Source organism: Mus caroli, chromosome X, assembly GCF_900094665.2.
Source record: "Mus caroli chromosome X, CAROLI_EIJ_v1.1, whole genome shotgun sequence".
Lineage (NCBI taxonomy): Eukaryota > Metazoa > Chordata > Mammalia > Rodentia > Muridae > Mus > Mus caroli.
Window position 1 is genome coordinate 100,591,098 of NC_034589.1, and position 72,089 is coordinate 100,663,186.

At 37.2% G+C, this 72,089-nt stretch overlaps 1 protein-coding gene and 4 pseudogenes across 5 annotated transcripts in view; 1 reads left to right on the forward strand and 4 right to left on the reverse strand.

Annotated features, from left to right (window-relative positions):
• Positions 1–9,589: 9,589 nt before the first annotated feature.
• Cysltr1 (cysteinyl leukotriene receptor 1) lies at positions 9,590–36,509 on the reverse strand. 4 transcript variants are annotated; one of them, XM_021153871.1, is made up of 4 exons: positions 36,065–36,509; positions 15,047–15,131; positions 13,772–13,861; positions 9,590–11,804 (listed from the first exon to the last, which is right to left on the reverse strand). In XM_021153871.1, the coding sequence occupies exons 3-4, from the start codon at positions 13,782–13,784 to the stop codon at positions 10,759–10,761; spliced, it is 1,059 nt and encodes a 352-aa protein (XP_021009530.1). In that variant the 5' UTR covers positions 13,785–13,861; positions 15,047–15,131; positions 36,065–36,509; the 3' UTR covers positions 9,590–10,758. The 4 variants fall into 4 exon arrangements, with proteins under 4 accessions (XP_021009530.1, XP_021009531.1, XP_029328846.1 ...); XM_021153872.1 differs by having other exon boundaries at positions 10,664–11,804; positions 13,772–13,842; XM_029472986.1 differs by lacking the exon at positions 15,047–15,131 and having other exon boundaries at positions 10,664–11,804; positions 36,065–36,503.
• On the reverse strand, positions 20,487–20,641 carry LOC115030224 (annotated as a pseudogene).
• An 8,157-nt stretch (positions 36,510–44,666) lies between the features above and the next one.
• Positions 44,667–44,960, forward strand: LOC110287393 (annotated as a pseudogene).
• Positions 44,961–62,673: 17,713 nt separating this feature from the next.
• LOC110286334 lies at positions 62,674–63,180 on the reverse strand (annotated as a pseudogene).
• Positions 63,181–71,258: 8,078 nt separating this feature from the next.
• Positions 71,259–72,089, reverse strand: part of LOC110287485 — a 1,343-nt pseudogene continuing 512 nt past the window's right edge. The window contains exon 1 of the transcript XR_002377218.1: positions 71,259–72,089. This exon is cut by the window's right edge and continues 512 nt beyond it. The product of XR_002377218.1 is annotated as a zinc finger protein 277 pseudogene (transcript).

Consider the following 72,089-nt stretch of genomic DNA (forward strand, 5'->3'; position numbering starts at 1 on the left):
TGATGATAGAGGACTTTAGGAAAGATATAAATAACTCCCTTAAAGAAATACAGAAGAACACAGGTAAACAAGTGGAAGTCCTTAAAGAGGAAACACAAAAATCCCTTAAAGAATTACAGGAAAACACAACTAAACAGGTGAAGGAATTGAACAATACCATCCAGGATCTAAAAACGGAAATAGAAACAATAAAGAAATCACAAAGGGAGATAACTCTGAAGACAGAAGACCTAGAAAAGAGATCAGGATTCATAAATGCATGCATCACCAACAGAATACAAGAGATAGAAAAGAGAATCTCAGGTGCAGAAGATACCATAGAAAACATTGACATAACAGTCAAAGAAATTGTAAAATGCAAAAAGCTCCTAACCCAAAACATCTAGGAAATCCAGGACACAATGAGAAGACCAAATCTAAGGATAATTATAGGTATAGAAGAGAGTGAAGATTCCCAACTTAAAGTTCCAGTAAATATCTTCAACAAAATTATAGAAGAAAACTTGCCTAACCTAAAGAAAGAGATGCCCATGAACATATAAGAAGCTTACAAAACTCCAAATAGACAGGACCAGAAAAGAAATTCCTTATGTCACATAATAGTCAAAAAACCAAATGCACAAAACAAGGGAAGAATATTAAAAGCAGTAAGGGAAAAAGATAAAGTAACATATAAAGGCAGACCTATCAGAATTACACCAGACTTCTCACCAGAGACTTTAAATCCAGAAGATCCTGGGCAGATGTTATACAGACACTAAGAGAACACAAATGCCAGCCCAGGCTACTATACCCAGCAAAACTCTCAATTGCCATAGATGGAGAAACCAAGATATTCCATGACAAAACCAAATTTACACATATCTTCCCATAATTTTGCCTTACAAAGGATAACAGATGGAAAACTCCAACACAAGGAGGAAAACTACACCCTAGAAAAAGCAAGAAAGTAGTTTTTCAACAAACACAGATAGCCATACAAATATAATTCCACCTCTAGAAACAAAACTGGAAGCATCAATCACTTCCCAATATCTCTTAACATCAATGGACTCAATTGCCCAATTAAAAAAAAGGCATAAACTATCTGAGTGGATACATAAACAGGACCCAGCATTTTGTTGCATACAAGAAACACACCTCAATATCAAAGACAAACACTACCTCAGATTAAAGGACTAGAAAACAATTTTACAAGCTAATGGTCTCAAGAAACAAGCTGAAGTAGCCATTCTAATATCAAATAAAATTGACTTTCAATTTAAAGCTATCAAAAAGGATAAGGAATGACACTTCATACTGGTCAAAGGAAAAATCTTCCAAGAAATACTCTCAATTCTAAACATCTATGCTCCTGATGCCAGGACACCCACATTCATAGAAGAAATAAAATCACAAAGCACACATTACACCTCACACAATAAGAGTGGGAGACTTCAGCACCACACTCTCATCAATGGACAGATCCTGGATACCGAAATTAACAGGGACACAGTGAAACTAACAGAAGTATGAAATAAATGGATTTCACAGATATCTATAGAACATTTTATCCTAAAGCAAAATAAATAAATACATACATAAATACATAATATATAAATAAATAATTAAATAAATAAAATAAACCTTCTTCTCAGCACCTCACAGTACTTTCTCCGAAATTGACCATATAATCGGTCACAAAACAGGCCTCAACAGATACAGGAAGATTGAAACAATCCCATGCCTCAGATCAGATCACCACAGACTAAGGCTGGTCTTCAATAACAACAAAAACGACAGAAAGCCCACATACATGTGGAAGCTGAACACCTCTCTCAGTGATAACTTAGTCAGGGAAGAAATAAAGAAAGAAATTAAAGACTTTTTATAATCTAATAAAACTGAAAGCACAGCATACTCAAATTTATGGGATACAGTGAAAGCAGTGCTAAAAGGAAAACTCATAGCTCTGAGTGCCTCCAAAAAGAAACTGGATAGAGTATATACTAGCAGCTTGATAGCACATCTGAAAGCTCTATTAAAAAAAAAAGAAGCAAATATATGCAAAGAGAATAGACAGCAGGCAATAATCATACTCAGGGCTTTAATTAACCAAGTAGAAACAGAGAATCAACAAAACCAGGAGGTGTTTGAGAAAATCAACAAGATAGATATGCCTTTAGCCAGATTAACCAGAGAGCACAGAGGCAGTATCCAAAATAACAAAATCAGAAATAAAAAGGGAGACATAGCAACAGAAACCAATTAGGAGGCTCATCCTTGGGAAAGGACAATTCTTCTCCCAGCAGTCATTAGTTTCTTATAGTCCTTTTTCTAGAGGTGAGACCTGGTAAAAATTTCCCTGTTCACATTAATATATCTATTGATATTGATATTGTTTTGATCTTGTCAATGTGTCCGTTTCTGGGAGAGACTGTTTTACAGCAGGCTTCCAGATATTTTGACCATCATAATGATAGATTCTGGTGCTAGGATGCAGATGTATATCCATCAGGCTATGCTCTTCAAAATCTGTTGCTCTCTGTATTGTGCCCTGTTGTTTTCCTTGATGGTCTCCATTTGTTGCAAAGAGAGTGTCCTGCTTTGAATGAGAACAACACTCATAAGCTCACATATTTGAATATTTGGTCCTTAGATGTTGGAATTGTTTGAGAAAAATGAAGAGACATGTGCTTGTTGGACAAAGTGTTATTGTGGGTGAGATTTGGGGTTTTAAAAAGACCATACCACTACCAGTATTTTTAAGCCATTCCTCCATTATTGATGCCTCACATAGGCTGGGGGCTAGGGATGGATTTACAGACAATCACCCCTACTTATAACCCTTCATATATGTGTTTTGAAAAAAAAATATGTATGTTTTTTGTTGAATAAAATGATTCTAAGACAAAACAACAGCAACAACATCAACATCAACAAAACATGCTACTCTCAGTTCCCTTTAGCCCGTTAGTGCTGGCACTAGCGCTGGAATGTGTTGGCTCTCTTTTTAAATATTTCCTGAAACAGTTCATAAGTGTTATAGCTGAGTTAGAACAGCCAAAGCAACCCTGAACAAAAAGAATACTGGAAAGACTGCTATTCTAGACATCAAGGTATATCATAGAGCTATAGTAATGAAAGCAATATAAGACTGACACAAAAACAGGTGTGCGAAATGGTCGAATTAAATTGAAGACCCAAATGTGAAGTACTCATAGCTACAGTCATCTGATCCTTAACAAAGCAGCAGCAGCAACAACAACAACAACAACAACAAAATACAGTGTAGGAAAGACAGCAACTTCAACAAATAATGCTTGGAAAACTGTATGTTCACACGCAGAAAAAATGAAGCTAGACCCATATATTATCGCCTGATACAAGATACAAGTGGATTAAAAGACCTTCATTTGAAGCTTGAAACACTAAAACTACTTGAAGAAGACATAGGCAGAACTATGAACTTAGCTATAAATGAAAACGATGACCAGCATAGCTTCCTTTTTTCATTTTTTAATATTTCCTTCATTTACATTTCAAATGCTATCCCAAAAGTCCCCTATACCCTCCCCCTGCCCTGCTCCCCGACTCACCCACTCCCACTTCTTGGCCCTGGCATTCCCCTGTACTGAGACATATAAAGTTTGCAAGACCAAGGGGCCTCTCTTCCCAATGATGGCCAGCTAGGCCATCTTCAGCTAGAGACACGAGCCCTGGAGGCACTGGTTAGTTCATACTGTTGTTCCACCTATAGGGTTGTAGATCCCTTTAGCTCCTTGGGTACTTTCTCTAGCTCCTTCAGTGGGGGCGCTGTGTTCCATCCAATAGATGACTATGAGTATCCACTTCTGTATTTGCCAGACACTGACATAGCCTCACAAGAGAAGGTTATATCAGGGTCCTTTCAGCAAAATCTTGCTGGCATATGCAATAGTGTCTGCATTTGGTGGCTGATTTTGGGATGGATCCCTGGGTGCGGCAGTCTCTGGATGGTCCATCCTTTCGGCTCAGCTCCAAACCTTTTCTCTGTAACTCCTTACATGGGTATTCTGTTCCCTATTTTAAGAAGGAATGGAGTATCCACGCGTTGGTCTTCTTTCTTCTTGATTTTCTTGTGGTTTGCAAATTGTATCTTGGGTATTCTAAGCTTCTGGGCTAATATCTACTTATTTGTGAGTGTATATCAAAAGTGCAGTAATGGCACACATATATGAGTGGTAATGAACAGCTTTCTAATTGGATTTAAGACCTACTCAACATGAAGAAAAGCATGCCTGTACTGAAGTCATGGATATTGGCGGAGAACCTATAACCACTACTTTACTAATTCAACACAATTCCTAACTACCTTCTAAATATTTGTCCTTATACCCACAGATAAATTTAGTTCTTACCTCTCATCAAGGAAACTTCTTTTTTGCAACATATGGAGCCTGTTACAGAAAACTGCAACCAAACACAGTGCAGAGCTGTAGAGAAACTTCCCCACTTAGGGCTCAGTGACCTTTGTGGATGAGGGGGGCAGAAAGATTGTAAAAGCCAGAGCATCAGGGAGTTTTGTGTGAGATTATGTCTCTTAGAAATGTTAAAAGCTACATCCATATAGTCTCATTAACATGACTGCCTAAACATGAGTTGGACAAGGACAACAATAGACATGATAAAGTAGAAAGGAGAAAGCCCATGAAGTCTCAACCCTACCAGCAACTAAGGAGTGCTGAGAGTGGAAGAAATAGTCTTCCCCAGGGAAGAGCACACCAATTGGTTATCCAGCACCAAGTGGTCAGTCATGAAATCATACATGCAAGTAACATTATGCAGACTAATCAGGTTGCATTTATATGTTTAGGAATATATATGTCTATACATCTGTATATGCATATAACAATATTGAAAAAGGAGGCCATGAATTTGAAAGAAAGCAAGGAGAAATATTAAGAAAGTTTGGAAGTGAGAAAGGAATGGGGGAAATGATGTAATTCTAATTCCAAAATATGAAAGAAATAATTTTTTAAAAAACAGGGAAAGATATATGAGCAGTAAAGGGAAAGCAATATAATAAAAATTAAAATCCTATACCAATGAACATTAAAAAAAAAACAACAAATCTCCTGGCAAGTGATTATAACCTTCATCCAAGAAAAAAAATGAAAACTAGTTTGAAGAATGAGAGTTGTTTTCTTTTTTAGTTTTTTGAACACATTTTTAAAATTAGAATTAAATATTAATTTGCACTATTCTTTCTTAAAGTTGCAGAAAGCATAAATTGCTTTTTATGTGCTAGAGGATAATATTTCTATCTATATTCAATAGCATTTTTCAACATTTAATATTCATGTCTGCCCATGTTTTGTGATCATTAATCTTTAAGTTAAGATAAAACAAAAGCACTAGGGGCTGGAGAGATGGCTCAGCGGTTAAGAGCACTGACTGCTCTTCCAGAGGTCCTGAGTTCAAACCCCAGCGACCACATGGTGGCTCACAAACATCCTAATTAGATATGATGCCCTCTTCTGGTGTGTCTAGACAGTTACAGTGTACTTAGATATAATAATAAAAAATAAATCTTAAAAAACAAAACAACCCAAAAGCACTAAGCCCAAGTAGTCATTTGTGTTTAGGAACAAGTATGGCAATTTTTGTTTCCCTATAGTGCAGCGAAGCTAAGTAATAACAGACAATAATATTTACCATTCAATATCAACAGTATACATTTCAGCATTAAAGAACAGCTCTTTATCAGGACAATTAGGCTGTATTAAATATTGCGTTTCCAGGATAGCACTGATATCATGCAAGGATTTCCTAGATAAACTGAATGGCTCTCAGGAGAAACTATAAAGGTCAGGTATTTGGGATACAAATTTGTTTTTAAATTAGTATTAAAAAAATTCATACAACATATTTTGATCATGTTTCTACCCTCCCCATTCTTTCCAGATACTTTCCACCTCTCTTCTCAACCAACTTTATAGGTTTTTTTCTCTTTAAAAGTACTCAAACACAAAAGCAAACAAACAAACAAACAAACAAAAACCCAAGAAACACACTCTCACACACTCTTCCCCTAAATCAAATAAAAACGCACTCTTCCCCTAAGTCACATAAAAACAAAGAAAAACAAATCAAAATAAACATGCAAATGATCTATTCAACAAAAGACACTCAAACAAAGCAAAATGAAACAAAACGACTATAAAAATGCCCTTCAGCTTGTTTTGTGTTGGCCATCTTAGATGTAAGGAGTAGTTGTTAATATACTGAGTGAGACTCTATTGGAATTTTTTTTTCTTTTGCCAGTGACTTTCACTTGCGAATAGCTTCTTAGTTAAAGGTGAGAGCCTGAATCCTTTTCCCCCCTTAAATGTATCTTGAGAAGGTGTTTTACATATAAAACTGTTTAATCAAAATTTAGGTAATGCCTTCATTATTTATGGTAGAACTATATTCTTGCGAGTTATTGGTAATTGTGGAAGAAATTGTATAATGCACAGAAAAGTGAAACAATTAGCAAACGAATGAGGATTTAGAAATTGTCTTTTGTTTTTATATTTGATCTTAGACAAAAGGCGAAGAAATGATTTGTATTTTCTTTTAGACTAACAGTGGGCTTTGGAGTGAATCAAAGAACAACATTCTATCTTTGTACTGTGCAAAGATAATCTAACCCGGGGTATACACATGAAACAGAATAGAATAAATTATTTTTCTTTTTTTTTTTTTTTTTTTTGGTTTTTGGGAAAGGGTTTTTTTTTTTAGCCCTGGCTGGCCTGGAACTCCCTTTTCAGCCTGCCTCTGCCTCCCAAGTGCTGGGATTAAAGGCGTGCGCCACCACCGCCCGACTTTTTTTTTTTTTTGGTTTTTCGAGACAGGGTTTCTCTGTATAGCCCTGGCTCTACCTTCAGGTGTGATGATCCTTACTAAAATGTATCCCTTGAGTTTATATAGCCTTAATACTAATTTTACCTTTCAAAGTTGTATATTTTCCATAGTTGGAATCACTAGTGTTTTAGTAAGAGGAAGTTCTTTTTTTTTTTTTTTTAAAGATTTATTTATTATATGTAAGTACACTGTAGCTGTCTTCAGACACTCCAGAAGAGGGCGCCAGATCTCGTTGCGGATGGTTGTGAGCCACCATGTGGTTGCTGGGATTTGAACTCTGGACCTTCGGAAGAGCAGTCGGGTGCTCTTACCCACTGAGCCATCTCACCAGCCCCAAGAGGAAGTTCTTAACAGATATATTTGATTATCTTTAATATAAAAGTATATTTGCCTATTTACTTTTCTGCAAACTCAGGGGACTTTATAATCAAAAAAGCCAGTTTACAGTCTGAGAAGAACACACAAAATCAAATATGTTTATTTTGAAACAACATATAGAACATTTGCTTAAGATCAGTAATGCATTTTAAGGATACACAAGCAAAACATGCTGAATGAAATAAAAAGTTAAGTGTATAACAGGAAATAGTCTGGCTAGTTGATGAGATTTGAAAAGGCTGCTAGTGACCAAAGGGATATATGTAAAGACTGTAAGAGTGTTAATGTTATAGATTATTACTATTTTGCTTCTAGGAATTGCAAATATTAAGCTCTTTCTAATTTCAATATTTAAGTGACTTTTACAGCATTCTTTGGAGTAAATCATGGGTGTGTGTAATGCTCATCATATACCGGGAGAACATGGCCCACAGAATCAACTAAGCAGGTCACATAGGGTCTCACAAACACCGAAACGGCAATCAGGAGGTTTGAAGCAATTGTGGAGTCCACATGGTTCTGAGCTAGGTGCTCTGCATAATACATTGTGGTTGTGTAGCTTGGTCTTTTTGTGGGACTCCTAACAGTGGAAGTGTGGGTGTTCTGACTCTTTTGCCTGTTCTTGGGACACTTTTTGTCTTACTTGGTTGATAAGAGGGTTTATGCCTGTTTTATTGTAACTTGTCATAGTATGTTTGGTTGAGATCCCTGGGAGACCTGCTGTTTTCTGAAGGGAAGTGGAAGAAGAATGGATCTAGGGGAGATGGCAGATGGGGAGGAGGAGAACTGGAGGGAGGTGAAGGAGGGGAAATTGGAGTTGGGATGTAATACATGAGAGGATAAATAAAAAAATAAATAATAAATCTCATGCAAATACACATGTATAAGTAAAAAATAAAATAAAAAACTTTCTTTAAAAAGCACACACTTTAATGTATCATCAATCCATCCTCTCTCTCTCCCCCCCTCTCATTTGTCAATCAAGTATCTCTCATCTGCTTGTAGCAAGAGCATAATATATCTGTCCTATTAAAAAATAAAGGCACAGTGATAATGGAAGGCATAATTTTGTATAGTAAACCTTTAGGAACTATTCATAATTTTGTATAGTAAACCTTTAGGGACTATTCATCATGTATACTGGAATCTCTGTACTTGAAAATGATGACACAGATACCTAGCAAATTAAGAATGTAAATTCTGGCAACAGAATGTCCAAAGTTCAATCTTGGTTCTATAGCTTGCTGGCAAAATGAGGATAGTAATGGTATGTGCTCTGCAGGGCATTTGTATTTATGAATTGACACAGGTAAAATATTTAAAACATTTAAAAAGCTTTTAAAATTAAAATTACACACACACACACACACATTGTTAGATAATTCCTTGTAGAGATGTAATTTGTAACCTCAAGGAATTGATAATTCTACATAGAACACTTCCCTTTAGGAGAAAATACTAGTACACATGGAGAAACTGGAGAAAGTAGTAAGAAGTAAGTTGTATGGTATAGGCTATAAAGACATAATTCAAGAAAGAACAATACATTCATTGTGAGTTTGCAGGTGACTGAAGTTTTGTGCCATATCTATATGGTACACTATATGTGAGTGGAACAGCAAATACAAACAAAATGCTTGAACACAGAAATAAATGAGCAACATGATTATATGCACTAGAATTTAACTGTGGCAATGTCTTGTTGAAATTCTTTCAAAATTAAAAATGGATACAATAAATATGAATTAGCATATTTAACAACTCTCATATAAACACTTTACACTTCATCTTAGCGAAAAGGCTGAGAAGGGATAAATACTTTAAAGTGGCATCTTACTTTATATATTTTAGGATACAATTTTAGCATATCTAACCTTACCTTTGAATCCTTCAAATGTCCATAAGAAAGCAAAACAAGTATCATTCTTATCTTACAGCTAGAAAGTTAAGGTTTTAGGCTTACAAATTTCACTCAAAAGTATGTTAACTTTGTTAAGTTAAAAAAGACCAGGTTAAAAGAGATCAAGTTCACATGCAGGCATCTTGGCTTCCAGTGCCATGCTCTATACCACAAAGGAGAAATGTAGCAAATGAGACCTGATGTCTTTTGACAAATATGTTTGATATTTGTTTCAAGCAAGAGGAAACAAGAGTAATATAGACATTGTCAATTTTCAGACATGTTCAACAGAAATCAACAAATTCCAGTTATTTTTCATCCTTAGAGTCCTCTCTTTATTATGTTTTAAACAAAAATTTCCCAAGGGGTCCAGCAGAAGTGAAATAGAAAAAGTTTTCACGTGGCTGATGGTGACACAACCCCATTCATGGTTTTTCTTGTTTTCATCTCTGTTATCATTTATTTCTTCTGAGTTGATGTGAGTTTTGAAACTCAGAGTTAGGAAAAACGTGGCCTTCAGTAAAACTTTGTCAATGAATATCATATTTTAGTCACAACCAAGCTGTTTTCAATGGTTTGTTTTAAGAACAAAGCTTCTGCTATAATATAAAAATCACTGTAAACAAATATTACTTTCAACATGCTAATAAAAAAGAAAGAAGTATAAAACAACAATAAATCTCATATTAACTAACAATAAATGCATATCATAGAACAAGATAGATTACATATATTTATATACATACATATAAATGCATATACTTATTAAAGTATTAATGACATGGATATTCAAATTTTCTTCTGCTATCTAACATAGTAAATTTTGATTCCAACAAATCTCATGTAGGAAAGTAGACCTATTTTCTTTACTTCTGATGAATTTTGACTGCTTCTGTCATATATGGGAATGCCAGTTGCCTTACTTATTAAGGAAGGATTATAGGTAGAATAGGGATTGAACCACAGTGAGCAAGAACACCATTCTTTTGCTGGTGCTTGAGTCACGGGCAGAAGAGAATTAGAGACAAACTGGCCTTTGATCAGATTTATCTTCTTTATTTTCTATACTGTAAATTTCATGCAGCCTGTGGAGCTATTTGGCTGAATATTGGTCTGTTCTAGTACTTGAACATTCTCTTCTGGAAGACAGGGCACTACTTTACCTAGCTAGTCAGTACAACAAAGGAAACGGCTGACCAAATGTACGCCCTGGGTCATCTCCAGGTCTCATCTGATGGCATGCATGTAAAGGGATATGTTAGGGTGACGGATGACTATTTGCTAATTTTAAAACTATATTTAAAAGCTGAACTCAAAAGTCTAGTACGTAGCCTTTTAAATCCTTTTTATATTCTTGATTTCATACTCAGTTTTATAGTTCCAAACCATGAACATTCTTCAGTTTCTGGTGAGTCTTCAAAAAGAACTCTATGGGTTAGTTCACAGTTATAAACTGAGTTTTGAACACTTAAAATATCAAATAATAGTATTTATAAATGAAATAGATATAATTATTTGTAAACTATTAATGGGAAACACTTTAAAATTTTATTTAGAAAAATACTTGTTAGGGAATTTCTTTTTCATTGTTCTGCACTGTAGATAAGTTTGAATTATTCGTTACATATTTCTTCTTCTTTTTCTGGCAAGGAAGCTTTCTTCTTGGGTATATAAGTCATACTGGACAAAGAATGCTTTCTAAATGTAGACAGCCTTCTCCTAAAGTTTCCACCTGAAAAGAAATATAGCAGAGGATCAAAGCAACAATTTGATGCAGCTAAAGATAAGGTTATGACCACTGACTTCTGCATCCTAAGGACAGAATCACAGGGTCTAGTTTCACTGTGTAAAAGGTGAAGGTGGATAGTTCGTTGAATATGATATGGCATGAAGCTGACTAAAAAGGCAGCTGTCACAACTATGATCATCCCTATAGCCTTCCTACGACTTGGCATGTTTTTCTTCATTGTATTTTTTAGTAAGGTCAGAATGATCATTGTGTAACAGACAATTATGGTGACAAAAGGGATGATGAAACCAAAGAATAATGACACATAATGCAAGACCAAAACGTATTTTTTAGCTTGATTGTCCTGTGGAGGCTCAAAGCATTTAGTATTGTTTTTCTCATCTTGGTAAGATTTGTACATTAAAAAGGGAGAACTTGTCAAAATCACAAAAATCCAAATTCCAATGCAAACGAACCTGGCTTTTTTCTGTGTAACCAAATTAATGTTCTGGACTGGAAAGACAATTGCAACACACCGGAAAAAGCTCATGGCTGTCATAAAGAAGATGCTACAATAGAGGTTAACGTACAAGGCATAGGTGGTGAGGCGGCACAAAAAGTCACCAAAGAGCCACTTGCCTTTGTGAACATAATAGACTACACGGAGAGGCAATGTACATACACAGAGTAGATCTGCTATGGCTAGATTAATCATGTATACTTGGAAGGCAGATTTCTCATGGTATGTTTTTATGAGGACATAGAGCACAAAGCTATTGCCAAAGAAACCCACAACAGAGATCACAGAGTACATAGTGGAGTACACTTGATTTCGGAATTCATCAATTGTGTCATGACACGTGTTATTAATGAGAGATGTTGTCAGATTTTCAGTTCCATTCATGTTCTCCAGGAATGTCTGCTTGGTGCCTACAATATATGAAAGGGCTATTGTTAATGAAACCAGATCTTTATAGTGCATGTCATTGTTTTATTTCATAGTGTCACTGTAATTTTCTGTGCAACTAAAAATTAATAGCTTTTTATTATTACTTGAAAATTTCATACTTATATACAATGTGTTTTGATCATGTCCAACATCAACTTTGCCCTCCAAGCCCCTCCCAGCACAGCTTCCTCCCAACTTCATGCCCCCCTTCTCCGCTTAAGAAATAATCCACTGAGTCCAATTAGTGCTGCTCACATACAATCCACCACAGCTGGAAGCAATTGTTGTCAGGTTATAAGGAGAGAGTCAGTTGAACTTTGCCCCCAAGAGGAAGGTTTAGGTCCTCCAGACATGCAAAAAATGTTTTCTCCCTCTTTGTCTTCTATGTTTGCCTGGTAGACTTCTTGTTAACCCCCAAGCCTAGGTAAAATACGCCCTTCATATTGTAGATTGGACTGCTCTGAAATTTCACTTCAAATGAATTTATGATTTTTCACTTACAGAAAAAAACTTTAAATATATCAGTTTTACATATATGACTGTGTATGTTTCTATTATCATCTTCATGTTCATAATCTTCATATCAGTATCTAAGTATTAATGTATTGCTTATAAGAGCTTTAAGTTCAGCTAGAGACTAAAATCTGCACAAAACACTTGCTTTCCCATAAAAGAGAACTAGATAACATCTTCTGGATAGAAGTCATACCTAGGAAAGATGATATAATTTATGTTGGTGAAACTCACTGCTGTGGGAGAGATTCTTAATCTGAAATTAAGGTCTAGATCCGTAGAACACCACAGCAGGTGAAACCTGGTGGTCATAGTTATAATAATAATGAGAGAAAAAAGTTTCAAAAGAGGTTAAATTTATAGTTTAAAAATCTGTACCATAATTTAAGGTTCCAAGGAAATATGTGGTATAGTTAGTTGGAATATACTTGTTGGGTAAGGAAATTGTTGGCTGTTCATTCCTGTTCTTTTCTCAGATTTGTACTCAAAACTTTGTGTTTAGGCATATATGCAGTTAGTTCTTTCATAGCAAAAGATTGTTACTTGGTCTGTCCAAGTTCTTCTGGGCAGTTAATAACCTCTGATTAGAAACAGCTAGGGGTGAGATAGCATAAATAGTTATTTCTCCAGTGCTCTTCTGATCCATTTAGTTACTTGTTAAAGTGGAAGCAATTAAATACTGAGTTTTGTATTGATTTGTTAACTTTCATATGGCTCTTGATTTCTGGTAAATAAGGTGTGTGGAAGAATGGCAACATATTAAAGAGCTACTAGTGTGAAATAGGATAAATCTTGTCCACATAGTGGGTATATGGAGATAGACAGCTCTGGTATTTATTGCAGGTGGGATAGAATATGCCAGAATTTTAACCAACACTTTCACACACTCAACATGATGTCTCTTCCATTCATCTTGCCATTCCACCTATTTATATTTTTCTAGCATTTAAAAAATTCCATTTCTCCCAAGAACTTTTAATATAAGATTTAAAATGATGAGAAATAATTCTAAAGCTATAGAGAAGACCCAGCCCACCATTCCTAATATCTGCATTCGTTTCTAATTTGTGTTCTGGGTTTTTTTCCTATTGGTTCTCTGAATTCAGGTAAAGGAAGGAAAACTTTCCCAAATTAGTCTACTCCTTTTGCTAATATTGTTTTAGGTATTTTCTTCAAACTGATCCATTTTATGTTATGAGGCACTAGATGGTGCTATTGAGATTTTTGATATAGCTTTCCTCTTTTTAGTTTTACCCATAATATTTGAGAAATAAATGTAGCATGTTTTAAATCTGTGTCTATAATATGATATACTACATTATCTTATATGGTCACCATGAAATGATTACTAATCATGTCATAAAATGATGATTTGACATATACTGTGGAATGTCTGCCACTATAAAGCTAATTAGCAGCTCCATCGCAAGCCCACCTTGGAGGTACATTTCTGCAATCTCAGCCCTTGAGAAGCCAAAGCAGGAAGATGGTGAATTTAAGATCAGCCTAGGATACACAGGGAGACCTTGGATCAAAAAACAATACACAGACAAAATCAAAACCACATCCATTACCTCATATTCTTCCTATTTTATTGTTCAGACTAAATCACATCTTTTTGACCATGTCTTCTCTCATTCTACATTTAAAGGAATTTCTATCCTTGTAGAACTCCTAGAGAGTTTTCCACCTGTCTTGCACATCAGTAATGTGTTATCTCTCCTTCAAGACTCTAGTTGATAAATAACCTTTACAGAACCTTGCATCATCTTTGCCCATAAATGCTCAGTGTTAATTGGAGTGATAAACCATTTATCATTTGAAAGTATAATTATCCATTTCAAACCACTTAGAGTGACCATCTTATTGCACTATAATTTAAAGTCTCTTCAATCTTAGAAACTAAAGATGTTGATGTAGACAAAATTGCTTCTTAAAGTACTAAGTTACTAAATTATAAAGCTTAATTGCAAGAGTTAAAAATACCCATGCCATTTATACACAAATTATTTGTTTGTATATTACATTTTACAAGTAAGTTTGAAACTCTCAGTTTCTTGAACAAAAGATGCCAAGTAGAGCCAATAAATAACAATGGAAAGTACAAAAAGAAGAGAAAGCCACCCAATTCTATTAATAAGCAGAGCTCTTTGAAACAGAATAAATGTTCTTATAAAATGCAGTATTTAGGTTTGATTATTTACACATACATCAAGCCAATTATTTATATTAAGGCATAAAAAGAAGATTGCAAAAAATTTAAACAAGGACTATATTTTAAAGGGGTAAAGATCACTTAATGTAAAGTAGGCATTTCACATATAATGATATAAAGTGTCTAAGCAGCATTTAATTAGATTTTGCACAATTTACTATGATTTCCTTAATGATGTGACCCTAGGAGATGGATATAGAGAGTTAACTCCTTTGGAAGCCTATGATTTCTTAACAACCCAGTCCTGCCTTCAAACAGCTCACAGTTGGGAGAGGAAGTGGGAGCTGAGGAGTAATAACTCAAATGTTATTTGAGGTTGTGATAAGTCTAGTAAAAGCCACCTTAGCACAAAGTAAATGAATCATGAATTGACTAATGAAAGGAAGGAGTAAACACAAATGGTGTCGACTTTATTTCAGTACAAATGATTAGGAATGTTACTTCATTAAGAAAATTGCAAATTGAACAAACTGGATTTTGAAATGGGAATCGTACCTCTATCTGATAACACAGCACCTTTCACAAACTTCCCTTCTTACTGTGGCAACTGTTCTTATTGTAGTGTCAGAGTACGTTCAAGCTGAAATCATAAGATTAAAAAAAAAAGGAGTTAGTGACCCTCAGAAGCAATCTGGAAGGGTCATGGGAATTTAGCAGCCTCAAATACAGATCCAGAGTGTGATGGGACATCAAAGCTATACTGACAGATTTAGGGCTGGCCATTGGCTTCCAGGGCTCCTTGTTTTCCCTTTATTCTTTTTTACATTCCCAAGGGGAGGGAGTCTTGGAATACGGACCATGAGTGGTCACAGATGTCTGCTGATGTATAAATTCAGCTTTTACACCTAAAGATAAGCGTACCATTATACAATGTTTCTCTATATGAAGTCCTATTTTCTCTCATAAAGATTTAACTATAAAAGTTCAAAGAGGGAATGACTTGGAAATTCTCACCCAAGGACTTAAGTTTGCTAGGAAGAGGAGTTAGAATATTAAACAAACTTTTCTGAAATGACTTAGGGCACAGTGTTCTTTGAAAGAAGAATGGCTTAATAGAGCTTCAACTAGATCCCCAGACTCATAAATAGTACTTGGTAGTTTTGGTCACTAATTTCACATATATACTTCTGGAGAGCAATAGTTTTAGAGTCTTGAATACTTAACTTAAAGAGGTGTGTATCCTTTCAACAAAATTACTGTTGAGAATCAAGCAGATAAAACAAGTATGTCAGAAATGAATAAAGAAAGGCTTTCCCGAGGCAATAGCAACCTGACACCTCTCAATTTTTGTTGTGTTATGGCGACCCTCATTCTTGTCTGCCAGCAAGATTCCCCAGAGGCTGGTCACTTTTTTCTTTATGTGTGGTCCCAGTGCTAATAAAATAAACACCTTCCTCCAGTTTATTTTTATAAAGTAGAAGCAGGCTGGAACTTTCCAAAGGAAGTCTACTAACAAAAACAAAAAAGGTGGGGGAGAGGAAGGAATCAAAAAGAAAATAAAGGCAATTCAAAGATATAAAATGTGTCCACTCCATACTTAGATAGCCATTTTTCCAGAGCATCTCCAGGTTCTTCTCCCTCTTCCATTGGCCTCCTTTCTCCAGGTAAGTAGTGGATCCTTGGAACCTGCTATAGTCTGTGTCAAGTGTTGATTGCTGGTCTAGAATTACTCAGAGTTGGCTCTTAAATTTTATTATTCGAGAAGTAGCATTTTTTATTTGCTTTTCCCATGTCTTAACACACTGATAAACATATACTAAATGAATGTTAAATGTACAAACTATTTCTGATCATAAAATTATGAGATTTCACTTATCTAATCTAGAAAGAAATTTACTTCAACAGATTTTTGTTTAAATAAAGCTGGCATTTCTCCCTAGACTGCTGCAAGAAAGGAAGCTTACGAAGTTCTAAAATCCATATATGAGAAGTATGATCTTATAAATTTAGCATGCTAAGTAGTTATTCCTTTTCATGGTGGTTGTGTAATTATAATCTAGCCTAACATTTACATGCACAAGCAAGTGTTACATTGTCTGGGAAATAGTATAGTTTTTTCATTCTTCTTCAAGTTAGCAATTGTAAGGCAACCCCAGTTCCTGTTGAATTCTTTGTTTACATATAGCAGCCATTCATTGCTCTATGATCCCACATCTTGCCCCTCATTCTCTTTTATTTTACTTGCAGGCTCTTGTTTCTGAAAGTAGGCTTCTTCTGCCAGAATTAGATATTGTCACTTTTAACTGTGTGCAGGAGAGGTGATGAAATAAGAGCATAATTATGTAATTTTTATGTTTATGTATTATACTGACTATTAAACCCAGGCTCTTACCAATGCCAGCAACCTTATCAGCCTGTGTGTGTGTGTGTGTGTGTGTTCTAGATACATATGCTGTGTGTGGTGATGCATGGGGACCAGAGGGGGATACCTGGTGTCTTCTTCCATCACTCTTGTTTATTCCCTTAAGACAGAGTCTCTCATTGAATCTGGAGACATCCTTTTCAACTAATTTGACTGGCCAGCAAGCATACTCCCAGTGCTGGGATTATAGGTATGGCCATGCCTGGGTTTTAACATGGGTGCAGGGGATTTGAACAAGGGCTTTTATGCTTGTATAGTAAGTGTTCTTACCCACTGAGTCATAATTCTTAACCCTAGATACATGATTTTGATTCAAATAACTTAACTCTTTTACTTGGTACTACTTTGGTTAATAAACTTTATAGAGCCATTATTCTTTTTTTTCTTTTAATTATCTTTAATCTTTTTAAAAAGTTCAGTCGTTATCCCCCTCTGGGTCCGCTCTCCTACAGTTCCTCATCCCATTCCTTCTCCCCTCTCACCCTGGTCTCCAAGAGGATGTCCCCAACCCCACCCCCACCCCACCCCGACAGGCCTCCCCATTCCTCAAGTCTCTCAGGGGTTGGGTGTGTCTTCTCTCACTGAGGCCAGACCAGGCAGTCCTCTGCTGAATAAGTGAAAGCCCTTATTCTTTTGGGGGGAGGGATTTCACTTAGAGGTTTAATTTCAGAACATTTCCACAGTATCATAGCAGTCATACCAATATGTTTTCATTTTACAGGACACAACTAGTCCAGGTTTTATGAAATTTTATTCTCACTGGAATGCAACATTTTAATTAAAATCATCCCTTAGAATTTCACTTTTGTTCTACTTAATATATACATTTAAAAAAAATCCACGGTCTAAAGAATTTAAATAGCCAAGATCATATGCTTAATAAATATTGGTCCATGACTAAAGGACAATTGTATTTTCCTTGTTGCACAACTCTTGCAAAGAAAGTTATAATCTCTATATTCCACAGAAGATCTATATATCTCATTGAACAAGATATTTTAGCAAATATGGGGCATAAAATAAAAATGGAAATCAATAGTTTATGTTACACTAGAAATTACTGGTTTTAAACACATAATTTCTGTCTTCACTGTTCTGTGAAATATATCTCAAGGGTTAAATAAAACATACCTTTCTTATCTAATAAAAGTTATGTATCATTTAATGACCTTCTCTCCTCACACTGCCCACCACCAAACCCCAGACTCTTGTAACTATCACGCTATTTGGAAAGCCCTTATTCTTATAAAGCATATTTTCTTATAAGGAAAAGGGTATTTCCTTGTTAGACTTCTGAGTATATTAAAAGCAAATAAGAGACTAATTTAACAAAGTAAATAAGAGAGAGCTCAGAAATGCTATAAGAACATACGGGCCCAACTTATGTACCTACAGCTTTGTAGATGTGATGTATGTATGTATGTATGTATGCATGTATGTATCAGTTATGTATTATTTTGACATAAGTAGTCCCCAGGCTGGTATCTTCTAAACAAAATGGTCCTGGTGACACTTTGTTTTTAGTAAAACAAAAAATCATTGTTGACCATCTTAACCTAATTTAGTGTTTCTTCTCCTTTGATGTGGGTGTGATGGGATATGCTGTTTCTATCTTTCTTGATTTTTATTTATTGCTTTGTCATAGTCATCTGTGATCACTCAATATAGTGTTTCTTATTGTTCTTTCTTGAATTCCACTAGTATAACCAAAGTATTTTCTTAGTTTTATATTTCCTGCTGGGCATAGTATATGTGTGCTTTAAATATTGGTTGATTTGAGTCTACCTTTCTGTATCATTTTATTATGTGATTTTAAAATGAGAGAGAATTCTTGTATGGAGAAATACCATGATTGGAAATTTAACAGACTACGTGCCAGCAGACTTGGTTCATACCTCAGGCTGTTGTGAGTGATTAATTAAGTGATTTTTGGAAAATCACTTCCTTTCTGTCAAACCTTCACTTATTTGTAATACAATAGGGTTATATTTTATGACCTTTAAGGTCCCTTCTAATTTATTATTCAGTAAATCTGTAATGATCAGGGCTATATTTTTCTCAAGAGCATGTAATATAAGTGATTTATAACTGCAGTGACAAACACAGACATAAATTATCTGCAGTCTTGGCTGTATTTAGAATCTAATAGGCTTGGTCGGGCCTTATAAAGGCAGCACTTGTAGATCTGCTTCTGTTTTCTAAACTAAGTGATAATTATTATGATTAGAAATTGCTCTACATGCCAGGGCTCACAGAGCCTCCTCTATGCTCTTTCCTCTGTTAAAGTTACATTTCCGCTTTTGATAGTACATATTTTCATATGAAAACAACTTTAAGCTTATACTCACATAGAGGTCGTGTATTTCTATACAATTAACTTTCTAAAATATCCTACACAGTTACTCCCTGTTATACACTTTCTGTATAAACTTGAAAATAAAGCTGAAAAGTAAATATCATTGTTAGCCTAGCTTCACATTTGGAAATATTGAGGCAAGGAGAAACAACTAGTTTTGGAGCACATTAAACTTTGAAGTTATTGTTCCTTTTTATCATTTCCTGTATCAGGTGCCCATCTTGCTTGATCACGTAACCCACATCATAGCAGATGCCTGAAATCTGCTTTGCAAAATTTATAAGAAAGAGTCTTGGATTACCAGGAAAGAGTGTCTTTTCCTTAATGTGGACAATAGTTGTTTCCATGCCTTTAATAACCTAAATAAATGAGTCCTTTCCTTCCCAAGTAGAAAGATTTATTTATTTATTAATTTATTTTAATACTTTTATTTAAACTAAGTGGAGTCAGTGATGTAAAGATACCAAGTTTCACTTAAGACAACTGTTATTTCCTGTGTTTTTCTGGAATTATTTTTAGTCTTCTGGGATCCAAAGTGCAAAATTAGGTCATTTGTTTGAGATGATTTTTGAGTTCAGATGCCTCAAAGCAAACACACTTGCTCTCTTCTCCCTAATGATCAAAATTGTCCCTGCATCTCTGCTGGTTGCCAGTTGTATCTCACTACCTTTGAATATATTTCCTGTAATAAATCAAAACTATTTTTGATGAAATTCATACTATCAAGATAAATGCTTTTGTGTTTAAAAAAAAAAAACTGACCATGAAGTGTCTTCATCTTGCTTGATTGCAACATTTGTTAACTAGTAGATTCTTGTATTCTATGTTTTAATTCCCTGACCTTTTACTCCTTTATTCTGATAATGTGACTGTTTTAGGTAATTCATGTAAATGGAATGATTCAGTATTTGTCTTTCTGTGATTAGCCTATTTCACTTAGCATAATATTGTCAGTGTACATCTATGTCATTAAAATTTTCTTCTCTTCTAAGGATAAATTTTAGTCTGTTTTATGAATATACTGTCTTTGGTCAATGGATGCTTACAGTTGTATCCTATATTATTATTATTTATAAAAAGGTCCTTGTTTTATGAAGAAAGACTGCTCTTTTTTTTTTAAACTGGAAGGAGTGCCAATCCAGTCCCCCGACTACTACAAATTATAACATGATTAGAGATAGAAGAACATCCAGAGAACATCTAATGGAACCCCCATTTTCTTTATGACTCAAAAAGACAGAAGAATTATTGGAAGTAGCAGTTTCCTACAGGGAGAAATCACAGGGGTCAGCACATCTAGAGGGCAATAGGTGAGTCTAGCCCTGGGAAGACCACCTTCTTGATCATTGTATCTCCCTTGTCAGATAATTATAAATACTATTTCTTATAGAGAAGGCAAATTTTTCCAAGAAAATAGAAAACAAATCTTATTTTTCTAAGTAGGTAAGAAAAATAGACATAGAGGCAAAACTGCAGTAGTCTTTGAATGGATGAAGAGAGTTTTGAACATAATTGTATCTATACTTAGCTGTGTGATCTTGGGCAAGTTGCTTAATCTTTCTGATATCCAATATGCTGCTGTTACTTATGCAAAAACTAAAGGTAAGGATGTGTGTGCTTGTGCATGTGTGTGTGTGTGTGTGTGTTTCTGTGTCTGTGTAATTGAGTCTAAGTTGAATAAAGTCTAAGAAATTAGGAAGGAGATTAAGAAGGACAAAAATGGATGATGAGAAGGAATGAGAGCTCAAGAAAAGGACACATGGGACATCAAAGAAGAAAAGAAACTTGGGAGAAGATAAAAGGAGGGGTTCAAATTAGTGAAGGGGTGGTGAGAGAGATAAGGGAGAGGAGAAACACTAAAATGCACTTTGCTCAAAAATATTCTAATGAGATCTGATACCTTATATAGTAATTAAAAATGGTCACTTAAAACCATGACAAAGAAGCCCAAATGATAGCAAAACCTGAGAACATAGCTGAAGGTTCCAAGGTGAAGGTAGGTTTGTGTAGTGTTGAAAGGTGTTAATTGCAATTTGATAGGCCATGTTTGCTGATATTCATGGAAGGCCTGCCCTTTTTTGAAGAGAAATGGAGGAGTGGATGGGGGTGGGATAACATAGGGGAGGTGGAGATTGGGCCTGGGAGGCTAGGAGAGAGGGGAACCTGCAACTGCATTGAGATACTAAAAAATATTTTTTAAAAAAGGAAAGAAAAATGTCACATTAAGTAAAGCTTGGGTAATCATCCAGAAGAGAAGGAGAAAGGAATAAAGGAGCCAGAGGGATCAAGGATACCACAAACCCCCCCACCCACAGAGTCAACTAATCTGGACCTCATAGGGTCCCACAGAGACTGAACCACTGACCAGGGAGCAATCAGGGACTGACCTACACCCTCTGCATGTATGTAACAGTTGTGTAGCTTAGTCTTCATGTGGGACTCCTAACAGTGAAAGCAGGCACTGTGTCTGACTCTGTTGCCTGCTTTTGGGAGCCTTTCCCTCTACTGGGTTGCCTTGTCTAGCCTCAATAGAAGAAGATGCACCTCATCCTATTGCAACTTGATGTGCTAAGGCAGGTTGATATCCATGGGGAAGTCTCCCCTTTTCTGAGGAGAAAGGGAGAAGTGGAGGATGGGGTCAGAAGGGAGGTGGTGAGGAAGGACTGGAAGGAGAGGAGAGAGGAGAAACTGTATCGGGGTATAAAATAATGATGATTGATTGATGATGATGATGATAATACAACTGAAGAAGAACCCAAGAGGAAAGCTGATTGCCATTGCTTGCTGTTGGGCACTGTTGATCTGAAGAAACAAGCTGTACCATATGTCCTCAAGTGTGGCAAAACCAGTAATAAGGATAACATGTTTCTCAGGCACACTTAACCAGTTAACTGTTCTTAGTAGATAGGGTGAATTCAAAGTTAGCCCTGTGGCTATGGCACATAAAAGTTATAAATTGACATACATTGGACTAAATTGACTTTGCCTATGTAATTAAAAGCTTATAGTCTAATCATAAACAGAATAAAATGAAATGCCCATTGAAGCTCATCTAAATTACTCCAAACTGCTAGTTTAATTAATTTTATTAGATGTACTGAGCTCCAACTAAATTTTTAAAGGCTAAAGTTTGATGTTGATTCCTAAATTTAGCTTTATTCTAGAAAGATGTTTATACATAGTTTCAAGATAAGTTTATACTAAATGTTAAAAGGTATTAACAATAAGTTAAGCAGTTTGTATGCAGACAAACAAATTAGCTTGTTCTAAAACTCCTCTCCTGCATAAAAAGCACATAAATATAGTATAGCTACATAATGTCCTAATTGAAAATATTTTCTAAATGCCTATGTACCTATCTACATATTTTGCCTAGTTTAACTGAATCTGTTTGAGAAAGCATATCTTACACATCTTAATGTTCTTAGCAAGTAAAACTGAGGGCTTGGGACATACTATGTCCTTAGTAGGTGTTTCTGCTTGGCATTGAGTTGGTAGCAGGAATCACAACTGAAAATGATACCTAGTTCTTATCCGTTCAGGAATACTATGCAGCAACTGAGTTAGCCTTAGCTATCTGTGTTATTTATATCTTTGATAAAGGAAAAGAATGGGAATTGTGAATATGTTATCAGTTGGTGGGTGGAGTTAGAATTCTAAATAACTTTGAAAAACTTAAGTGAGATAGGTGATGTTAGTAAGGTTGCTAGCAAGTATATTTATGGAATTTATTAAATACCAGTCAAGAATGTGCTAATTAGAGGAATGAATTGGAAGGGGGAGTAAGAAAAACACAGAGGATAAAGAAAGAAGAGAAGAGGAGAAGAGGAGAGGAGAGAGGGGGAGGAGGAAGAGGGAAAAAGTAAGGGGAAAAGGGAAAAGGTAAAGTAGGTATGGAATGCAAACTTCAACTTGTTCATAAATCAGAAATGCAAAGTTAGTTGTATTTAACACCATATTTACGAAGTTTTCTCTTACTGCAGAATCTCCTGACTGCCTATAGCAAGAGTGTAAATCTTACTCAGTGACAATTTTTGAAAGGATTACAAATGTTATCATAATATAAAATTTGCTTCTCTGATGCATATTCTGCTATAAAATCCTACTCAAAGAGTAATGGAGTAGTTTCATACTTCAGGATTTCATGAGAGTCCAAGACCAGACATGATCACATTTAGAGTCATAAGGAACACAGCAATAAAATGATCTTTTATGATATATTGCTATATCCATAGAGCAATTCATTGCTCAACTTTTATGAGAGAAACTTCTTTCAATGAATGGTAATTGACAATGAGACATACCACTGGACAGTGACAGGGGGTGAGAGAGTTTGAATATCTCTAAATAGGATATCTTTATCAAACCCCTCTTATCAAGGCTTAGGGAACTTTACAAAAGAGACTGTATGACCCAGAAGTGGTATATGATACCATGGAAACAGCTTCTTCCAGACACAATAGGACTGAGGCACATATGAATTCACAGATTCTGTGCCAGCATGCACAGCACCTGCACAGGTTCAAACCAGAAGAAGTCCCAGCTCTGAGAAAGGGAGATGGACACAAAATTCCACACAATCCTAACCAAGAAGCTATTTGCAATTTATGCCTACTGGGAAAGGTGAAATCAGTTTTTCCCAATGAAATGTTACTGGGATATCAAGCACACACTAGAGCTTCCTGATTTGTGTTGGTGTTTTTCATCTGTCCCACAGCCCCAGAAAGAACAGGAGGTTAAGTAGCAATGATCTGGGAGGAGTTAGGAGATGGCAAAGAATATGACCTGAAAATATTGTATGACTGTTTTTAAATAAAAAAGAAAAGGGATGAAAGCTATGCTTCCACACAGTGTAAGCTAAATGAGATCACTAAAAAAAAAAAAAAAAAAAAGCCAATGAAAGTGAAATGCATATTAGAATATTGAAAAGAATCTCAGAGCTACTCAGTAAAAAGGAAGCTCCTAGAAGGGGCTATAAAAATGGTTTGATATCCATGAAAGAGGAAAAGAGGCCAGAGTGGGGAAGCTACAAACGGAGGATTAGAGTAGTAGGAAGTTTGGGGAGGAGAAGGGGAAGGTGAATCATGACACTGTTCCAAAATGTCATAAGATTACCTAACACTTTATATGGTAATATAAATATTTGACAATTAAAAATGTTTGTTTGGAATTGTGCAGAGAAAGTGTCTAAATTGGAAATCTCCATTGGGTCCCTCTCCCTCAGAGATTGGGGAACCTTGCTAGAGAAGGGGAAGAAAGATTGTAGGAGCCAGAGGGTATGGATGACACCAGAAGAACAAGGTCCTCCAAATCAACTAAGCAAGGCTCCAAAGGGCTCATGGAGACTAAAGCAGCAAGCAGGGGGTCTGCATGATCCTCTGTGATGAGTATATATCAGGTCCTCTGTATATATGTTATGGTTTGTTGCTTTTGTGAGACTCCTAACAGTGGGGACATATGTATCGACTCTTTGCCTGCTCTTGGGACTCCTTTCCTCCTATTGGGTTGCCTTGTCCATCCTTGATGTGAGGACTTTTGCCTTGTCTTATTGTATCATGCTTTTACATATTTGGTTGTTGTCTTTTGGAAGCCTGCTCTTTTCTGAACAAGACAGAAGGGCAGTGGATCTGGGTAAGAGGAGCGAAGGGAGGCAAAACTGGTCAGGATGTATTTTATGAGAGAAGAGTCTATTTTCAAAGGAAAATGTATGGAATGAAATTGTTTATACTCATGATTAGAGATAGAAGAACATCTAATGGAACCCCATTTTCTTTATGACTCAAAAAGACAGAAGAATTATTGGAAGTAGCAGAATGAATTAGTGGCTAAGCCTGGACACCAGAATGGTCTGGCGATCCTTTAGCACAGCACTCAGTTAGGTTTCAGATGCCTCAAATTGTTTCACTAAACACTGATGTATTCATCAATGCCAGGTAATATGCAAGCCACAACAATTGCACACACTTTTGCACAGAGGGCCACATAAATCGCAAGAATTCCACTGTGCCTTTTGTTTTTGTTGTGTCATACTATGAGAATATAATTCACTGGATATTAGAAATTTCAATGCTTTTTAAAAAATTCTTGTTTATCTTTGGTTTAGTCTGTCTTAAAGTACAGTCAAGTCTTCCTTCTTATTATCCCTCTCAAGGGTTTCCAATGAACTCTTTTTTTTTTTTTTTTTTTTTTTGGATTTTCGAGACAGGGTTTCTCTGTATAGCCCTGGCTGTCCTGGATCTCACTTTGTAGATTAGGCTGGCCTCGAACTCAGAAATCCGCCTGTCTCTGCCTCCCAAGTGCTGGGATTAAAGGCGTGCGCCACCACCACCCAGCTCCAATGAACTCTTAATGCAATTTGGAGAAGTATTCAGCAATACAAAAACATTGCATGTCAGTCTTGTAGTCACTTTCCCATTGCTTTTTTTCCTATGGACATCTTATCAACATGACCTTCTTACTAGCTTCATTTGATTTCCTTTCCTTTGCTTGGTCCACATTACCACATGTGAAGTAGTCCTTGTTCTCATTGATAACAGATGTAATTCAAATCATCTTTAAGCCAATCTCTTACATCATAGTCTCCATACAGTACTTTTCTATACCCTGTGGTGATATGCTAGCTATATTAAAAAATACGTTATTAGCCATTTAATATATCTATGTTTTCTGTTATAACTTTGAAGTACATACACTCTCCACATGAAGATTTTCCTGCCTTCTAGAAAGAGGTCACATATATATTAGCAAGTTAATGTACAATGTCATTATAGCTGCTGCAACAGAAATACATAAATACACAGACAAACTGGGCATGATAGTTAATGCCTAAAAACTGAAAACTTGAAGAAGTGGGAGGATTGTGTATTCAACTCCAACCTGGGCTAAATAGTAACTTTCTAGCTAACCTGGGCTACATAGTAAATCCCTATCATAGAAAAAAAATCCCATACAAAACAAAATGAAATGTAATATAAATATGTTATGAATAATTAGTATATGCTATAAAAAGCTTTCTAAAAGAGAACAGGGGTGGGTTAGGCAGTGAGGAGAAAGTGTAATGAATGAGAGACAGTGGTGTAAAACAGCCTGGCATATTCAGGGGTTATGAACATTTGATTGAGCTGCTACATATGATGACATGTTATTTGTATATACATATGTATATGTGTATGTGTATGTGTATGTATATGTATATGTATATTTGGGTGTGTGGGTGTCTGCTTGGCTAGCCTATGAGAATTAGAGTTAAAAGTGAGATATCAATTTGGGAAAGAATGCAGGAACTAGGTGATAGAAAGTTGCTAAAGTATGTAGCAGAGGATGGCCTAGTCAGCCATCAGTGGGAGGTGAGGCCCTTGGTCTTGGTCTTACAAAGATCATATGCCTCAGTACAGGGGAATGCCAGGGCCAGGAAGCAGGAGTGGGTGAGTTGGGAAGCAGGGCCTGGGGAGGCTTTGGGGATAGCATTTGAAATGTAAATGAAGAAAATATATATATATAATGTTTAGATGATGCCTCAAAAAAGAAAGAAAGAAAGAGAGAAAGGAAGAAAGAAAGAAAGAAGCTAAAGGTATTGAGTACCATTCTAGAAAAAAAATTAGTTCATTTGGTAATTGTAAACTTAAAACAGGATGCAGACTAAGGAAGGAATACTGACAAAGACAAAAGAACATGTCTATGTGTGGCCATTGAGTTATGGTTTACTATGGCTGAAAGTGAGGCCAGTAAGTTCAACTGTATTGCAAGTTCCTTAGAGATAAGGACTACATCTTCACATTTCCTCATTTAACCATTTGATTTCTTGTTTTACTTCCCCAGTTCTCTCTTGAGTGGTTAGCATAATCTATTGCATTTGCAACAGAAACACAATGAGTGGCTGGTAAAATTCTATGCCATACCTTCAGAGAAATGTATTAACTCATGTACAATGTGCCCTTTGTTGCTTCAAGAATCTTTACTAGTTTGAGTTTGAGGGGTCTTTGAACATGTGGTAAAACTGTAGCCTAGGGTTGGACATAGAGTGGTAAGGACTGGATCAGGAACACACAGTCCAACATAATGCACACAATTCTCACCCTTTGTACTCAGGAGGGAGAGACAGGCTGGTCCATGTTGAGTTCTAGGTCAGCCAGGGGTACTGAATCATACCCTGTCTCAGCAAGCAAGCAAGCAAGCAAGCAAGCAAGCAAGCAAGCAAGCAAGCAAGCAAGCAAGCAGTAACTAAAATGAAAGCCAGCACTGAAAAGCAGCTGCCTATCATACACGGGATCAGAATCCACTGACAATCAGAGCTTCTACTTACCACACTGCTGCACCCATCCCCATTGTTTCTCTTAATATCATCAGAGATCTGTTTTTCAGATGCCTTATCGACATCGTCAGTGTGGTCAGGGTTTGCAAAATGCCAGCATTTGTTTCTGCTTTTTTTTTCCCTTTTGCTATGTTTTTGAAACAGGGTTTCATTTGTATACCAGGCTAGACTTGAACTCACAATACTTCCACCTTAGCCTTCTGAGTGTTGGAGTTCTTCTGTTTTGTGCTTTTCTTCTTTTGAAGCATTTATCAACTTCCATGGGGGTAACAGTAATTTCTTACTAACAAACTATGTACATAAACTTTAGTATTGCATTTCTGCTGTACATGAGCCATTTGACTTTTAAAATTTTTCTACCATCTTCTCCCTCAAGTTAGCCTCTTCAAGAGACTTTTCTGCTTTCTCTTATTCCTCATTATACAACCAACTTTCTGGGTGCATAGAATCTAGGAGTCATATTTGACACCATCCCACCCTTGTCCTTCATCAAGTTCTGTTGAGTTTTATTTTGAAATACTTGACTATGTTTTATCACCTTAGTTCAGAATCCTATCTCTCTATTCCTTGTCTACTTGAAGACAGTGGAACAATATATCCTTTTGTACCTCCACACAGCCAGAGGCGAGCCTGGGAGAAATCATCATTTATACATCTTGGCTCAGTGTAAAGCTGCCTTCTATGAATGTATCTTCATGTACATAGTCTACTACCTCATCCATCACAGCAACAATTATTCTTTTTGTGTGAGTACTGTTGTTTACATAACTACTTAAGCAGATAATGAACCCAGTAATGAGAATGAGTGTGCTTTATTCAGTTTTTCTCCTTTTTCTCCCAAGTGGTCAATTGCAGAAGGGTAACTATAGTTTTAAGTGCTTTTTCAAAGTACATAACTTCCAAACATGGGTTTGGATCTACCCTTTGATCTAAGAGTTAAGGATCATATTTAGGGGGGGTGGAATGTGGATGCCATTGTACAGGAAAATAAACAGTTGTGTAAAGTAGAAATGAAATAAGGGTGCTTGTAGGAGGCTACTAAGAACACTTGGAAAATATTTAAAAGATGCAGAGTTCAAAAATTGACTAGGTCTGAGACTGATAAGAATCCAAAAACCCAATGATGTGTTTGATAACGAGCCTGGGAGAGGCTGATGATTTGTGTTTTTAAATCAAAAACGGAAGAGATCAGATGATTAAATCAGTAGTTGGATGCAGTTTTGTGATTGTTTTGGGTTCAATGCTTCCTCAAGACTTCCTTTACCTTTCTAGTAAATGATGGTCTGTGCCTGTGCTGTTGGAGAGCTGCCATCAGGGCTGGGTAGTTAGGTTAGGGCCAAAGTAGAAGGGGAAGTAGAGGAGGCTGGGACTCAGGGTTCAGTCTCCTCCAACAGACACTTCCTCCATTTCTGCTGGGTAGTGGCCAGATGTAGATAATATATTTGATACAGGTGTAGCTCTGTGGAGCCCCAATTTTTTTGAGCAAATCCCAAGTACCCTGTTCTTCTTTATGTAGCTTAGTGCTGGGACATGAAATATACTTCAGTGTTGTTAATCTTGTAAGGCCACATAGGGCAGGAATTCTGTCAACTTTTTGATAGAGCAGCCACTTACTAATATTTGTTGGATGGATATATAATCTAATAGGAAAATCAACAAATATTAATGTTTTATAAACTGATAACATTATGAAAATACAAAAATCTTTTTTCCTATTCATACAAGAATGAATTTAAGTTTTATGCTGTGATACTGACTTTGTCTGCCTAATCCCTCACTTCTCTCATTTTTTACTTACATTATGCCTATTATGTGTATCATAATATAGCCATCAATATTTTAATATCATTCATTTTCAACATGTAGGAATCTTGTATTTCTAGTGAAATTCTCTTAGGCAGGAGAGAAAAAAAGCCAGTTATTGTTTTCCTAAGCACTATGATCCCAAAACATCATCTCAGTGTTTCCATAAAAGCATGCAATAAAAATGTTTATTGAGTAATGGGCTATTGATTGTTTGGAATAAGATAACCCATCTTTCATACAGATTTATCTATATAAAGTCAAGCTGTACCTACAATTTCATGGCTCTTTCCTGTGGTGGTAATAAAAGATATTCAGTCAGGTGTATGATATGCCTGTCCTAACATTCCTATAAGTAGTTTCTCTCTCTCTCTCTCTCTCTCTCTCTCTCTCTCTCTCTCTCTCTCTCTCTCTCTCTCTCTCTTGTTATTTCCAAGGACATGGTTAGCAGCATTTTCACTGCTATGGAAAGCTCTAAGTGTGTTGAGATTGCATTGGTGATATCTCTTAGGTGTTGCTTTAGCAAGAGTTTCTTTCTGTTAAGATAGACAACTCTGCTGTTGGATAGTTGGAAAGCAGACACAGGACAATATGAAGCTCCAAAGAACCTTAGACAGCGGCATTTCAGAACTGAAAATACTGAATGTCTCACTGCACACAGTAGTCAGATCAAAGTTATGTGTACAACCTGACCAGAATGGAAATACAAGTCACAGAAAGGCTACAGAGATCTTGGTGAGTGCATATGTGTGGGTATGTGGTGGTGGTGGCGGTGGTGGTGGCAGTGGTGGTGGAGATAGTGATGTTGGTGATGGTGGTTGTGGTGGATACTTCTACTCCTATATTGGATTATAGAAACATATTACAGACACTCTGCATGCTTTTGAACATTTTGTAAGGACTAACTAGCTGGCTCAGTGTCTTCCAGACTTAAATAATTTTGTGGTAACTAAAAGCAATTTGGAATCTCATGAAACACCATGGCTATTGCTCACAGCTAGTTCTTAGTCGTGCTCTTAACCTCTTAGTATTTGGATCCCTGAATCCTGGCAGCAAACTCTCTGATATCAAGGGAATAACCTATTTATATTAAATAAGAATTCAAGTTAAGATTAGGCATAAATGTTAATGAGCCTGAAATGAAAAGCATCGGCCTTTAATAACACACAAAACCTGGAGACTTCCTAGGAACATCAGCACAAGTGCATAGGATGTGTCCAAACTGTCTGAGTGTTGCAGTACAAACGTAATCCTATGCAAAAACAAAACAAAGGCTGCAGACGAGAAAGCTTATTCAATCATGTGCTTTAAAATCAAAAATGTGATGTCAAATTCTCCCCCTCCCCCACCTTGCCTTTTGTTTTGTTTTTGTTGTTGTTTTTTGGTTTTTGTTTTTTGTTTTTTTTTTTTTTTGAGACAGGGTTTCACTGTGTAGTCCTCGCTGTCCTGGAACTCATGTTGTAGACCAGGCTGGCCTAGAACTCAGAAATCTGCCTGCCTCTGCCTCCCAAGTGCTGGAATTAAAGGTGTGCGCCACCGCTGCCCGGTTTTTGTAAGGGTTTGTTTTGTTTTGTTGTGTGTGTGTGTGAAATCTCTTTTATTGAAATGGAATTGATGAAAGATTAAAAACAGAACAAAACAATATAAAAACAAAACCAAACAAATCAACAACACCTCCTAATCAAACAAACAGACAAAAAAAAAAAAAAAAAAAAACTCTTGAGGGTGCCCAGAAACTACTTAAGACTATATCTCAAATGATTTTGCTTTTCTGCCAATTCCATTAAAGTGAGACCTTAACTGCTTGCAATGTATTCATTATACAAGTACTAAAATAAAAACAAAATAAAATGATGATTTGTTCATCAAAAGGGAAGCCAACCCTATGTTTAGTTGTCTAAGGGTCTCTACTTATCTTTTTATGTCCCATCCTCCTTTATTTCTAAAAGGTCCCCTCTCTGGTAAATGTTTTATGAAATTTTAAATCTTTTTCTCCTCCCCCTCATATAATCCTACTCACTTCTTGAACTTACTGGAAGGAGCAGTGGCGGGGCACCGAGAAAGGGAGAAACCATGATGCGACAGCATGGGGTAGAATAGAGCGAATGAGCAGAGTACAAGACTGATGAGGTGAAAACTATGTTTCAACACTTACTAACCTATAGAGAATTCTGAAAGGCAAAAGGAATTGCAATTTGAGGGTGTTTTAAGACCAGGACTGTAACACAGATTAATGTACTTTTGATTCTATATTTATTTAACTGAATCAAAAGGCTTCCTCTATTGGCCTTTTGTAGACACAAAGATATGCCACTACTTGCAATGAATCTGTCAGACTTTAATAGTAGTTGTATCTCCTCACTGAGGACCAGCAAATTGGGACTCTGCCTTGTGAACCAGTCTCCTTTGTAGGGCTGAATAGTAGGAATATATCTCTCAGGTGGTTGCTCATGCTAGGAAGGCTTTTCTCACCACTCCTAAAATTATCCTATTTAGATGTTCACATGGCTAGAAACCCAGATGACATTGAGGTAAGGGGTAAAAGAGCTATGAGGTGTTTGTATTTTAGAAAGGGATATATGATATATATGTATATATGTTATGTATGTATATGAAATATATACTATATGTAGTTATTTATATGAAAGGGATGTACTTTATGACTAGCTATGTTATACAAATTGCTTTAGATTACAGTAGTGGAGTAGTTGTACTATGTTCTGAACTTTGTGAAAATGTTATTTTGATAACTAATTTTTTGATTATAAGAATCAGCAGGTTTAATGGAGTTAGGCTAATAAAATCAAGTAAATAGATCTGAAATGCTATTTTACTCTTCTCAGAATTCACTTGAAACATGCATGGCAGGCACTGCTAGTGGCAAACCCGGGGCGAAACCATATTAATAGGCCTTTATCCTATAGTTGTGGTATAGAAAGTTGGAAGCAGCTAGCCCTACCCTTTCTCATATGCATTCAACTGTGTGATGCTTTTTAAAAATTTGTTTCTGAATTGAATGCACTTTGAATAAAACCCTTTGGATTATTTGAATTGTGAAGTTGCTCTCACATATGTCATTGTAATAAATTTAGAAAAATCCTCCTATCATTATCTTATGGCATTTGATACACAAAGACATCAAGAAATACTGATATTCAGTAACTAGGTAGAGAGAACACAGCTAGTTAAATGCCAAGGCCAAAGTTAGGATGGGCTCTTAGTTCTCTGACCTAGATTCCTTTTTATTGAGATCACAGGATAGTTCAGAGTAGCTACTGAAAAGGTGCAAAGAACTTATTAATTCAAACTGGAAGACATCTTGAGGCAGATATTCCCAATGCTTATGTTACAGTCATTATGTTATGTTCATTTCTGTGTTCATAGTATATATGAGACAACATGTTAGTTATTGCTGGGTGGGTGGGGAGAGCTAGAAAAATAACCTATGAGATAGAGAATATATTTGGGGTTGGAGGGGGAGAGGGAAATATGTAATTGTATTTTAATTTTAAATAAATAGATAGATATCTATCTATCTATTTAATTTTAGATAGATATCTATCTATTTAATTTTAAATAGCTAGCTAGCTAGCTAGATAACCTGGTACGTTCACTCAAGACTCTTGGCTTTTGGGAAAAATGGTAGTTATCTTCTTGTGGGTCACATTCCTATAGACTCTCTTCTTTCTTTTGCCTGAAGACGTAGCCACTGACATCTTCATACCTTAATTTGTTCACTGAAAATATATTTTGGGTTTCTGTTTGTTTGTTCTTTGAGACAGGGTTTCTCTATGTAGCCCTGGCTGTACTGGAACTCACTTTGTTGATCAGGCTGGCCTCCAACTCAGAGACATTCCTGTCTCTGCCTCCTGAGTGCTGGGATTAAAGGCGTGCGCCACCACTGCCAGTACTTTGGGTTTTTATTATCCTTTGTTATCACATTCCATAGATTTAACATTGGTCTCCATCTCTTATCTGTCATTAATTTCTAATCACTCTCAGACATTTCTCCTTGGATTCTTGCCATCACCTCAAACTCAAGAGCTCATCATGTACTGCATTCCCACTTTTATCTCAGGTTACCTGTTGCTACCAATAGCATTAATATTACTGCCTGTGTTCTACAGGATTACTATCTTGGAATAACTTCTCAGTTGTTCTAACAATGCCTGTAATTTAATTACTTCAAGACTTCTATTTGGTCTTTCTCTTACAGATCTCTTGAGTTCTTCATTCCATTTCCACTATCACGAACCTAATTTTGAACTTTTAAATTTCCTTTCTGTTATTTTTCAACCCAATCTGTTCTCTGTAGTCAGATAAGGCTTCTTTGTGCACCCTGCAGGTGTAAAGCACACCCCCTGATCCTATTTCTGGTAGTAGAATGAAACCCAAATACTGCAATATTTTGACCATTTACCACAGGCAAACTTGCTGAGCATAATCCCAAGTTTTACCTCCTTTCTGAAGCCATCTCCACTACCTCTGGCCTCATTAAATGATAAAAAAAAATGACACTAGTTTAATTATCTCATCTTGCTACATTCTTTATGTTTATAGTCACAGCATTATGATTTCCCCTAAGCATGAGGACTATGTCTTAACCACTTTGGAGGTAAGGCATTTTTTGTATTACGCTTAAACAATATTTTTTTTGCTAGATTATAATAACTTTGAGATATTTTAATAGGAACCTGAGAAGAGTAAAATAGACAAAAGTAATAGCTAGGGGTGTAGCTCAGTGGTAGAGTGCTTGCTGAGAATAGAATGCTCAGAAGCCTGTGTTCAAACTTTTCACATCCAAAATAAAAGTGGAAGCCCAGAGAGAAAAAGCTATACTAATTGAGAAAGTATTACATGATCTCAAGGTTTCCAAATTTGACATGTCGTTTGAGTTCTTTCTCTTTAGGATTCCTCATTATCAGCCCACCGTACACCAAAGGCCAATTTATAATTTCCTGGGCCATAGAAGAATCATTCTTCTCTGATAGAGTTTATAGATGCATCAGGTTTGATTCAAGTTAGGAGGGGACAGGTAATGGGAAGTGAAAAAGGCTAACAGTAAGTCAGGAAGACTCTGACAGGGCTAGCTCAGCCTTCTCCAGCCTGTGACATTTTTTTTTTGTTTGTTTGTTTTAATTGATGGGATCATGGTCTAGATTATTTTTGTAGGACTTGAATGCCCAGCATAATTAGGATTTTCAGAGAACGAGGAGCAGTATTATTAAAAGAGATAGATGTAAACGTAATATTTTCATTATGTTTATTTACTATGTAGACAGAGGTAAACTTTAGTCATGATTGGGGTACTAATTGAAAAATAATGACAGGAAATAAATTTTCAGTGACTTAAAGTTGATGCCACAGATATGATACATTTAAAATTATGTAGACACAAATTTTATCTAAAATATACTCTGGTAATAGTACTTTATAAATCTTTATAAAATGTTTGCTATCATTCTTTTTTTCCTTTTTTTTAAAGATTTATTTATTTATTTATTATATGTAAGTACACTGTAGCTGTCTTCAGACACTCTACAAGAGGGAGTCAAGATCTTGTTACAGATGGTTGTGAGCCACCATGTGGTTGCTGGGATTTGAACTCCAGACCTTCGGAAGAGCAGTCGGGTGCTCTTACCCACTGAGCCATCTCACCAGCTATCATTCTTAAAGCACTATACAAACAGATCCAAGTTAGTTGCCCTCTAAATATATGTTTAGTTTGATCTCCTTGATTTCAAAACAATTGCAGAGACAGGGATTTAGAGCCACTGGATTTAAAGAGGTAGTGCCTGCCAGTCTATTTGCATACCATTGAACATAGCTAAGAAGACAAAAAAAGTTCTTGTCCCAGGTGGTTGATTGCATTGTATGACTTCTTAGTCTAAAGTTAACCTAGTGAGTTAAACACTAAGTTACAAAGTAGGTCATAGGTATTTCGACTAGTTGTCTGTAAGTTGATAGGGCTTTCTTTCTGGAGTCTTGAGTCAAATTGCCAGTTTGCAGTGTGGTGTGTTGCAAGGAAATTCCTTAACCTGTCTGAGTCACTTTTCTCTTTACCTAAGAGAGGGGGCTGGGGGAGGGTAGAATGAGAACTATGATGAGAATGAGGGAGTGGGGGAAAGAGGGACATCCTGTCTCAATTATAGGATGCCAAGAAGGTTAAAAGTGTGAAACTTTGAGCAGGATGTAAAGTGAATTAAGTAAGAAGAAAACAAAGCATGAAAGTGCCTTGTGAAAAGTCTAGGTCAGCCCCCAACTGGTTGGTTTACCTGCAGCAGCAGCAGCAGCAGCAGCAGCAGCAGCGGCTGAACACATTCTTTCCACATTTAAAGGCACTTATCACTGCATCACAGAAGCTCCACGGTAGCCTTAAGATGGGAGCTTAAGGCCTATTTTGCACTTTTGCTTGAGTTGTAAAGGTGCTGGAGGCTTGAGGAATGCCACCTCAACAGTTTGCCATTTTGAGCATGCAAGAGAGGCAGTGAGCTACACTTGCTGACAGGCTGATTATATGATCAGATCTCTGGCCAAGAACCAAAGCCGAAAGAATGCAGATGTTCAGATTAGCAGCTTAATTCAAGGCAGATAAGGCAGAGCAGTTATCCACAATCTCTGAGGCATTTGGTAGAATCTGCCATCAGTTCAACTTTGCTCCAACCAACCCAATTTTCTTACCTGCTGATTCCAAGCTTCACAGTTTAAGGTCCTTTTGCTCCCTGAAGCAAGATCCAAATCTTCAGAAATTCCAACCTGCTAGTCTCCTGATGAGCTAACCCTGGATGGTGAGCTGCAAATAAGTCTGGATACTCGGGATGGTCCACTCCATTCACAGGGCTCCTGCTCTTTAGGAATGTTTCTTTTCCAGAGGAGAGAGGTCAGGGCATGGCAAATTTGCTAGCCAATAGACCTCGATTCTTCTTCCTCTTTCTTAGTACTTCTCAAGCCGCTTCAACCCCGCCAGAGTTTGGCTTCCCTGGTTCAAAGTGGGGGAAGGGAAAGAGCAGAGAGGGAAGAAGAATAGAAACTGGAGACTTGCACGTTATATGCACAAATGAGTGTTTATCTCTGGCTACTGCAATAGAATCCTCAGGAAGTCATGCAGCTGCTCTGAGGTGGGAAGTAAGGAGGAGTGTCTGCTGTTCAGCTTACTTCTCTCTGATTTTTATGACTGGAGGGTGCTTAGGCTATTTGTAGGCGGGGAAAAGATAATCCTACCAGTATATGCTAATATATCTGGCATTATGTGAAACTTGATCTTAAGATATACTTCCTCTTTACCTCTCTCCTTCCATATCCCCTCTCTACTTCACAGGCTGTGTGTGTGTGTGTGTGTGTGTGTCTCTCCTTCATGAAATTTGTGATTCTATAAGAATTTTGAAAAGCATTTTTCTTTTTGATTGTCTCATATCCTAGGAAGGAAAAGGACATGCCAATCTAGAGTGTGCTAATTAGAACCTGAGGTGTGATTTGATGTTGAAGACAAATTGATAAGATTTTGAAGTAAGCTGGGTGAATGAACTACTTTGAATTTTACTATGAAAGTCCTGTGTTGGGATACACACACACATACACACACACACACACAAACATTGTGTAAACGTAGCCTCATTATTAATAACTAGTTGGACGGACTTGTAAATGTCCTTATAACAGTGGCTTTCTGGCCAGTTATGGGCTACAAGAAAGAAATTTCTCAAATTTTCCATCTTTAGGCAGCCTAATGACTTTACAGTCACTCTTTATCCTCTTCCACGGAATCCTTGGATGCAGTGGTAATGTTGATGCTTGGGAGAAAAGGTCGTCCAAGAACATTTAAAAGGGAAGCAAACATTTGGATTCAAGAGCAGACTTTAATCCTATCCTTGGGAATTTTATTGCTATTTTAGCCAGTATTTATTCAATGGAATTGAGATCCCCTGAGATCTTCAAGGAAGTTTATAAGAGATACAGAGTATAAAGTTTTACTTCCCCTCCAGTATGTGCTGTTTTCAAGGAGTTTGAGTTATGGCAGAAGGGGTATTTTTATTTAGATACTGAAGAAAAGTGCTTTAAGACAGCACCACTGTTGGTGTGGCATTGAGGGGGTGCCCCCCCCAATTCTTTATTTCTTTAGTTGTGTCTCTGTTCCTGAGTGATGGGAAGAACAGGCTTTTCCATCAGCTCCGACAGGGCTTCACTTTCTATTAGCTGCTCCAATCTTATTGTGTTTTCTGGAATTGACTGCATTCCATTTCTCCCTTCCTTCTCTCGCCATCCTTTCTTCTCCATCCAGTTTTATCGCAGCTATCGCCTTACATTTTCAGAAGATGTTAACTGGGTAGACTGACACCTCTCTACTGTTACCTCCCTGCTTCCCTCTCCTCACTTTCCTAGATGCTTTTCAGTTCTGACATTATAAAAAGTGTGGTAGAGAAGATCAAGTAAGGAGAGAGCTGGAAAATGGGTCTTCACATATATTAGATGATGAATCTGTGTTAGTAAAACACCAGTAGGTAGAAAGTTAAGGAGTTTTCAGTCATGTAGTATTCACATACCAACTGTAGGCCAAAAGATCTATGGAGAGTATACAGGTGCAGAGCTGAAGGGGCCTGGAAAATGACCTTGTTTAAAATTTAATTTTAACTGAAATGGATATGACATTCCTGTTTTATTATTGTTTTCTCCAGGTGCTATCTCATTGGTTTGTTTAGATTGTTTAATAAATAATACTGTTCAGCTTTCTCATAGTGCAGATAAGAATGTAGACCACAGAAGAAGCTCTCACAAGACGTATTTCAGCTAAACTGTCTTTTGTAGGTTTACTTTTTATCATTTTCTCTTTTTTAATTGTAAATCAAGTGGTTTTCATGAAATATATTCTGATAACAGTTTTCTCTTTCCTAATCTCCCAAATCTTCTCCTACTCCCTGTATCTCCCACTCTATTGCTTCTTTCTCTCTCTTAAGAAAACAGGCAGGCTAGCAAACACATAAGTGGATGCTCACAGTCAGCTAGTGGATGGATCACAGGGCCCCCAATGGAGGAGCTAGAGAAAGTACCCAAGGAGCTAAAGGGATCTGCAACCCTATAGGTGGAACAACATTATGAACTAACCAGTACCCCNGAGCTCTTGACTCTAGCTGCATATGTATCAAAAGATGGCCTAGTCGGCCATCACTGGAAAGAGAGGCCCATTGGACTTGCAAACGTTATATGCCCCAGTACAGGGGAACGCCAGGGCCAAAAAGTGGGAGTGGGTGAGTAGGGGAGTGGGGGGAGGGTATGGGGGACTTTTGGGATAGCACTGGAAATGTAATTGAGGAAAATATGTAATAAAAAATATTTAAAAAAAGAAGTTAGACTAAAAAAAAAAAAAAGAAAGAAAACAAAACAGGCAGGCAAATACAAAAGCCAGGATCAAACAGACAAACAAAATAACAATTGAGAAAAAAAAGAAACAAAGAAAGAACATGAGAAATGATACACACACATATGTGAATAAAATAAAAATAAAAATATGCCTTTACGTACTTCTTTACATGCGTGCGTGCACACACACACACACACACACACACACGCACATGCGCACAATAAAATCACACAAAATCAGACACAATACAAACAAGAGATCAATAATATAAAAACCAAACCAAACCAAAACCAAAACCAAAATATCCAAACAAAGCAATGTGAGACAAAAATAATAAACAAAAATACCTTTGCATTCGTTTTGTGTTGACAATCTAGTGTTGGGCATGGAGCCTGACCTTAAGTGTGGTTTGTATATTCAGTGAAACACCATTGGGAAAAAAACATTATTTTTCCTGTGTGAGTCCTTTTTAATTGGAGGTAGCTTCTGGGACTCTTCCTGACTTGGACGTGTGCAGGCCCTGTGCATGCTACCACAGTCTCTCTGAGTTCATATGTATGACAGCCTTGTGTTAGGAAGATACTGTTTCCTTGAAGTCATCCATCCCCTCTTTTCTCCTCCTCTACAGAGTTCCCTGAGGTCTGAGGGGAGAGACTTGATGGGCACATCCCATTTAGAACTAAGGTCTCTCATTCACTCACATTTTGAATATTTGTCTGTCAGCTTGTGACATTTGTGGGCTGTGGAGCCTTTGTGAACTGAGGCCAATCTGTTGGAAGTAGGTAACTAGAGATGAATGTTGAAGTTCAGCTCCTGGTTCAGCTTTCCTGGACTCCTGGTCTGTCATGGTCTCTATCATGTGCTCTCCTACCACAGTCCTCTGACCCTAATTCACTATCATATACCCCCCCTATCCTGAAATTTCATGATACTGTGAGCCAAAGCAAATCTTCCTCGCTTAATTTCTTTCTGTCAGATATTTTGCTCACAATGATCCAAAAGCAACAAGAATTTCATTCACCACAAAGTCAAGGAGTGTAATTTTTCTTTTAACACTGAAATTGTTTTGCAAAGCAATACAAATGGTGCTTTGGGAAAATGGTTAAAGAGTGTTCCTATACCTTTAGTAACACACACATACACATGGGGGTCTGGGGAGCATGATTCATCTGTGGTTTTTGTTTACAGAAAATGGGAAAAGTCAGTTTGGCTTTTGAAACATGGTCTTCAGCAATTGATTTCCTTTATTCTGCTCTAGTACTTAGCCTGTAAGTATAACATATTGTTGATTATTATTCCTAGTGAGTTAAGGACAGTGTGACTGCATTAGAGTGAGACTGAAAATCCTGAAGAACAGAATAGTGTAGACCATTCCAGACAGATGATGCTGATCATCTAAGCTAGGTCTCTATACATATTTTTCTTCTCTGTTCAGTGTTATAGCTTCTAGCCACATTTAGGTACTTAAATTTGAACATAAATTAATAAAGAAGAAAAATATATCTTGTATGTGCTCTAGCTGCACTTCAGGGGCTTAGTAGCATAGCCACATATGGATATAACTACGGTATTTTAAAACAATCTAGACCATGTCTTACAAGTAATAGCTGGTTTGTGGTAGAGGATATCACTATTATAACATTGTGTAAATAACTGGAAATATTTCACGAAGAACCCACATTTCTCTCCTTTTCAATCAAGTGTAAACAATTTTATTTCAACCTACTATGTGTTCATTTCTCTCAGGGTGTATCTCTGAGCACTACTCAAGGCAGAGTTTGCGTGATTCTATGTGTGGATTTTGAAGATTTTGGTGAGAGGAAAAAGAGGCGATTTGGTTAGTATGGGTCAGATGTACGCATCCAATGAACAAGTTATGTAAAAAGAACAAGTTATGCACAAAGAACAAGTTATGCAAAATAAAAGCTCTATTAATTATGATGATTGCTCTGGTTTTACTTCTCTTACACAATGTATGTCCCTGTGTCCAGCTGATGATTAGTGGAAATGAAGACTAGAGCTGGTTTGGTGGGATATTTGGTAGCTGAGACTGTTGGGGGGTGTGGTCAGGAAACTCACAACATGAGTTCAATGTCATCCTTGGCTACACAGCAAGTTTGAGGCCAGCTTGGATCTTTCTCTCTCTCAGAAGCAAAAGCCCAGAAAGTATGGTACAGATAAAAACATGTACATCTCTTCCCAAAGTGCCTTCTTTCACTGCAAATATTCCATGACTTGTTATAAGGTTTTCAAATGAGATGACTTGGGATCATGTAGAATATTATACTGGCAGTGGAAGGAACTGGGGAACTACTTTATGTCTGGAACTATGTTTGCAACAATGGTGGCATTTGCCAGGTGTATTTGTATATTCTGTCTTTTTCCATCTCTGTCATTCTCTCTATCTCTCTGCTTAAGCAATACTGAAGCACTATTTGTAAAACTAGTGTATGAAAGTAAAATAAAGGCATTCATTTGAGTCAAAGCTGGAGTTGTAAGATCAAGGTTTATTGACCTAGGACATAGTAAATAAAGGTTATGATTGTCATCATTTCCAATTATAATGAGTAAAACGAAGAAGGAGGTGATGATACTTCATCACTATGATGAGAATCAAAGTGGGATAATGTAAGTTAAAGGCCTTGCAAACTGCTACAAAAATAATCTTTTGATTATTTCCTAGTAATAGGGGAAATCCCCCAGGGATGTACTCATAAATACTCATTGGCCTCTTTCCTTTATCTCATCAGCAACCAGGAAATTCTTTAGAAAACAAGCAAAATGTGTTTAACTATTTGATTTGTGGTTTAGTCCTTAATTTACCTTCCCTTCTTTGTTAAAAAGCCCTGGCTTTCAAACAAAAATACTAACAGAAAGGCACAGGTGTAGTTCACTATGAAAGGCACTGGACTCAATTAGTTTGCTTATAATAAAGAGCTTACAATACATTTGAAAAGATAAGATATGTATCTACCTTTTAGGACTGTGGCTGAAGCTCCCCTGTAGAGTGCTTGTTTAGCATGAACTTTGTACTGTCTCTAGCACCAAAGTGGAAACAGAGCTAGACCTGGGCAAAAATTTTGAATTCAATTGAGTTTTCAAAGATTGTTTTCTTCTTGTTGTTATTTTTTTGCTTTTGTATTTGTATTTGTTTTTCTGTTTGGAACTATTCCCCCAGAGTATGGAGCAGGAGATAATAGGGAGAGAAGATGTATTCCAAGAGGTTGTGTACAGTTAGTGGATAGTTAACACCTTAAACTCTGGAGGTAGATCTGGCCTAAAAGTTCTATTTTTCATTGATGAGTTATGCTTTGAATAACTGATTAAACTTCTTGGCTTCTCAGATCTCTGGTTTACAAAATGAAACTACTGTCTTATGAGGCCTAAATGTAATATTTTCTGTCAAGAATTACATTTCCAATAAATGTAATGTATAATGTTCACAATATAGCTTTTGTTCTTTCAGGATTATTTATATTCTAAAAATTTCAGCCTATAATTAGAGAGCATTCCAAGGAATTATTTTTGGTTTTAAGTCATAAGAACTTTTCCACATCTTGGAATTGGTGGTCTGGTAATATTGGACATCGACTTGAATTCAAAATAGGATCTTGATTTTTGAAAATACTTTTACAGCCTCTTGATTTTTTTGGTGTATTTTTTTGCATACAGATGATCAGCAATGATTTCATTTATCATTATCTCTTAAAAAGTATGTGTGTCTATATTCTGTCCAGAGGCATCTTACTCTTGGCCAGATGGAGCCTAGATTACATGATTGAGGTTTTGAACTTAATTAAAAAAAAGAAACCCATAAATGAAGATTTTTCATTATGAATTTTAGAGAAAAGAAAAGATGATGTGTGTCTCACATGGCTCAGCTTGATCTCTAGATGTTTAATTTATTTGCTTATAAAATCTGGACCCAGTTTGTTTAGTTTCATTATTTTTGACTTGGCACATGCCAGGGTGCATCAATCTTAAATGTATTTAGATAACAGAGTGGTATTTTCTATGCATACAGAAAATGTGGGTAAAACGATATGGGTAACTAATAGATGACTGGTTTTTAGATGAACACGTTCCTCATGAGACCAGGACAAAAATAAAATGCTGAATGCCCAATAAGAGGTGAAAGTTTATTTGTTAAACCTCTCTATATATTTTTTTTCGAGACATGGTTTATCTGTGTATCCCTGACTATCCTGGAACTCACTCTAGATCAGTCTGGCCTTGAACTCAGAAATCTGCCTGCCTCTGCCTCTCAAGTACTGGGGTTAAAGTCATGTGCTACCACTGTCTGGCTTGTTAAATCTCTTAAAAGAAAGTTTGAACTATTACCTTTCTCTTTCTCAATGTTAAGCAAATACTGTTTATGAAGTGTTTTGAAGCTGGGAGCAAATAATTATGAGATTATTATTTGCTATCATTTTAGTATTGGCTATGGTGGTTTTGAACTTTCTCTCTCACACCAAAACGTTATGGATTTTCTCTCTGCTCTGAAATGATTCTAACCTGCTTTGACTTCTAAATGAAGCATGTTCTTGTTTCTAATAGCTATTCAATCTCTAGGCTTTCTTGAGTCCAATATTTTAGACAAGCAAAGAAACACATGACAGCTGTGAGCAGTCGAAATGGACACTAAAAGAGCTTTCCATTTTGTTCCCTAGATAAAAACACCATCTCATTTGACTCCTTTTGGGTTTTTAACTGTCAGTTCTTTCCTTCCTTCCTGTTTTACACCGGAAGTGCTGATAGCATTCTATATAAATAAGTATCCTACATTTCATAACTGTTGCCCCCTTTCTGAGCTTGGAGAATCCTTCAGAGTGCCTTGTTACACTTAGTGACCCAGGGGATCCAAGGTGGAAGCTTTCTTACACAAAGAAAGATGCCTAGAAACATGGCAGGGCCAGCCCTGAGGAAAATTAGGGTATAAACAGAGTCTTTTGACCTTTCTTCCACGTAGAGCTATCTTCTATTTCTTTTGCTCATTTTGGTTTCCAACTACGCAGTGCTTCTATTCCCTTCAAGTTTGGTTTCTTTGAGCAATAAATATTTGTTGGGAAGTTACTTTTTGTTCTTGACTTACAAATGCACAATTAGAAAAACTTTCCCTAATAATTACTACAGAATACACTGCACCATTTAAGTGCAATTTCCACCTTTGATTTTTGTACATCAGAAAAAAAAATGCAATCATTAACTTCAACTTATGCAATTTATTTTCTTTAGAACATTATTAGTGCTGTATCTTTTTTCTTATTTATTTATTTTCCAAACTCTGCTCCCTCTTCCTTTCCCTTGCTCACTGAGTCCCTTTCCCCACCTTCTCTCCCCTTTTCCTCTAAAAAGGTGGGGCCCCTACAGGTATCCTCCTACCCTGGCACATCAAGTCTCTGCCAGATTAGGTGAATCCTCTCCCACTGAGGCCAGACAGGCAGTCATGAAAATTGTGTTGCCTATCTGCTACATATGTGCTGGGGGTGGGGTGGGGTGTGGTGTTTTTTCCAGCCCCTACATGTTCACTGGTTGGTTACTCAGATTCTGAGAGCTCCCAGGGGTCCAGGTTTGTTGACTCTGTTAGTGTTCCTGTGGAGTTTCCATCTATTACTGGGCCTTTGATCCTTCTCCCAACTCTTCCATAGGTGTCTCCACCTTCAGTCTAATGTTTAGCTTTGGGTATCTGCTTCTGTCCCTAATGCTATATGTGTTTACATATTCATTAATGTCCTTCCATAACTCAGCTGGTTGAGCATAGCATTGTAGAGATGTCTCTTTTAAAGCCCATTGAGGGTAATATTATAAGAATTTATGTTCATTCATTCTATAAGAAGAGTAATATTGTAGACATCAAAAATGGGCACTGTTCAAAAAAGGAATGCCCAGTTCTCTTCTGGTCTCTTTGGCCTCGTCGATAGAAGCAAAATGATGAAAGGAAAGTTATCCTTTGGAAAGCATCACAATAAGCTGCACATACTGTGCTGCTGCTGTAGCTCTGAGGCTTACTACTTTCAGAAGGCAATCTGTGGCAAATGGGACTACCTTGTTAAGTACAAGAGAAAGTATAACTGGAGTGCCAAGTCTAACAGACAAAACACCACTGGGACTTGTTGGATGAGGCACCTAAAAATTGTCTATCACAGATTCAGACATGGATCCCATGACAGAACAGCACCTAAACCAAAGAGGGCAGCTGTTGCAGCATCCAGTTCATCTTGAGGATTTCAATCAGTCATAAAATAAATGTTCTCTGGTTTCAAAAAAAAAAAAGTCCCATAAGTGTTACCATGGCAAAACTGGAAGAGTCTACAATGTTACCCAACATGAGCATCATTGTAAACAAGCAAGTTAAGGACAAGATTTTAGTCAAGAGGAGAGGATCAGTGTGCAGATTGAGCAAGTCAAGCACTCAAAGAGCAGAGACAGCTTCCTGAATCAGGTGAAGGAGAATGACGAGAAGCAAATGGAAGCAGAAGAGAAGGGCACCTGGGTTCAGATGAAGTGCCAGCCTGCACCCCTCAGAGAAGCACTCTTTGTGATGACTAACAGAAAGGAACTTGAGCTACTGGAGCCCATTCTATACAAATTAATGGTCTGGTGTACAAAAAGAAATAAAGGACCCAGACTGCAAAGTGTTTATCTTAGGTTAATGTGTGCTGTCTTCTCCCTGAAAGAAAAGGTTAAAGCAAATTTTCATTGTCTTTCTTGTTGAAATTTTACTAATTTTCCTTCTAAATGATAGAAGACTTGGTGAGCAGAGAATATACTCCTGATTAGAAAATAACAAACAAAAACAAACCATAATAATCATATACACAAAGGACATGTAAGGTATAATTATAATTATTACATTTATAATAACAACACAGCAATAATAATAATAATAAAAAGTCCGACAAAGCATTATGAGATGAAGAAGCAAGAATGCATCGGATTTGTTCTGTGTTGGCCATCTATTGCTGGGTATGGGGTCTGCACTTGAGAATGGTTTGTATACTAGTGTGACTTTGTTAGAGAAAACGAATTTTTTTCTTTGTGAGCAGTTAACAATTGGAGTTAGCTCCTTGGTTAGGGATGTGGGCTGGTGTCCACTTCCCCTCTTAGTGCTAGGACCACATTTGTCTTAGACATATGCTGGCCCTATGCATGCTGTTATAGTCTCTGTGTGTTCTTATGTACATCAGTTCTGCTGTGTTTAGAATGTTGTGCTTCCTTGGTGTTTGGGCTTCAGCAGCTCAAGTTCCTTTCCATCAGTCTCTTTTGGCTCTTACACTCTTTCTGCCTCCTCTTCCACATGGTTCCCTGAGCCCTAAGAATGCATACAGAAAATGAGGTTCATTTACACAATAGAAATCTATTCAGCTATTAAGAGCAAGGACATCATGAGTTTTGCAGGCAAATGGATGGAACTAGAAAATATCATCCTGAGTGAGGTAACACAGACCCAAAATGACATGCATGGTATCTCCTCACTGATATGTGGATATTAGCCAAAAAAGTACAGGATACCCAGGATACAATCCACAGAACCCAAGAAAAGGTCAACAAGCTGAAGGTCTCAAGTAAGTATGTCTCAATCCCACTTTGGGGGTGGGGGGAGAAGAAAGCAATTGCAGGAGGAGGAGGGAGGGAGCTGGGTGACAGGAAGGGCAAGAGGGGAACATGATCCAGGTATTGTTGGGGGTGGGGAGAACAGGACTGAAGCCCTGAGGGCCAGCAGAAAGAATGGAAACTGGCAACCTCTGGAGGTAGGAGGTGGGGGAACCCTCTAGAATGTACCAGAGACCTGAGAGGTGATAGATTCAGAACTCATAGGGAAGGACCTTAGATGAAATACTCCACAGTGGAGAGAGGGAACTTGTAGAGTACATCTCCAGTAAAAAGACAGGCCATCAAGTGGAAGAATGGGGTTGCCATCCCATAGTCAAAAAGTCTGACCCAGAATTGTTCATGTCTAAAAGAACTGCAGGGACAAAAATGGAGAAGAGTCTGAGGGAAAGAAGGTCCAGTGACAGGCCCAACTTGGGATCCATCTCAAGGGGAGGCTCCAAGACCTGACACTATTACTAATGCTATGGTGTGCTTACAGACAGAAGCCTAGTATGGCTGCCCTCCAAGAGACCCAACAAGCAGCTGACTGTGACAGACGCAGATATTTATACTCAGACATTGGACTGAGATCGGGAATCCCTGTGGTTGAGTTAGAGAAAGACTGGAAGAAGCTGAGGAGGACGGTGACCCCATAGGAAGACCAACAGTCTCAACTAACCCAAACCCCTGAGAGCTCTCACACACTGAGCCACCAACCAGGCAGCATAAGTGAGCTGGTGCCAGGTCCCGGACACATATACAACAGAGGATTGCCTGGTCTGGCCTCAGTAGGAGAAGAGGCACTTAACCCTTGAGAGACTTGAGGTTCCAGGGAGTGGGGAGGGCTGGTGGTGGGCAGGCATCCTCTTGGAGACAGGGGGAAGAGAATGGGCTGAGGAACTGTGGGAGGGTGAACTAGGATGTTGGGTAATGACTAGACTGTAAAAAAAATAAAGGTAATAGAAAAATAAAAAAAAAATAAAATAAAAAACAAAAATAAATACCTCCTCTATTACACCACTCCCTTCTCTGAGATATCTAGACACACACACATCTCCCACTGAGGACCAATCAGGCAGTCCAGTAAGGGGAAGGGGATCCAGTAGCAGGGAAACAGAGTCAGAGACAGCCCCTGCTCCGGTTGTTAGTGGACCAGGTCTCTGACTCTTATGCCTGACCTTGGGGCTTCTTTGTGTTGGTTTACGTTGTCCAGCTTTGAAGAGAGGTTGCTTTTGCTTTATCTTATTATATTTTATTTTGTCATGTTTTGTTGTATCCCTTCTAACTCTGTTCTCTTCTAATGAGAGACAGAATGGTGGGGGGTGGATCTGGGAGGAGTAGAGGGAGGGTGACCTGTAATCAGGATATATTATATGGGCCAAGCATCTAATTTCAATAAAAGAAAAAACCCAGTTGTTGGCTATTCCTGTAACATTTGTGTCACTACTATACAATTTGGTGATTTTCTCTGCACAACTGAAAATAATTTATGGCCTAATACTATAAGGAGTATTTATAAATGTATTTGGATATTATAGATATATAAATATAATTATATATTATATTTATTTATAGTATATTATATTTAACTATAATTATATATTTATATATATTAAATATAATTTATAAATATAATTGTTCACTGAAGATGTGTTTTGGATCTTAATCTTTATTGATTGCTTTGCAGTACAGGTATTTGTTGATAGGAGTATTAAAATCAACTGTATACCTATTGTTATATAGTTTTTCTTTTAAAGTTCTTTCTAGAATTTTGTTGTATTAATAAAAATGGAACCCACAAAGCAGAAAAATTTCAAACTTTCTTTGAAATGGGTTTCTTTATCTTGCCATATCAAATATTTCAACTCTATCAGCTTAATGAACTATATATCCTTTACATAACAATTAGAGAGGAAGCTGTTTTCCTTATTTAATGAAAACCAAAACTTACGTTTTCAAAACATGAGTTGAATCCACTAAATGTGTCTATTTTATGATTATATTTTTAATAAAAGTAATATTCACTTTTTCATTTTGGAGATGGTATTTCATACAGCAACTCAAAGGCTCGTATCAGATTACTTTTCCTATGTTCACCAATAGGAATGGTTCAGCTTTTAATTTTCAATTATATTTTGAAATAAAATTTATGCCCATTAACTATATATTTCTCTGTTGCTGTGTCTTAGTTTGCACACTTGTATATAATGTAGAGAAAGAAGTATGGATTGAAATTCAGCTTTCTGTCCACTCATTCTGCCACTTACATGCCATTCCTAGTGATCCTGTGGAGCCATGCACCAAACTCCAGACTGGGAAGCAATTCAGCTTTTCCTCAGACTCTACATCTATTGAACAAAGACATAGTTTTTAATGAGCCATTTTTTAAAGTTCAAAAATGTTTCTGTAATTGTTTGAAGGGTCTCTTTTAATCCCATACTCTCTGAAGTTCAAATATTTTCTTGTGTCCCTTACAACCTGCTGCTTGTTAATGTCAATGGTTTCCTCATTACTGCTGCCTTTCCAGTTGTTCTCATAACTCCTTTTGATTAAGTTCCAAGTGCTTGATTAGCTCTGATTAACTTCCAGTCTTTGTTTATGTGCTTCAAGAATGTGTGGAGAGACATCAAGGAAGAACCTTTCGGAGTTGTTACCATTTACCATGTCAGTCTTGGGTTGTTGTTATTTTAACTTCTTTAGTTCTTTCCTTTGTATTTTTCAATTATAATTTTTAAAAATTGAAATTGTAATTAATTTATTATTATACTTGGATTATCCTCTTGATGGCCATTAGCAATGTATTTTATCTGTTTGTTTTCTTTTTTTTAAAGATTTATTTATTTTTATTTATATGAGTACACTGTAGCTGTCTTCAGACACACACCAGAAGAGGGCATCAGATTCTATTATAGATTGTTGTAAGCCACCATGTGGTTGCTGGGAATTGAACTCAGGACCTCTGCAAGAGCAGTCAGTGTTCTTAACCACTGAGCCATCTCTCCAGACCATCTGATTGTTTTCTTATTTAATTTGTGACTCTGTGTGTGTATTATTTACATATATGTGTATGAGTGTGTGTGCCTCTGTGCATGTGGACAACTTGTGGAGTCAGTTACTTCCTTCCATTATGTGTGTTCTAAGGATGGAACTCAGGTCATCAGGTTTGCTGGCAGGCACCCTCACCTCTTGAGCCATCTCATAGTCTGCAGTTAACAATTTAACTGTTTTGTCTTTGATACATACACAGTATGTTACAGACTTGTATACAGTCCTTTGATCTCTTGTAATTCCCTAACTCATGTCTTCTTTCTGGATTCCCTTAACTAATGTGGAGGATAGCTGATGTTTTATATGTTTGTGAAGTTTTATAATTTCTTCCTGAAACTAATTCACTGTTCCTATTAGAGTTCTGAATGCTTTGTTCTTCTCAGAGACTCCACTGCATTGTCACCATCTCTCAGTCTTTCAATGAGGGCTTTAGCAGTGAAGACCCAGAGCCCATGCCAACAAGGAACTATATACCCAAAGGGAGGATGACTCTGTCCCTTTGTTCTACCTCTTCAGTGAGAACCTCAAAGATACAGTGGTAGGAATGCTAAGGAGATGACTTGGCTTGGCTCAGTCATGGGCCTAAAGGACACCTGGTGCCCCACAGGTGCACACAGTTTTCTTTAACAATTAATGTTGTGGGCCCAACAAAAGAACCAGTTTTCCAGTTTCCCCAAATATTAGTTATCTACTGAGCTAGCTAACAGTCCCATAAAAGGAATAGAAATGACTGGCCCACTTTCCTGGAAAACTGTGTGGATGCAGAGTTTAGCACCACTTGCCAGTGTTGTTGACTGATGAGGTAAGTTCAGCAGAAGCTATTTTAGGAAGTCTGAAATTAAACATGATTGATTTGCTGCATCAGTCCCTTGTGCTCATTTCTGTTGACTACTCTCCTCCCCACTTTAGCTCTTTGGGTTTTCTGTTAGTGTTTTCATTGTTTAGACTTTACCATTTTACTGGTTTTGTTGATTGACTCACTGCTTCTCTTTCTGAGCTGTACCTATCCATCCCCACCTTTCCACTACCTCTTGTAAATGCTGGTCTTTCTATCTCGACAGTTTGTCTCTTCCAACACGGTTATATATATACAGTTAGACTTATCATATAGTGCTCTTTCTTATTGACTTTTTTCACTTAATAAGGTGCACTCTGTAGTAGTCTTCTTAGCATGAAATAATACTTGGGTTCTTTTACAAATAATATTAATTTGTCTGTGTGTGTCTCTGTGTGTGGTGTGTGTGTGTGTGTGTGTGTGTGAGTGTGCTTTGTGGGAGTATGTTCATGTATATGCTGATGTGCAGATCTATCTAAGTGAAAGGTAAAGGTTGATTTGGGGTGTATTCATTTATTACTTTCCACTTTATTGTTTGAGACAAAGTCTCTCAGTGAAACTGGAGAACACTGCTTGGCTAGATAGGCTGGCCAGGCAAACAGCTCAGATTCCTCCTGTTACCATCTCCCAGCATGTGCTGCCGATCTTGGCTTGTTATCTGGGTGTTAAGGCTCTGAATGTGGGTCCTTGTGTTTGCAACCCAAATGCTTTATCCACTGAGACATGTCTGTAGGCCTTAAATTTCTTTTTCTATATTTAAACTAGGCACATCTAAATATGTAACAAAACCAACAATCATAAATAAACCTAACAAAACCAATATCATATATAAAACTTTTATATCACTGACATTTATCTTTTAACACAAACATATAAATATTTGTCTTCTTCTAAAAATGATATAATGTACATATTATTTTCCTAACATGATTTTCACTTATGTCTTATGAATATACCAGTATATTTTTTATCATGATTTTCATTTAATATTTTGAATGCATAACATAGTTGCATACTTCAAATTCAAATGATATAAAATGGTAAATGTTTGAGTGATATATCTTCATTCTTATCAATGTTTTCTCTTTACTTAGTTTCTATACATATTTCCACCATTTGAAAATAAATACAAGCACAAATTTTACAAAATTGCATTTTACTTTACTTTACCTCATCTTTTAAAAAGCAAAATATGACATTCTACATGTGTTGTTTTATATATTTTTGTTCATGTCACAATAAATCTTTTATTTTGTCTTACAGAACTTTTTACTTAAACAGCACCATATTTTTCAACCTTCGCTCCTTCCAATATTTTGTTAAATATTATGCTACAATGAACATTACATATTCAGCATCATTATACATATCTCTATTATCCTAGAATGGATCCCTACAAGTTGTTGTATTTTGTAGCATCAGTTCTTTTAGATGTACATATACTGCAATCATAATTAAATTGTATACTCCTCTGAGGAAGGAAACTTGAGTTAGTACCCTATGATGCCAAGGATATTTTCATATCATATAGGGACCCAATTAATATACATTGGATATAGGGACTAATTTTGGTCTAAGAGTATTGCCTTACATTAATATATGAATATACTTCTTATCATATATTATACTAAGAGAATTATACTTGTTAGCCTGGGACTGTAGAAGAAACCTCTAAATCAGAGGTAGGTATCAACGGTCAGCCATTCTTGGGAAAGAAATAAACAGTAGATCCCAGGGTACAGGAAGTTACTAGAGAAGAGAAATCAAGGCCTACACCAGGAATCGAGACAAAACCCCACCATTAATACACACAGATTGTAATCTATTTAGAGCTCTTTCTTCACTTAAAAAATGACATATTGCATGTTCCTTTTGTGATTCAAATTCTCATAGGGAAGTAGTTGTCTGGTTATAACACTGATGCCTAAAAAAGCAATCTCCACGTTACGCTAAATCCTGTAATCTTTAGCACCCAGCATAGTAATCAAAATGAACTAGGTAGAATGCTATCAGAGGCATGCCATGAATATGTTAGAATATGCTCAGAAGAAGGCAAAGTCAATGAGTGTTTCTGTGGCCAAGATTTTCTTAAACATCTTAAAAATCCCCGATATCTTACTGGAGGCATGATAACATACAGAAGCTCATCTTAGAACAAGGTGAACAAGTTTGAAAGCAGCTTGCATGAAAAAAAAAAACATGTTGCTTCTTGTAGACTTATGTACTAAATGCTCTTGCTGGCAACACATTATGTACTGGATTTGCTGAAATGTCGCTGTAGCTTTAAGTGGCAGAGAAACTTAGATTGTGTTTGTACCAGAGGCATATGGCCAAATTTCATTCGAGAGATATTTTATCAATATTTCCCTCATTGTTTGTGAAGATTGAGAAATGTGGAGGCCGGATAAGGTTTCTTCAAAACTGTTTAGATCTCTGTAGTGCTTTATGAATGCTACCTGAGAAAGGGTGGGGCAGGATGCTGAGACATTTCAGTAGAGCTTTCATTGTTGAATGTGCCTTCAGGTGTCTGATGGTTAAAAATATCCTAAGATGTCTACTAAGGTTACAAATTATATCAGTGCTTAACAAATAGAGATTCTTTCAGCTCATACAATGATCATATAATGTTCTGTCATACATATTGGGAATAATAAACAATCAAATCTAGTAAATGTTTGCTATTCTTTAACAATTATATTAAAAAGAAAACAACTCAAGTGGTTCTGGCAAGCTCATTTTTCTTGTAAATGCTATTGAGAGGAAGCTGGATTGTTGCCATCAGCCCTTTAACCTTAATCAAGATTATGTAAATCCACAAAGGCTTACAAAATAACATTATAGGTCTCTTGGCTTTCTGTGCTACTTTATTTTGACTAGGATTGCTTGTTTATCTCCATTGCTGATTAACTGTGGGTGTTTTCTTAAAACTGAATTATCCTCAAGGACCCTTAAGCTTTTTTCATCTTCACCTTCTCTGTGTGGATACCGAATCAGTCTCTATGCCTTACTATTCTTGTCTCTATTGGTGTATTTCACATCACTTTCTGTTTTTTCTTTGGAATACTATTCACATTCTTTCCCTAAGCCTCACTGTTAGAGTTTGATATAGATTCTAACATATCCAACTCAACCATCTAGTGATATTATTTTTGCAGTAAACACTTGGCACTTAGGAAGGGAGTAGAAAACTTCCAGCAGAAAATATCTTGACAGTATGCTGCCCTACCTCACACCCCACCTGACTGCCACTGCCATTATTCCACATGTTGTTTCTGGCATGGGTCTGAGATTACATTGGTTGTTGAGAAATCTTTCAAGGAAAGAAAGACATAAATCAATATACTGAAGCATGTACATCTAATTAATAGAAAGCCATACATTTCTTGATATTTCATAGCATTCCATGTATTTTCACTCAAATTCTGAATGTTTTCTATATCATTTCTTGAGTATTTTTTATAGAAATCTACCCAAATTCTGTTGTAGACTTATAATACAACAAGAGTGGACTAAGACAGACTCAATTTTGTATTAGGAGTTATGGGAAGGTTGCTGGTTACTGTTCAAAGTCTCTCCATTCAGCGCATGCTGGGTTGGAAATTGCTTCACAGCTTATACTAGTCTCAAACTCACACCATATCTTCTGTTTTAACCTCCTGAGCACCTGCATTATAGGCATATGTCACCACTCAGCAGGGACTCTGGTCTTGTTGAGAAATAAGTTGCAGATGGGAGCCATCTTAATATTTAAAGGACTGTTTTTGAATTAACTAAACAACTGAACATTAGTATGAAAACACCTTTTAGAAGCTGCACCCCATTATGTTTCTACTGCCTAGGAGCCATCTGAGTAGACAATCATAGCAGTGTAGTTTATGCTGTGATACTGTACTGTGGCTGCACAGACATGAGAAACCTAACCTAGTTCATACTGATAATGATCAGGGCCAGTTTTCAGTTACTCTGTTCTTCTTAGAAGCTTTTGAGATTATTTATTAATTATAAAAAAGAATAAATTGTTTACTGCACCCTCAGTTTAAGAGAAGTATCTAAGAATGTAAAACACAGTTTAGAAAAAGATTCCATCTAAAATTGTCAAAATAAAGACTATTTTTGTTTCCAGGGAGCCATGAGACCACAAGCATGAGTCACCATACCTAGTAAAAAGTATGTATGTGAAAAATTACAACAGACTTCACTATTAGTGTCACCACGAGAGTAAGCTGTTTGATTTGGATAGTGCTGAGTGTCTACTTTAGTTCCTTCCCTTTTGTTCAGGTACTTTTTTGATTTCCAAGAAGAATGCAATTGCATTTTCTAGTATTTTAAAGTTCTTGGAACTCAGACCAAGATTTAGGTCATTGTAGATTGTATGTGTGCATGTGTGTGTGTATGTATGTGTGTGTCTGTGTGTCTGTGTTGTGCGTGTGTATGTGTGTGTGTGAGTATGTAGTGAGATAATGGATAATGACTTGGCTAAATTCTTGGTGCATCTTGTGGGTTTTTAAACTCAAAGTGTGTTAGAATAAAATGAGATCATGGAGGTAAAAGTACTTATCCTAGTTTACTTTCTGTTGCTGTGATAAACACTGTGATCAAAAGCAGCACGGAGAGAAAAGGGCTTATATCAGTTTACAACTTACAGTCCATCATGAGCAGAAGTCAGGGCAGGAACTCAAGGCATGAACCTGGGGGTGGGAATGGAAGTAGAGACCATGAAGGACTACTGCATACTGCCTTGCCTCCATGGCTTGCTCAGCTTGCTTTCTTATACAACACAGGCCCATCTGTTCAAGGGTAGCACCATCCACAGTGTACCGAACTTTCTCATGTCAATCACTAATAAAGAAAATGTCCCACAGACTTGTCTAGAGGTCAGTTTGATGGAGGAATTTTAACTGAGATTTCCTTTCCCAGATAACTCTAGTTGTGTCAAATCAGCAAAATGAACAAACAAACAAACAAACAAACAACCTAACCAGCCCAGAACTTTGTCAAGTTTAATGTAAAGTGTTCATTATTTTTTATTATTGCAGGGAGTTTGAAATGAAATGCCTATCAGCTAAGGTCACATGATCAGCAATAGGAATTTAAATTACACACACATTACAGAGGAAATGATTAAAACTGTCCTCATAGGTCAAATGAAAACTAAACAGAAAATAAGAAAAGGTTGAAAATAAGGTTGTGGTTAAAGTGTACAGGTAAAACATTCTAATAACTAGAATTAACTGAGAGGAAAAAGAATTGCCAGAGATCAAAGAGGAAGCCACTCTGTGTAATATATAGATAAAAACAGGAAGCCCTTTAAAGAGAGGCTGGTGAGCATCATGTGCCAAGAATTCAAAATGACAGAAAACTGAGAAGAGTCTGTGGAAGTGATCAGCAGCAGGATTATAATGGAGGGAACCAGCTGCAGTTGAGGTTAGTGCCAGATGCTGCAGGAAGATGGATCACTGAGAGAAACAGGAAAGGAATTCTGCTTCTTGGAAGACTTTGAGGGAAAGTGCACTTGGTTTATACTGAGCATGCTTGGCTAAAAGGGGTACATTATGCTGGTTATGTTGTAAAGTGATTATCAGGACAAACCTGACATTCTTTTGGATATTTTCTGAAGCTTGGGAGATGTGACATAGAAAAAGGAGTTTTGTACTTTTTTATGACTACGGTTTGGAATGCTGTCTTGCAAAGAGGTGGGGAAAGTACATCGATAGCTGGGATTTGAATGAAAATAATGTTTATTTTCTTTTTTCTGGATAATTGCAAAATCTTTTTTTCTTGATATTTTAGCCCTTTATTACTTTTCATTTTTTTCTCATCCTATTTCCTCTTCCTACCTAGTTTCCTAGAGGCAATTTCAAGAAAATGACACGTGCCCCCTTCATCGACCATTACTAGTCATTAGCTCCTGAGGAAGAGATGGGACCTCATGGATATCTCCTTTACCCACAATGGAAAGTTTTCTTAGCTGCTATGTACTCATGGTTGCAAAGGTGATGTCAGGTTGGGATGGCAGCATTTTGTCACTCTCTTCTCCATCTTTTGGCTCTTAATTCCTTCTGCCTGCTCTTCTGTGACATTTCCTGGGCCTTTGTGGGGAGTGATGGTATAGATGTCCTGAGATGTGTGTCTATATTAACTGTCACCCTCTGCAAAAATAATCTTTTCTGCTCCACTAGTTGTCCGTGTATATAAACACAAACATTTAGAAGGTAGTTCATTCAGTGAACCATGTGAGTGTGTTACACCCTTGGGTCCATCCATGCCCTCCATAGGAATTGACTTTTGACTGGATTCGTAGTACCTTGCATGGAGCAGACCTCTAATCCAATCACAAAAATGGTTTAAAATAAGGTAGTAGGGGGCTGGAGAGATGGCTCAGCAGTTAAGAACATATTCTCATGCAAGAACTCAGTCCAATGTTCAGCTTCCACATGGTAACCCACAACTATCCATAATTCCAGTTCTGGGAATCTGACACCCTATTTTGTGGGCATCATACATGCATGTGTTCCATAGATGCACATGTGAGCAAAACACTCACACACATAAAATAAATAAACCTTTTTAAAATTTTTTTTATTTATTTATTTATTTATTTATTTATTTATTTATTTATTTGGTTTTTGGAGACAGGGTTTCTCTGTGTAGCCCTGGCAGTCCTTGAACTCACTCAGTAGAGCAAGCTGGCCTCGAACTCAGAAATCAGCCTACCTCTGCCTCCCAAGTGATGAAATTAAAGTTGTGTGCCACCACCGCCTGGTTTAATAAATCTTAAAGAAGAAAATATTAGGCACAGGAGTTGGATCATTCAATTTATTAAGATAACCAAATGGCAAGGCTACTATCAAGTAACAGACATCTGAGAAAATTGGACACCAAACTCTGTGCATTACTCAACCAGTCATGCAAATTTAATTTTATGTGTATTTTTCTTTGCTTGTTTGATTGTTTTTATTTTGTTTTTTGGTTTTTTTTTGTTTTTTTGTTTTTTTTTAAAACAGGGTTGTATATAGTACTAGTTGTCCTGGAATTTTTCTTGGATGGTCTCAGACTCACAGAGATTTGCCTGCCTCTGCCTCCTGAAAGTATTGTGCCACCATAATTAGCTGGTTTTTGAGACAAGTTTTTTTTTTGCTTTGCAGTCCAGGTTGGCCTTGAATTCCTGATTATTTTGCCTCAACTTCTCAAGTATGGGGAATATACATTTTCACAGTATCTGCTCCCAACATTTCTTCTAATATACACATATTTTCTTCATTAAAGACTATCTTTTACATTTTAAAGTTTTAAAATGCTCTTTCTCTGAAACAATCTATCTTGCATATGATGATAGTGTAAGATTTAAACTGTCATTATTTCTTCAAGTTTTGAACTATAATACCCTAGATTGATTCTTTAAAGTAGATTTTTATATATTAGGCTCTGCCTGAGTAGAGAGGCAGAGAGAATGCTTGGAAAAGGGGAAGTCATGGGAATGGGTACCATGTCTGATGGTAAAAAAACAACAACCAAAAATCAAATCCTACCAAACTTTAGAAATGTTGTGCAGTCAGTCCAAAGAGAGCAAGATATCAAAGTAGAATAGTTCAGTGATAATTTAGTCTCTATAGGAACATGCTTCATAGCATTCATGAAAGATGAGTAAAAGACTAGTGATTTTAGCCATTATATTTGTCACTACAAATTGGAAGATAAGTATACAAACTGGTGGTTCTTTTTATCTTACTTTGTGTCTTAATACATAGGCATGTTTTGAGTTTATATCTGGAAAAGAACTGCTTTTATTTTTCAAATTACAATGTCCTTATGAAGAGCCTTGATTCAAATACTACAAATCATTTAAAATATTCAAGCAATTAAGTTTTAACTGTATGTAGTGGTATAATTGCATATTTATGTCAGTATAAATGAATTTGCCCATTTTGTATAAATTGTCATCCTTGACTTCCCTGCTAAGTTTTACTTCCTGCTATTTTCCTTCCTGCAGTTTCTCCTTACTCTTTAAGCCTGTTAAAATTTGCTTTGTTTTCAAGCTTGTTTTGCATAAGCCCTGCATCTTCCTAAACACTCCCGGCCACATGGCTCTCTCTTTTTCTGGTTGCTTATCATTTCAGAAGTTACACTGTAGAGTACACAGCTCTCACTTATGTAGACCTTAGAAGACCATGAAATCTAGATGTGAATCCCAGAACCACTCGTTGGCCAGTTTATTTAATATTGCTGAGCTTTGCTTCCATCTATGTAAAATGAAGTGCTTACTGGTAGTATTTATGTACAGTCGTTAGTGAAGAGAAAATGGACTAGTACATATAAGTCACATAAATTGATGCTAGAACATAGTAAATGTTCAATATTTGCTCATCACTATAATGAATAGAATTGCATGGTCTCTAATGATGAGATATTTTGCTTTAACTTAGAGTACTGATGACTTGAAAAGGGAGGAACACTCCAAAGCAGCTACGAAATCAAGTTTCCAACTAAGCAATATGAGACCCCCTAAACAGTAGAGGCTCCATTGTGTTTAAGAATCGGCAAGTTCTTACCAATGCTATCTATCTGAGTGTGATCTGAATCTTTATCCTCATTCTAACAAACTTATTGAAGAGCGCTTCATGTATATCATCCTTCCCAGTGATGTGCTGTGACTTTACAAGCTGGAATCCTTTGCTCAGTAGGCTCACCTCTGGAGTGGGCAGAATTGTAAAACTTAGAATAAAAGAACCCACAAGCCAAGCAGTGAGGTTGCAATTTCACATAAACAGGAAGAATTTTTGTGTAATTTCATGTTTAAATTATTTATCTTAAATTCCAATTTACTTTGATATTTTCATATTTTCTCCAAGAATTATATAACTGTTGTTTATTCGGATGCTTTCATTTGTAAGGCCAAAGAATGGAGACTTAAGATGTAAACTGAAAGGGAGATCCTGGGCTATAGGAACCCAGGCACATGGATTGCATCACCTATTTTGTAGGTAAACTGTTCTAAGAGAGTACGCCATGAGTGAGAAAGGCTGTCTCAGCCTGGGCTCATCTGCCTTTCTTTCTTGGCAAGCAAAACTAAATACTTGCGTAACTTTAGTTGTAAGTTATTTACTGTTTAATGTAAGCAATATATGCTTGCTAGAGAGTATTTGAAAAATACAGATGGTATACTGACACAAAGAAGAAAATTAAAGCCACCCACAAGGTTGAAAATCACATTGAGCTTTAAACATTATTTGGTGATTTAAATAGTTGAGGTAATCACATAATTGAAAAGTAAGTATTTATATATACATACCCAAATTAGTGTATGGGTGCTGGAGAGATGGCTCAGTGGTTAAGAGCACTGGGTGCTTTTGCAGAGGACCTGGAAAAGGAATTTGATTCCCTGTACTCATAAGGCAGGTTACTGGACCTCTAGTTCCAGGGAATCTGACCTCTTCTTTTGACCTTTAAGCGTACCAGGAACACATGTCACTTCCTTAAAGCACCCAGGACCAGCAGCCCAGGGGTGGTATTTGTCACAGTGATCTGGCCTCTCCCACATCTGTTAAGGAAATACACCATAACCTTTTCCAGAGTTTGGGAGCACAAATGTCCTTGCACTTACAGATAAATGATTCAGGTAAACACTCATAATGAACTTAAAACAAACAAACACACACACACACACGCACACACAAACACACACACACACACACACATATATACATATATATATATATATATATATACATATATATATATGTATACATATACATATGCAACATGGAAACCATTTGACCTTTGTTCTCTAACTGTTCAGTTCTCATTCTTCTTCATAGTTACCAGTAATAAAAGTGCCCCTTTGCTTTTTCATGCAAATATAAGCAAATGTGGTTTTTCTTTTGTTTGTTTTAGCCTTCAAAGAAGGGTAGTTTCTTAGTTGAGGTTTCTAGTGCTTCAATAAAAACAAAACAAAACAACAACCAAAATCAACTTGAGGATGAAAGGATTGTTTTCATCTTATAGCTTGTAGTCTTTTATCCAAGGAAGTCAGAGCAGGAACTCAAGATACAAATCTGGAGGCAGAAGCTGATGCAAAGGCCATGGAGGAGGGTGCTACTTCCTGGCTTGCATAGCTCACTTCCTTAAAGCACCCAGGACCACCAGCCCAAGTGTGGTATTTGTCACAGTGATCTGGCCACATCAGTTAGGAAAATACACCGTAACCTTGCCCAGAGGTTGGGAGCACAAATGTCCTTGCACTTACAGATAAATGATAAACCAGGAATGTTAATCACACAGTGTCTCATCAATGGAAGAGAAACATAACCTGTTCTGTGCCCAGAAGGCTTGTAATTGAGGTGGCTCATAATAGCCTAGGTGACATTTGGGCTATTTGTAGGGCCAGGACACACCTAGCTCTCTCAAGCTTCCGGAAGGAGGATGAGAGGTGACGAATAGTCAGGATATTTGTATGGCTAGGAGCTCCCCTAGGCTCTGAAAACGAGGACTGGAGGTTGCTAATAGCCCAGATGACCTCTATGTTATTTGTATGACTGAGACCATACCAGAGCCTCCCCTAGGCCCTTAAGATAACCTCTGTATCCTATCTATAGAACCTATCTTCACTAAAGAAGTAGCATGCACTTTGAGTAGAGTTCTAATGTAATTATGCCCCATTTTGCCCAGGGTATTGCTTTACACCAGGAAATATTTTCCCAAATATTTCCTGTACCATATATGTACCATACTTACATATGCCTAAAATCAACTACCTGGAGTCAAAGTCTAGAAATGCTGAGCTTCTTGCCTCACTGGGATTGCTACTGTGCTGGCCATGCCATTTGCAGAGACCCCTCACACTCAGAGGCCAGTGTGGTGGGGACAGTTTTTCAATGGAACCTCTCTCTTCCAAAATGATTCTCTGTCAAGTTAATATAAAACTAGCCAGCACTAGTAAAATGCTCTGGATTTTGTTATTTTCTTAGCTGACTTTTGCTTTGTTTTGTTTTTCTATATTGAGATGACATGAAACTTGCCACACTATCCTCAAACCCTTGACTTCCTGTTTCAGCTTCTTTAGTTCTGGGATTACAGGTATACACTACAAAGTAGAGCCCTGCTCGGCTGTTGTTTTGATTTGACTTTATTTCTCCACTATATCATGGTATATGTAAAATGCTTCCTCCTCTTTATGTTAAAATGTAGCCTTTTTCAGCTCATGCATTTCCTTTGATTTACTTAAGCAGTTCCCTATTGTTTGTAAAATAACTGGGAAATTTCTTGGTTTCTGGATCTTCCATCACCACGTCAATTCATGCCCCATCTTATACAGTCATACTCCTTATTGGGAAACAAAAGGTTTGGAGCCCTCAGTTTTTAAAGTCAATCTCAAAATGTCTCCCCTGTTGTTTTAGATGTGCAGATAGATGTTGCATAGACTATTCATTAAGAAAATCATTCTCTTTGGTTAATGAGGAAATAGGTAAGTAATGGGGCACAAAGGATTTTTATCTCTGGCATAAAAATAATCATTGATGTTTTATTTTATTTAAAAAAATCAGTTAAGAAAACAACAAAATATAATACATTCTACATCTGCTGCTTAGTAGTATTATTTTCTCCTTTATTAAGAACACAAATAAAGAAATGGGCCTCTTGTGTTTTTAGTTGTATAATGTGGTCTTAATCCATCAGAGAATCCATGACTTCTGACTGTTCAGGGTTGATTTCTCACCATTCTTAATTAAACTCTCTCAGTATTTTGTGAGGTTGTAAAGCTTGTTTGTTCTTAAACCTGTATGAAATACTTTCTGAAGGGGGTTGCCTCCTAAGTTATGATCAGCAAATATTTTAAGTAGTGATTGACAACTCAATTGGAACAAAGGCTGATAATTGGAACAAAGGTAGATAAGAGATACAGACTATGGGACACAGGCTAGGTGTGTATGTGTGTATTTGTTTGTGCATGTGTGTGTGTGTGTGTGTGTGTGTGTGTGTGTGTGTGTGTGTGTGTGTGTGTTAGGGAATCTGTTGCTAATGTCACAGGATAAGCAACTAGAAGAGCTAAATTGCAAGGGTTTGAGAGAAGTGTGAAAAGACATTTTTAATTTTCTTCATAGTTATGCTGGGTATGGATACTGCAGGTAGCATTTATCCATTCATGCTAACTGAAGTGAAAGCTACTATGATATGGGGTTAATTTGGGAATGCGCCTCCAACTTCTAGGCTTTAGCATCCTTTTATGAATCATTGGTTTGACCAACAGCCATGGCAGATGCACTTATTATCATCTCCAGACTGTAGCTTCAATTTAAAAGAAAGACAAAAATCCTAAAAACTATGATGAGACTTGCTATTCTTAATCCTTTTACCTTTGGGCCCTCTTCCTTTCAATTCAGACTTCTAGTGGTCCTAGACTTCATATCTCCATTTTTATAGTGAAAAAGCATGTATATTTAGAATTACCCATCTGAACTCAGTTTAGGTGATCCCAATCATGATGACAACATCTAGAGCATCATAATCAGGAGCCAGTAGAACATATGCCTTCTCTCTGTAAGGCCTTATCAGGGTATTGACTTTGGCCACATCAATACCATTGAGTGACTTCACCACCTGTTTGATCTGCTGCTTTTTTGCCTTGACATCCACAGTGAACACAAACTTGTTGTCCTCTATCTTCTTCATGGCTGACTCAGTGGTCGCCGGGGAATTTGATGGTGGTATAGTGGTCAAGCTTGTTTCTCCTGGGTGCACTCTTTCAAGGATATTTGGGTTGCCTCTGGAGTCACAGGGTCTTGGGCCAGCAGAAGGTGGGTGACTTGCCCTGCTGATCTTGTTTTTGTGGCTGTGGACACCTTTCAGGACTGTCTTCTTAGCTTTCAAGGTCTTCAGGATTTTCTTCTTAGCTTTTAAGGCCTTGAGGACTGTCTTGTTGGCTTTGGCCTTTGAAGGGGTAAGATATTCCTTCCTTGCTTTCAGTGCCATCTTGGTGAGTATCCTTCATATCTCCTAATCCTTCAAATCTCCTAAGCAGGACTTAGCAAGGTCTTAATTATTCTGTGGCCTTTTATGGGAACGATTATTCATGGTTCCCTTCTCAGATGATTTACTCATCTAACTCAGACAAGTGGGGAGGGAAGGGTTACCTATTCTGAGCTTGTATTTCTGGGTAGACTCAGTTAATTGGGAAGCAAGGCTGTAGCTAATAGGCAGGAACATTTGTTGCCTCTCAAACCTGAAATTAGAACAAGGTATTTTGTCTCATTTAAAGAAAGTAAAGTGTCATGAGAAAAGAATAGAGTCTTGTATGAGACATTCCAAAGACTTTGTACTTGAACAAGAGAAGCTTGGCCAAGAGTTTAAGATAAGTTCAATTGGGCTGAGGTCAGCTGTGGGTCTTGCAAGAGCCTTACAGATTCTGGGAAGGAAGAGGAAGAAGGGTATTGAAAACAACATCCTCCCCCCTTGGTTGTGAGGAGGAGCTTCTTCCTCTTTGGCTCCAAAATTATGCTTTGACAAATGCAACATCAAACCACAACATCTTTAATATATTTTAAAGTACTCTCAATCAAAGGCAAGACATAGGCTCTTTGTGTGTGTGTGTGTATGCACATGAGAGCCTGTATGAAACAGGGACTATAAACTATCCATTTGTGGTGATAATGCCCCTCCTGACTTCTCTCCCTTTATTTCTTTTTCCTATTTCTTTCTTTCAATTACCTAAAGAGATGCCTTATTTGAGTCTTAAACTGTTTAAAAAAAAAGAACTTCTGGAACCTTGTTGAACATTCTACAATCTAGTTTCTTTTGTTACCATATCTATGAAAAACAGTTTTCAGACCTCATTTAAGGATAAACTCCAAGATTTCCCCAGCATGAATGAAATAGAATTAATTCATTTTTTGAGATAGGGTGGTCTTACTATATAGCTCTGGCTGGTCTTGCTTTGGCCTTAAACTTGTAATCCACTTACTTCTGTTTTCCAAGTGCTAGGATTATAGGCATATACCACCAATGGACAGCCCAAATAATTTTCTCTTTATTTTATGTCTTACAAACTATAAAAGATGGCTAAAATGTCATATGTTGAATAATCCAAAGAAAGAAGGATGGGTGAAGGCATTTCCTCATGGAAACAACTGATATCTATAAAGGCATACAGGATATTTAAGTTTCCCAAAGTTCTCTGATGGAAACAACCAGAAATTAATAATATCTTATATTAGTGAGATTAATTTAATCATACAGAAAAGGAGATGTGAAAAAGGAAACTCATAAGGGAATCTAGTTTTGCAAAGATAAATATATAAGATACAGACATATTTGAACATCTGTCTCTGTGTTTTTAAATCTGAACATACCAACAGAAAGAAAGACAGAAGTGTTAGTGATCTTGGGGGGGGGGTTTGATTGAATTACTTACATTATAATAGAAGAGTAAACCCTTGGGGTGGAATTTACTCCTAAGGTTATAAATAATTGATTACAATACTTACTCCTCCATTCACTTAACTAGCATATAGAGTAGCTCAGATGATAGAGAAGAAGACACCCATAATGAGTCATTTACAACCCAGAATTTGTGAATTGCTTCTCCTTTTCATTTCTAACTTATCATATTTATAGTAGGCCTCCTCATGAGACCCTTCCTTCTCTTCTTTAATGTTCTGAGGAAGTGAGAGGTTTTCTAACGATGAAGTCTACACAAGACAAGATTCTTTCTGGTGGAACTTAGAAACAGGAAGAATGCTTTTAAGGTATAAAGAAAATTTACAAAGATGATTTCGAGATTTTATGAATTGCATGGAACAACAGGGATACATGTAGCACATGGCATATAATATTGGAGCATTCATGCTGTTAGAATATTTGTGTGTAGAATTCAGCCTGCTCAGTATAGCTTTGGGTTGTGCTTCAAGACTGCTCAGTAAACTTTGAACTTGTCTAACCAGTCCCTACTGTTGCATAAACTAATTTCCTGAAAGAATATGTAATACTTGTTCTGCTTTGTGTGTGTGTGTGTGTGTGTGTGTGTGTGTGTGTGTGTGTGTGTGTGTGTGTTTACTGACATACAGGCTTAGAAAAGCATAACTTGCCTATGGGAATATAAGTCTCTTCATATTTCCATGATATCATTTTTAATCATTTATTATGAGTAAACCATGATAAGCCCATCACTGGAGTGCAAATGAGCAGTGTGTCTACACATGCTGCTTCCTTGGACAGTGAATTGTTTTCTTCCCATATATTTTCTACAAAAGTGCTATGCATTTTCAAGATATAACTCAGCTTCTTTCCTCTCTTCCATATCAGTCAGAGTCAAGTAATTTCTTACTGCCTACTTAGAATACAACAGTTATTTTAGTCAATATTCTATTGCTATGAAGAGATACCATGACTATGGGCTGTCCCAGAACTCACTCTGTAGACCAGGCTGGCCTCGAACTCAGAAATCTGTCTGCCTCTGCCTCCCAAGTGCTGGGATTAAAGGCATGTGCCACCACTGCCCAGCTTAAAATCAAGTTTTGAGTCTGTTTTCCCCCATTAAACTGTGAGCACTTGGAACAAAGTACTAAACACAGAAAATTAAAAATAAAAAGAAGTATATAAATACATAGAGTTTGCTAATTAAACAATGGCTGAATCAAATGAATTACAATGAAAATCTAGTTGGTCAAAGTTAAGCATGAAGCCCAATTCTTCACTGATATGACTGTTGGTGTTATAGATGGAATAAATCAAAGCTAAAATTTTTTGTTTCATTTCCTTTTTCTACCATCAAACACTGACCAATAGAAATTTTGTGGAAATGTGAATGTTTTATCCTAGTGCTTTGCAAATATTAGCCAAATCTGACTCTTGATATTTGGATGTGTGGCTATTGTGATGTACTGCATAGTTTTTATTTTATTTATTTATTTATTTATTTATCAAGTTGGCATAAGATAAGGTCATGTGTGGCTATTGTGATGTACTGCATAGTTTTTATTTTATTTATTTATTTATTTATTTATTTATTTATTTATTTATTTATGTCAAGTTGGCACAAGATAAGGTCATCCGGGAAGAGGGAGAAAAGTACCTCCATTAGATTGTCCCATAAACAAGTCTGTGAGAGCATTTTCTTTATTGATGATTGATATGAGAAAGCCTAGCCCACTGCAGGCCACACCATTCTAGGTCCTGGATTTTATAAGAAAGCAGATTGAGCAAGGCATGGAGAGAAAGTCTGTAGCCACCAGTGGCCACGGGTTACTGGGTTCCTGAAAGGAAAGCTGCAGATGGATGGGAAGGATGGCGAAAGAAATAATGAGCTAAGACAAAGTTCTCTGATCAAGGCTCAACTTTAATTCTAAGGGTCTGATTTTTAAGGGGGGAACCCATTCCCCACTATGCCAGGATCTCATCAGTCACTTTGTCAGGATCTCATTAGGAAAACAAGCTCAGCTGCTCAGCAGGTAGCTTCTTGCAGGAAGCTGCAGATGTGGCAGACAAAAGACTTTACCTAGGTCAAAAGACTCCACCATAGGTGGACTAGCCTGTGGCAGAAACAGGTCTGATTCAGCCCACCCAAGGCTGGGAGGAAGGGCACAAAAGCCAGTTAGTGTCATTCCTCCATAGCTTCTGCCTCCTGGTCCCTGCTGAGTTCCTGTCCTGACTTTTCATGATGTTAATCTGTAAAAGGAAGCAAACCCTTTACTTTTCGAGATGCTTTTGGTCATGGTTCTTTTTCACAGCAAAAGAAACTAGTACAGAAATTGGTACCAAAGGCAAGCTGCTTCTTTTACAGACCTAGCCATATTATTTGGGGGAGGACTGTGGAAGTTCTTCAAACTGTGAGCTGGAAAAGCCATTAGTACTCAGAGATTAATATTCTGTCCTGTGGGAACTTTGAAGACAAGAATGCTGAGAGCAATACAGATGATGGAGACTTGACTGGTGAAGCTTCAGAGGCAGGCAAAGACTCTATCAGTGTTTGTGTGATATATTTGAATTAAGAATTCGTGGTTTCTGGTCAGCTGAGAATGAAGAGTGAACTTCAATCAAAAAGAAACCAGTACTACAGAGATGATTTGCTATGCTGGGACAATCATTGTTAGTTAGCTGGGTCTGAGAACTCTTCTGTGATTAAGAAGGGACATGAAGCATCATGAAGTTGAAATTTTTATGGAACTATTTCCCTCAGTGTTAACACAAAATGCTTTCATTTAGAGGGGGCCAAGAATCCATTTCAAGCTGGGAGATGAACTTGGTAATCTAAGAAGTTTCAATGTGCTATTGGTTTTGGACTATGAGAACTGCAGGATGAAAGGGGTCATGGAGAGCAACTAAGGTCTGGCACTGGGAAAGGTCAAGGTTGGTAAAGATGTGGCCTCAGTTGTAGTGGGCTTTTATTTATTCCTGACTGTGTCCTAGTTCTTCCTTTCTTTTTTAAAAATAATTAATTTACTTTACATCTTGACTGCAGTTTCCCCTCCCTCTTCTCCTCCCAGTCCCTCTTCTCATCTATTCCTTTTCCCTTTCCCTTCAGAAAAGGGGAGCCCCCTCCACCATGAATATCAACCAATTTTGGCCTATAAGTAGGACTAGAAACATCTTGTGCTGAGGCTAGACAAGGCAGGTCAGTTAAGGGAAAGGGATTCAAAGGCAGACAACAGAGTCAGAGACAGCCCCTGCTATTAGGAGTTCAAAATGAAGACCAAGCTACACAACTGTAACATGTGTACAGATGGCCTAGGTCAGTCTCATGCATGCTCCCTAGTTGGTAGTTCCATCTCTGTGAGCCACTATGGACCCAGGTTAGTGGATTCTGTTGGGGGTTTTGTGGTGTCCTTGACCCACTGGCTCATCAAATCCTTCTTCCTCTTCTTCCGAAGGATTCCCTAAACTCCATCTGATGTTTGGCTGTTGGTATTTGCATCTGTTTCCATCAGTTGACAGGTGAAGTCTCTGATGACAACTAGGCTAGGCACTAATCTATGAGTATCCCAGAATATAATTAGGAATCATTTTCTATCCTAGGTCTCTGGGTCCTTAAGTCAGTGTTGGGGTGGTCTTCCTCTTGTGGCATGGGTCTCAAGCTGGGCCAGTCATTGCTTGGCCCCTCCTACAAGTTCTGTGCCACCTTTAGCCTAGCAGACTCCGCAAGAAGGAAAAATTGTAGGTTGAAGGTATTGTGGCTGAGTTGGTGTCCCAGTTCCAGCACTGGAAATCTTGCCTGGTTACAGGTGATGGCCAATTCAGGCTCCATGTCCCCCATCACTAGGAGTCTTACCTAGGGTTACTCTCATAGATTCCTGGAAGTTTCCATAGCCTTAGGTTTTTAGCTCATCCCAAAGACACCTTCCCCCATTCCAGTTGTCTTTCCTAGCACTCTCTCCCTTTATCCTCCTCCTACCCAATCCCCTCTGTTTCCATCCCCATCCCCACCCCAACCCAAGACCCTTCCCACCATCCAGCCCTGATATATATTCTATTTGCCCCTCAAAGTGAGATTGAAGTTTCCCACTTTGAACCTTCCTTGTTACTTTGTTACTTAGCTTTTCAGGGTCTGTGGATTGTAGCAGGATTTTCCTTTACAGCTAATATCTACTGTGAGTACATGCCATGTTTATCTTTCTGGCTCTGGATTACCTCACTCAGGATGATGTTTTCTAGTCATCCATTTGTCTAAAAATTTCACGATGTCACTGTTTTTAATAGCTGAGTAGTACTCTATTGTGTATATACACCACATTTCTTTGTCCATTCTTCAGTTGAGGGACAACATGCTACGAACATAATTGAGAAAATGTCTTTGTGGTAGGTTGGAGGGTTCTTTGAGTATATGCTTTGTAGTGGTATAGCTGGGTCTTTGTAATAGACTCCTAATTTTCTAAGAAACTGACATATTGATTTTCAAAGGGTCTTTACAAGGTTGCACTCCTTCCAGCAGTGGAGGAGTGTGCCCCTTGCTCCATATCTTCACCAGCATGAGCTATCAACTGTGACTTTGATCTTACCTATTCTGAAAGATGTAAGATGGAATCTCAGAGTCACTTTCATTTGCTGTTTCCCTGATGGCTAAGGATGTTGAATATTTCTTTAAGTGCCTCTTCCATTTGAGATTCCTTTGTTGAGAATTATGTATTTATCTATATCCCATTTTTCATTGGATTAGTTGATTTGTTAATATCTAGTTTCCTGAGTTATTTATATATTTTGGATATCAGCATTCTGTCAGATGTGGGGTTAGTGAAGATTGTTTCTCGATCTGTAGGCTGCTGTTTTGTCCTTATGATGGTGTCCTCACCTTACAGAAGCTTTTCAATTTCATAAGGTCCCATTTATCAATTGCCCATCTTAGTACCTGCACAATTGGTTCTGTTAAGGAAGTTGTCTCCTGTGTGTCTCCTAAGAACACAGGAAGTTACCAAATGTGTTCAAGTCTAATCTCTACTTTCTCTTCTGTCAGGTCTAATGTAAATGGTTTTATGTTGAGGTCTTTGATCCACTTCAACTTGTGTTTTGTGCCAGGTAATTGATATGGATCTATTTGCATTCTTCTACATGCCAACATCCAGTTAGACCAGCACCATTTGTTGAAGATGCTTTCATTTTTCCATTGTATGGTTTTGGATTCTTTGCCAAAAATCGTGTCTATAAGTGTGTAGATTTACTTGTGGGTCTTCAATTAAATTCCATTGATCCACCTGTCTGTTTTTATGGTAATACCATATGGTTCTTATTACTATTGGTTGTGAAATCCTTTACTCTGTTTATCGTAAGTATTTACTTCTCCTTCAATTGATTTGGTTTAGCAGTTACTGCCTTTCAAGTTTGAATTATATAATTACATGTTCTATTGGCTTATAGAGCTTTTGTTGAGAAATATTCTATTAGTATGATCTTTGTTTGTGGATTGGTACATCCCTCACAGCTTTCAATGTTTTTTTCTTCTACTTTCTACCCATTTAGTGTTTATCTGTAACACAGGATGGGAGGTTCTTTTCTCATATTTGTTTGATGTCTTATATGTTTCCTGTAACCAGATGGCCATCTCTTTAAAAAATCCTTGCACTCAGTAGGCTGAGGCCTCAGGCTAATTGCTGCCCTATGGGCAATCATGTTTCAAAGAGGGAAGGAGAGAGAGAGGAGAGAGAGAGAGAGAGAGAGAGAGAGAGAGAGAGAGAGAGAGANGAGAGAGAGAGAGAGAGAGAGAGAGAGAGAGAGAGAGAGAGAGACAGAGACAGAGACAGAGACAGAGACAGAGACAGAGAGAGATTGAGAACAGAACAATGCTTCACACAATTAGATGTTAAGTAAAGGAACTATGAAAATGAAGGAAATAGAATAGGGTCAGAGTCTCTCTTGATGCTGCCATGCAGTAGTTTGGGAGACATGTGGACTCTGTTTCTTTACTAACTTTGTTCTTCTTCTCCAGGTATATATGATGCTATCTTCATTGAGAACAGATCCTATGTAGTAGTTTATTTCATATCTTATTTGTGTTTTTCTGTATGAGAGTGGTTGTTATTACTCTGGACACTCATTCTGTTACTAGGTATTAGATAGTGCTGGCTGTTAAAAAGTTTTCCATTGGCACAACTTAGACCCTGGCACCTTTTAGCACTTGCCATCCCTGGTTATTCCTCTTTTGGGAAATGGATGAGTTTCACTCCTGTCTGTCTCAGACCAGATTTCCACTGAATAGAACACCTCATGGTTCTGGATCAGTGCTCTTTCCACTCAGCCAGAGGGATTCTCTAAGCCACTTCTCAGACTGTGTCCCCTGACCCTTGTCCTAGGTTCCCAGTGTGGGTTATGACATTCAGGAAATGATTTGCCTCTCATCTCACTTAGCTGCTGGCTTGGCAGGGATATCTTTAAATTTTTTTTAATTTTAAAACTTTTTATTTTTATTTTATTTTTTAAAATGTTTTATTTTTCTTATTTCTTGAAAATTTTTCATTAACAACAACCATGATTTCAGCTGTGAATAATGCTGTGTGGACAATCAAATCTGAACTTGTCTGTGTCTTACAGGAGAAAACCATGTGACACTGCTCCTGCAGCAGCTTCTCCTAGTTTTCCAGGCATCCCTGGAGTAGCAATTGGTTGAGAACACTGCTCTGTTTTAAAGCACACAGTCTGGACGTATCTTCACTGATGATGGGAACATTTTCAGTTTGCTCTTGAGCTGTTAGGTCACTTTCACTGTCAGACAGTGTACACAGGAGAGTATCATTCTCATAGGTGGGGAAATAATACTCCAGTTGATCCCATGTCTTCCTGTCAGGAAGCAGTGAGGTGTGTTTAGTGTCTTCCATGTGAGTCCTTAAATCTGCTTTGGATTTGAACTTTACATGGCAACTGTAGCACTTGCATTGGTGAACTTGCCTTCTAATGTAATTGGTTAGCTTCATTTGCTGATAGAAATTTAATCCAAACTCTGACTTTATTCTGAGGAGATCAAACTCATGTGTGTCCTTCATGTCCACATACAATTTATCTATCGTCTCCTCTTGTTTTTCACAAAAGAGATAGACAGCAGAGACTGGGTACTCCTGCCAATCAGACCAGTCATCTTCCTGAAGGTCGAGCAGCTTGAGGCTGTCTTCTGACTGCACCTCTTCCCATTACTTCCCGAGTTCCAAGTAATTGATGACATAGAATCGGTCATATTCTCTGTTTTTTGGATTGATCCTACGATGCTGCTTTTTTTCTCATGTGATCTTTAAGGGTGTTTTTGTCTCTGAAGGTCTTCTCACAGTACAAACACTGTAAAGTTTCTTTTGTAATGTGCATAGGAATTCAGTGCAATTTACAATGTTGTCTGTCAAGCCAATGTTGAAAGCATGTTCTCTGGCCATGTGGTTCAACAGAACAGATCTGTTTCTGTGAAATTCCTCACT